The 72,089-nt window shown below is 39.9% G+C and overlaps 2 protein-coding genes across 2 annotated transcripts; both read right to left on the bottom strand.

Moving 5' to 3' along the window:
* Positions 1-37,165: 37,165 nt before the first annotated feature.
* LOC140944603 (uncharacterized) lies at positions 37,166-39,609 on the bottom strand. Its single transcript, XM_073393722.1, has 3 exons — positions 38,962-39,609; positions 38,076-38,893; positions 37,166-37,547 (listed from the first exon to the last, which is right to left on the bottom strand). Exons 1-3 carry the CDS (start codon positions 39,607-39,609, stop codon positions 37,166-37,168), a joined length of 1,848 nt encoding a protein of 615 aa, XP_073249823.1.
* Positions 39,610-54,754: 15,145 nt separating this feature from the next.
* LOC140942801 (dihydrolipoyllysine-residue succinyltransferase component of 2-oxoglutarate dehydrogenase complex, mitochondrial-like) lies at positions 54,755-71,020 on the bottom strand. Its single transcript, XM_073391808.1, has 15 exons — positions 70,919-71,020; positions 70,794-70,848; positions 70,646-70,697; positions 68,741-68,790; positions 67,976-68,053; positions 66,800-66,855; positions 65,437-65,545; positions 63,968-64,093; positions 63,027-63,127; positions 61,822-61,919; positions 61,605-61,735; positions 60,012-60,079; positions 58,696-58,779; positions 55,837-56,004; positions 54,755-55,162 (listed from the first exon to the last, which is right to left on the bottom strand). The coding sequence occupies exons 1-15, from the start codon at positions 71,015-71,017 to the stop codon at positions 55,028-55,030; spliced, it is 1,410 nt and encodes a 469-aa protein (XP_073247909.1). The 5' UTR covers positions 71,018-71,020; the 3' UTR covers positions 54,755-55,027.
* Between the last annotated feature and the right edge of the window lie 1,069 nt (positions 71,021-72,089).

The raw sequence follows: 72,089 nt of genomic DNA, 5'->3' as shown, positions 1-72,089 counted from the left end.
AAAGTTTTCGAGTTCAAAACTCGACAAGTTTATTTTCTTTTCCCATTCGTTCGTCGGCTGAAACTTGGAAAATCGTTACAAAGAAGGTGTGTCGATTTTTTTTTTCGCTTAACCTGACATTTTAAGCGAGAAAAGTCCATATTTTAGAAAGCATCTTTTTGCAAAACAAGAACTGATTACGCGTGCAAGACTTCGTGGACAAGACTTTGCGACTGGTAAGAACTTCTCTTTTAATGAGTGCCATACAAAGAGTTTTGCGTTTTTTCTCGAGAAAGTTATTTTATAAAAGCGACAGAAAGATTTTTTTCCTGTGTTTGCATAGCCTGATATAAACACTCGAGACGTTGGGAGAATTCTCGACAGTTATGCAAACCCTCGACTTCGTCTCGGGTTTGCATAACTGTCTCGAATTCTCCCAACTCTTCTCGTGTTTATATCAGTAAACACGGAAAACGTTTTCTATTCCTTAAAAGAGTATTGGCGAGAATGTCGTAGGGGCGGGAAGAAGTTATCAAATGTAAGAAGTTTTATCATTCTGCTATCGGGAGAGGGCTTAACCTCACTAAGTATAAATAACAGTAATATATAGATCTAGCCAGGGCTAAAGGCGAAGCTCTCGATAATATTTATAGGTTGTTCAAACAAAATATGAAATCGTGTGATCCTAAGCGGCGAAGGCAACGCCGCCGAGAACGGTGAAAAACAACAATAGGTCTAATTAGCAAAAGAGCAACTTTGCACATGCAGCACACTTTTTTGTACATTTCTTTGCCGTTGTTTTGCACGACTACAACGTGAAACTTCCAGGAACTTCTTAGTCACACGTTTTATGCAGGGAATGTCGTACGTTTTATCGTTCAATTTTTTTCCCCGCCGCTCATTTTCACCTTTCATTGGTGGCCGCTAGCATTTCTCATTTTCTCACCATCGCTACAAATTTTCATGGTGTTCTGCCAACAAAAAATGTCTCCTTTGTTTTATACTCTCGCTCTAGATCTCTGTCACTCTTTTTTCTCGATGAGCTTTGCTGGCCTGCCGCCTACTTTCTCTTTTTCTCTGTCTTTCTCTTTCTCTATATTGACTTTATGGAATGTGAACTGCATGATAAAAGAATGTGAAACGGTTAATTATAACGAGAAAACAAAACAATAACGGTTAGATGACTATTCATTACCACTGTCAAATTGTTGTTTTTTCAACGCATGTTTCACTGACAGTCCCTGCTGCGATCTTCATTCGTTTTTTAAAAGAAGTTTGTTGTTGACGTTGGTGCTGAGCGTGACTCGCTTACAGCTGCGAACGCGTATAAACTTCTAATAATAGTAGCCAATCAGATCAGTCGTTCAAGGTGTATCATTATCTTTGAATTCTATCTCTTTTTCAACCCAGTTGCAAAAAACTTGAAAATCCTGTAAAAAGTTAATCTCAATTTATCATCCTCCAGAAAAAATGGCTTGCATGCTGATACCCAAAGAACAATTCGTGCACACGAAAATTGGCAATACTTGTTGGTCCCACTGATTGCCCCAAATCAAGTTCTTCAGGCAAGACGTGGTGAGTTCCCATGATCTCCAACTGCAAAATGCATGCTCAAAACGATCCTAGTCTTTGGAAACTAGGCTAGCTGGTTTTTCCGAGGCAAGCGTCGCCAAGACGGTTTGTGGTCATTTTTTTAATGCTCTTGGCCTTGGCTTTGCCCTTAACTACGTTCTGCTTCGTGCGTTAATGGACTTTTTTGATGAGACAAGAGAAAGAACTGGTGAGTGATGAAGATCATTTTAACTTCCTTAGCTAGTGATCACATAAAGGTGTATGTAGTCTAAGATCCGATTGAATGGCAGTTGAGTAGGGTTTCGCTTAACGTCACTGACAATCGATGAGGGAAGTAGTGGAATATTTGAATTCTATCACAATAAATGGGCGTATTCAGAGTGGGGGCTTTGCAATAAGCTAGGGTCCGTGGCGCCCCGGTATGTCTGAAATTTTGTTTTAAAATTTAAAATTGAATTTATTTATCTAGTCATATTTGTTTAATCAGTTCTAATTCAAAGTCATTAAGACGACGGCTGATTTATAAGTTGTCGTCAATTTTCCACTGTAAACAATTTCGTCGGTTGAAGCGTTCGATGTACATTTGCAATATGGTCGAAAAAGGTGTCTCTGAAAGCTGAGATTTAAGTGATTATTGCTGGTCTTAGGTACAATTAATTTAAAGGTAACATATCGTGTGTGACCAGAATTGAATGAAAAGTTAAGTAGCTCTTAAAGTAATGGCTTTTTTGTTCGATTTGCGTTTATAGACGATTGCAAGGTCCAAATTCTTTAACCTGTAATTAAGGGGTTGAAGACTGAGTGGAGTAAGGCGATTAAAAATAAATAAGATAAATAAATAAGCTTAAATTTTGAATGTTTTGACTGAGCTGGGTACGAGTAGCGAGGGGTTAATTACTTTGCGCGACAAACGAGATTTTGAGCATAACTAAACGGTAGAGCAATGTTGTGGAATATTTCAATCTAGAACACATTAAGTTCTTTATATTACTTACATTGTTTATGGTTGACCAATTTTCGATTGTCAAATGTTATTGCAAGATTTTAGTTAGCTATCAGCAAACCTTCACCATGGTTTTCTCTTATCTTCGAGGTTTAAATTAGTACTGAAAAATTAACTCGATCATTTCTCTCAGGGTAAAGAGCTGGCGCGAATGTGAAACGAGCGAGCACGTGATTCTACACGTTCCTCTGTTACGTAACTAGCAAGTTCAAGCAAGTAAAACGCCTGCAGCAAGTTTTAAAATTCGAGATTATTGGTAAAACAAAACAAGTGGTAAGTCTAAAACAAAAGCTTTTTCTTGCGCTTTTATAATGCTTAGCATACTTCTCCAGGAATTAATCCTAACATGGAAATTAAATCACAAAAAAAAATTGAAAAACGACTCTTAACAATAGCATAGGTAAGCCTAAAAGCAGAGCTCCTTCTACACATTTTCTTGAAACCCAACTTTAAGCCATTGTATGCAAAGTAATTAAAATGGTTAACCTTAACCGATAGCATACTTTAGTTAAATAGCTCAGTGCATTTCGGGCCCAAAAATTCCATACTGATGAGTAAAAACGATGATTTCGTAACAGGCCATTTCAGAGTTCCAAAAACTCTCACTTTCAAAAGGAGACCAAGCGCAAAACCTTTCTTGTGAAAGTTTAAGTTTATTTGCATGAAAATAAATATAACATTTTTAGAGCAATGGCTTTGCACTTAGCCTCGCCTTGAAACAGAAGCTTGGGGCAACTCGGAGGAAAGATGAAGGCTCGGGAAATTATTAGGATTTGGACAAAACGCAAATGAAATTATTCCCTAATTTCACTCGTCACAATTTGATTACACATACTTATTCCATCTGATCGTATTTCATATCTAATATGATAAAGGCATCAATTTTCGCCGAGTCATGTCATCATCCTAGGGCGAGAAATTTAATTAAAAGAGCGGTATGCAACAAAATGCACATCCTCGGAGACCCAGGGGCGGTCAGTCGGGCCGGGAGAAATAGCGCGACAAAAGTTTCAAGTACAGGCGGAAAAGCCCCTGGGTACCGACTCTCACCGGACCATTTCCAAACGGTCAAGCGAATGCTGGCTCCTGATTGGGCACAAAAAATGCTTTGTATTATTGTGCCCAATCGGCGAACAGCATCTCCTGAGTTCTTTTCGTGAGCTCGTACACGACGGCTATTGACTCAATTACGGCTTGTCTGGCTCGCGCTCATGCACCAAAGAAATGCACGCGATCAGGAATCTTTCAGTTTGATATAACCGCTGCATTTCAAAATACTGGTAGTCTTTACACTAGGGCCTAAATAAGCTAACAAATATTTCAAGACAAGTAAATTTTAAATTCTTCAAGTAAAAGAAAGCTTCACACGCAACCTATCCTTTTTACTTCAGTTTTTCCCACGCAACGTAATTAAGATTGATTGACATGCGTCGCCTTTCTGAAAGCTTGGAAACCGCAAGTTTGCTAAGTCGGTTTTAATGAGATGCAAAGCAAAGTTATTTGAGATTTTGCTTAGGCCTTCGCACGCGCAATTTTGGTTAAGTAAAACTTAGCAGCTCTTAAGTCTTACTTAACAGCCTAGTGTAAAGACAACCACTTTCCACACGAAAACTAATGACGCTTTTCCAAAAATACAAGCTTGACGAGCTTACAAAAGGTATTTACGCTTGCATCGATCAAGCTTTCTTAAATATATGCCGCGACAGCTAAAAACCACGAAAACGTCGCATGAAGAGTGAGCTCCATTTTGTCAGTCTCTATCGTGATTAGACTATTCCAACTCACTTACTTTGTCAAATGCAAGCGAAATCTTCTGGAATTAAATTTCTATCAACCATATCCAAGTTCATAAAGAGAAAGAAAATTTTGTCATTGCTTGTTTACGTCCTTCACTAAACGTGTGAAATTAGGCATTTTCACGTGGTAGTCGTGCAGTGACGGCAAAGAAATATATGCAAAAAGGGTGATGCACGTGCAAAGTTGTTGTGTTGCCTTGTCAAGCTATTGCTTTTTTTACTTTCTCGTCGCCGCTTCATCTTGAACTTCCTAATATTTACGATACATTGTGATCCGTCAGAAACAGAATTTTCTCAGTGCAAATCGGCTCCTGCTGATAGCATCCGAAACGTTTTTCGACTCATCGGTAGTTCCTTTGTTTCTGGTCTTAGGAAAGCTTGGTGAACGAACCGGGCAACTGTGGCGAAATAATAGCCGTCGTGTACGAGCTCACGAAAAGAACTCAGGAGATGCTGTTCGCCGATTGGGCACAATAATACAAAGCATTTTTTGTGCCCAATCAGGAGCCAGCATTCGCTTGACCGTTTGGAAATGGTCCGGTGAGAGTCGGTACCCAGGGGCTTTTCCGCCTGTACTTGAAAACTTTTGTCGCGCTATTTCTCCCGGCCCGACTGACCGCCCCTGGGTCTCCGAGGATGCAAAATGCACGGCTCTGGTTTTGGCTAAAATTATAAATTTGCGGTAGTTGACTGCAAAACTGTTACGATGATGGATACTCAACTGGATGATTAAGTAACTTCGTAACACCCAGACGCTACGCATCCTTTAACTTCCGGGACGCTGAGGCTTGTGATGAATGAAACGTTCTCACTGTCAGCTAACCCAAACACGTCTACAGTTTGGTTATTTAATTCTTTGGTGATAGGCTTGATAGTTATTAGTTGTAGCCGAAGAACTTAGAAGTAAGAAGCTGTTTCTGCAAGAGAATAAAGTGCTGTGAAAGAACATAGAGTCTTCGATGGTACCACTCGTTAATTTGCTGGGCGAGTACATTTCCATACGGCTCCCATCAGTTAAGGTCGGTACACACTAGGCGACAAGTTGCAGCAACAAGTCGCGGCGACAGATCACTCGGTGTGTACAGGATCGGTGACTAGTTGTAGCAACCTTTCGCGGCGACAGTCGCAGCTACAAATCGCTTCGTGTGTACTGGGGAAATTTTGTGAAAATCTTTGTCTCTGCAACAGAATTTTGTCGCTGCAACAAGTCGCACAAATTCTGTCTGATTTGATTTTTTGCAACATGTTGCTGCGACAAAATTCTGTTGCAGAGACAAAGGTTTTCACAAAATTTCTCCAGTACACATGAAGCGATTTGTCGCTGCGATGTGTCGCCGCGACACGTTGCTGCAACTTGTGGCCAAGTGTGTACCGACCTTTATATACCGGACGAAGGAGCTAAACTGTATGTTATTGACGGGGAACGTTATAAAGGGAACAACAAGAATAATAAGAGTTATAATTATAGTAACCATAACAATAATAATTATATGGTAGCCAATCAGATGGGTCGTTAAGATGTATCATTTTATTTATCTTTTGTTCGCAGTCAGCAGTTTGTTTCAACCCATTTGCAAAAAACCCTGAAAATCTAGTTAGAAACTTGATAGCAGTTTAGCATATATATAACCAAATGCATGCAAGCTTATACCCAAAGAAAGATTTGTGTACTGCGCGAACATTTAACAGTACTTGAAAGATCCCACTGATCTCGTCCTAATCAAGTTCTCCAGGTCAGACGCGGTGAGTTCTGATCTCAAACTGAAAAATGCATGATCAAGAAGATCCTAGTCTTGGGAAACTAGGAGGGTTTTTCCGAGGCAAGCGTCACCAAGACAGTTTGTGGTCTTGGGTTGTGTGTATTTCAGCAATGATTTGTAATGCTCTTGGCATTGGTTTTGCTGTTAGCTTCGGCGTTCTATTACCTGTATTAATGGACTATTTTGGCGAGACAAGTGAAAGAGCTGGTGAGTGATAAAAATACTTTTAATTTCCTTAGTGATCACTGTACATGTGTATGTGATCCCAGTAAGGCAGGAGCGTAGCTCACCCCCATGTGAACGGCTGAAATCTGGACAAAATTTATTGTTTTATTTCTTAAGAATTTTTATCGTTTAATCGGGATGACTGATGTATTTTTCGCAATATAGTGGTGTCTTTGTGTTTATGTTTACTTTATTAACCTTTCATTATTCCAAAAACCGATGGCAAAAATGGCTCTAGCGCACATGTTACATTCTTTATGTTTTCTTACATATTTTGTGGTTCATCAGTTTGATTCTCAGAATTAAGCTATTGCCAGATTTATTTTTGCCTATCAACCAAAATATCATTATGGTTAACTATAAGTCGGACCGTAATTCGATAATGTTTTCTGGGGCAATCAAAGAGCTGGCAGCGAGCGATTACGTAACCCAACAGCTTCCTGAGTTATTTAAATAGAACGTTTAACAAAAGTGCCTGCAGCATTAGATTCACTTTTATTTAATTTGAAACCAATCTAGCCTCCCACGCAGACGTTCTTAGGGGCTGGTCATGCGTTCCTGCCCCGTGGGCTAAGATCAATCCAAAACAAAGCCTTTTCTTGGACTCTATTTTTAGTACATTTCTCTATTGACGTACTCGACCTACGATAGGTTTGTAATCACGAAAGAAAAAAGACTCTCAATATAGTTATTTGATCAGATCTAAAGGCAATTTACTTCTAATCATTTGCATGCAAGGAAATGTAACTAGACAACCTTAAAACCGACAGCAAACGTTGGTGCAAAATCTCTGCTGTGCGTGCTGCTGACGCTCTACAGCTGTCTTACGGGTTTCCTGCAAGGGATTTAAAATTGTACATTATTTATTGTAAATTGATTTTACAGGCTTACGTCTTCCCGTAGAAAAATGAAAGATAATTAAGAGCAGTGCCTACAAAAACAACCTAAAAGATTTTTTAGTAAAGCAAGTCTGCAAGGGAGCAGTGTCACAAAATTTATCAAAGTTCAAAACGCGAAAACTGCAATCAAGTTTTATGACATAACCACTAGTACTTAAAACATCAAAGGAAATTATAACAACATAGCAAATATTGGAAAAGTCAAGGATATACAAACTTGAAGCTTAAATGGATTACAGTTATGGTTTTTGAAACCTTTTCAGCCTAACAGTCCTTCAAACGTATAACAATTATTCACCGAAGTGGAGGTGGCTAGTGGTAGGTGGATATTTACCGAGGCCGCGTTAGCGGCGAGGTAAATACCACCACTAGCCACCGACACTAAAGTAACGCAAAACTGAAGCTTAATTAGCATTTGTAAACAAAAAACTTTTTCGGTTTTATTGATAAATTCAAGTCAAAAAGACAAAGCTTTACCTGTTAAAACTTCCACCCCGAACTTCGTCACCTTCTTCGTGATTAGTTGTGAAATTTCTTTGTTTGTTACGGCAGCAAACCGGGAAGGCATTATGCTCAAAACTTAATCGAGTTTGGCGTCGCTCGGTCGGAGGAACTGGAGATGAATTAATGAATAGTGCAGGATATTCACTGATTGAGTAGCCAATCAGAGCGCGTGAAAAACACAATCCACTGTCTTAGTATATACTAAATAGATTTAGCCAAAACGAAGCTCCCATTAATAAATTTATGATTTAAATCAAACAATAAATTTGTACTTCACAAATCAACTCAAGGGCACATTCATGTGACTTTTGGGGGAAAGGCTAAGTTATTTTAGAGTGAAACATCTTACATCGGAGCGATAGCCTTATATGTACAGCCAAACAACAGCAAACATCTACGATCACATTCAAGAATGGCTCTTGAACACAGTAGATTAGGCCTCGAAAACAAATCAGGCCGAATTTTTTTACGTTCGACAGGTTTACTTTAGAAAATCTTGCCAACAAATCTGGGAGTGTGTAAACCAACCTTTTATACTTTTTATACATCACATCTGAGGTGAAACAGTACTATTTATTATACAGACCTCGGACAGAATGTTGTATTTCACAATTTTTCAAGGCAAAATACACCTAGTCAATAATTGTGCGCTTTTAGCGAAACCATTCAAAAAACTTCCAAAATCGTCTACACGGCCAGCCGGTTCTCATTTCTAGTGCGAGCGGTCAGTGTGGTCGAGTGCTTGATTGAACTTTAATAGAGTTACGCTTCAACATAACAACGTACGAATTTATTATTATTTCTTTTTCTTATTTAATGGTTTTAGTATAAACGATGTGTAATCCTATAAAGCGTTTGATACGTGCGACTATTTTTGAGTACTGTACTCCTGCAAGCGACGTTCATGAACGATGAAAACAAACGGCACGGAAAAGCGATTAAAATTTCAAGAGAGACTACTAACAATCAATAAAAGAGATATAATTCGGTGAGACGCTTACAGAGACAACAATTTTCATTCACGAAGACAAGAATTAAAGTGTCTCTAAAATCCTGAGTCTTTACAACTGTAAGCTTAAAGCTCAGCTTAAGTTAATTATGTTTTACTTTAAGCCGGCCTCCCGGTGTTTGCTTTTTTCAAAGATGAAGTCCTCGAAGCAAGAAAATCGCTCAAAGTTTTCTTTCTACAGCCAAATTTATGACTAAATATTCTTCGGAACGTTTTCTTTCTATATGCGGTCAAACCTAGGTCAGATCATTGACTCAAATCTTACAAACGAGCATGAACTTTCCGCATAAACTGTGCTCGACTTCATGACATTAGATATTACAAAAACAAACATTAAGTACAATAATTACTCAGGCTTACCATTCGAGATTGGGTTCCTGAAAGCTATCAAGGAAGGCCACAGTTGCTTGAGACTTTTAAACCCTCTTACGCATTAAGCAAGGTGAAAAACGGAAACGATGCCATCCGAAATAGGGTTATCGAATTTTGACAAGCGACGCATTTTTCGACCAAAAACCCAATAAACAAACCAGCCATGAAGAACAGAAGACTCTTGATAGCAGCTGTAATTCATTTTGTACATCCAGTGGAAAAGGATAGTTAAAAGCATAAACTCACCTGCAAATTTTGAGCAATCAGCGCATAAAAGTTGGACGTAGAGCGTGACCAACGCGTGACCATGGTAAGAAAAGGTCCTCCCCGCCTGTATTGTTAAAAAAACTGGCGGAATTTCGAGTCCAAGGTCAGTCTGAAATCAAAATCTTAACAGTGCGGGGCCATAGTAACATAAACACAACATACTTCATATGAATCATTGGAATAAAAAGAAATGGAGCCTGCGATCATTTGAAACTGGTAATTTGTCAGCGGATAACTTCAAAAAATACTCGACTTTGATGGGTAAACACTTGAGCCCGCGGTATGGTCAGGTGATACCGGTCAGCGGATACCCTGTTTTGACAGCTGTCGATTGATCACAACACTGATGTGCAATTAGTTTTCTCTTGGGCTCCCAAACTAGCTAGAAAGTGTGAGAGTAAACATTGGTTTCGCTGTGGTGCGGACGGACGCTTGGTGCACGGTCACGTGATTACCAAATTTTCTGGGATGGGTAGATTTACTTGGCTATTGGGCTCCGCGCCTGGAGCTCCTCTAAGGTTACGTTGAATTTCGCAAATAAAGTAGAGGCAATGCATGTAAGGTCGCTCGCAAACGTAAAAGTTTAACCTCGCTCAACTTCTCGTTTAAGGTATCATCCAGGGTAAAAAATCATCATTTTTCGAAATTTTCAATTCTTAAATAATTAAATAGAGCTCATCAAGAGCTTTCTTTTAAAAAAACATTCCAGGAAAAAATGGTTTTTCTATGCAGACTTATGGAACGCAAAAGTTTTTTCTACATCATTTAGTATTTTAATTAATCGTTGACAAGTCCTGTCATACTTGATTAGCTCTCTCTTCCGCCGCGATCTGGTCTTTGTTTTATGCATGTTTATCGACATTTAAGTAATGATCCGGGTAAGGTGGATAGCAATTTCTTTTGTTATGCGGCAACGGTGCTTTCCCCACGTAGGAATGTTCTCATTTTTACACAGAGAATGCATAAACCTACATGAAGGCCGTTTACGCAATAAACTGTATTTACACTCCACTTTGAAAGGGTGTTTTTTTGTGTTAAAAGATTTTGACCAATCACAAGAGTTGAAAACAACAGCCAAGAAAAGTTTACAATTTTACATGTTCCCCACATAGGATTTCTTTGTTATTCAAACTGAGACCAGATTTTGTTATATGGAAGATGGTTGGAAAGTAAGGATGAGTATATGTACCGCTTTATGAAGTTTTGTTAACTTTTGCTGTTTAAGCCGATCAGAAGTAAGTAAAGACAATAGAAAAGTTAGCACCTTTTTGCATTCCAACATGTTCGTTGCCGTTGTTGCTATCGGTCTTATCTGGACCGTTTCTTAAAACAGTTTTTCTATTTTTATTCAAACAGTATTTATAACGGTTACAGAAAATACAGAACGTTAAAGAGAAAATTATAAAGTTACTAAGTTAACCTGTTTGAATTCCTCGCGTCCGAGCCGAGCGGTGTATCAGAAGATTATAATTCCCGCCAAGTGCCGCGCTCGTAACCTTTTCCTTCTGTGTCACTGTTGTTGTGCCTTCTCTGCTATGCAACATTGACAGCTTTTGGTGTTATAACCTGTTATAATCTCGTCACGGGTAATAATCTTTTTGTTTAGGGCCAATCATCGTGTACAAAGCTAATTGCGTGATCTGTTTGTTGGCGCCTAGTTTGATGCGCAGAGAGATGACAACTACTAGGATTTGGAGTAAATATGCCACCAGCGTGACGGTTTAATAAATGATAAACATTGAATATACAGAAACTGTAACTTGTTAGATCTCAAACATCAAAGGTGGGGGAAAAACCCGCCAAAACATCATTACGAAATGACCCCCCCAAAAAAACAGCCGGGATCGAGTACCGGGGAAGGCGGAGGGAAAATTGAGTCAAAGACTGACGATGTTCCTGCGTTGCTATCTGAACCAACAATGAATCACAAAGCATTGATTGCATGATTTGAGCCTGCAAGGAATTCTAACTATTTCCCTATCTCCATCCCAGATGCAGATAAGACAAACAACCAGGAAATTAGCCCTTCACAAAAATGTCATTAAGCCATTAGCTTAATGGGTGTTTTTTGTTTAGGGCCAATCATCGTGTACAAAGCTAATTGCGTGATCTGTTTGTTGGCGCCTAGTTTGATGCGCAGAGAGATGACAACTACTAGGATTTGGAGTAAATATGCCACCAGCGTGACGGTTTAATAAATGATAAACATTGAATATACAGAAACTGTAACTTGTTAGATCTCAAACATCAAAGGTGGGCGAAAAACCCGCCATAAGCCACAAACCTGTGGCCACCCACCGGCCAACAAACAGATCACGCGAAAAGCGATTACTGGCAAATAAATGCAAATGGACGTCGCAGCCCATGCTTGAACGACATGTACAAATAGGACTATCGTATAGAAAAGCAGCGGCCTGCAGCCCATGTCTGAACAGACCTATGCTTTGTAAAATCGTAACGTTAAACTTAGATCCAATCGCGGATAGTTTAGCCACCCGTGAACAAGACAGTTAGTCCGCAGCCCATGTCTGAACAAACCTTTGCCTTGCAACGTGTGGCTTAATACGGTGTGCAGTTAACACTAAGCCTTAAGCAAATGATTGATAGCCCTAATCTAGCAAGAATAGCAGCCCATGACTGAACTATTCTAGAGTATCTAGAAAGGATAAATCCGCGTGCCCATGAAATAGCAGCCCTTGTCTGAACTAGATCAGGGACGTCAAAATTAGCAGCTTATATCGTTTTGGGCATTAGCCGACAAAGCACCTGAACGGAGGTACGATTTAAACGCATCAGATTGCCAGCGACCAAGTCTGCGAATTTGGGAGTCAGAGAAACCTTGCTCGGAAGCGTGAGTTGCGGCTCCAATACGGAAACTATGGCCTTTGTAACGGCTCGTGTCTAAACCACAAAAAACAAGGCAACGTTTTAATGCAGTATTGAACGAGCTGATGGTGACCGGGCGCAGATCACTTTCACAAAATAGAGGACCAGGAGCAGCGCCTCTCATGCCACAGTAATCAAGTAGTGTTTGGACTGGGCAAACTAACACAGAATTTTCTCTTGCGATTAGGATTTCAAAGGCTTTATTCGCTGTGTTGTGTTTGAATTTGCGTATTGTCAACTTGGCCATACTTATGCGCCCGTTTGATGATATAAAACAAAGATCGTCATATTGCAGAACATCCCCGCCCGAATCCACATTTCTGGCCGCTAGCTCTCCGATGCGAAAGAAACCATAAAAGGCCGTCGTAAACATTGCAGCATATCGCTTCCTTTGTGCCGCCGAGGAATGAGTCGAACTCAGCGAACTTCCTAACTGGTGAAGTAATGGACGCGATATTGGCAGTCGGATATCGGAAACCCTATTTCGGCTAGTTGCCGTCAACAGCTTTTGTATCAAAAAGGATTTCGTTGGGTCACCAATACCCCTAAGACGGTGAACATAGCCGATGGCCGAGACATATGAGTGAATAGTAGCAACGGCAAATTTTTTGGAGCTAAGGTACGAAATGAATAAGGCTAAGGCGTCAATTGACACAGGGATTAGGTGGGTTTCGCAAGCACTGTAGAATCTAGCATGAAACTGCCGATAACACGCCCACGCACGCTGATACGCTTTTTGAGATCCGGCTGTTAGACTAGAATTGAGAAGTTCGTTCAACTGAGCGACCAATTCCTGGGCTGAAGGTTCTCGGGAACTGGCGTGGGGAATTCGTCCATTCCAGGGGATATTGCCTTGAACCGCTCTATCTGAAAACGGGAGATTAAGTCGGCGCGCTCGTTAAGCTTCCCTGGAAGATAACGAGCCGTAAAGAAAATATTGAATTTAAGAGTAGTTAACACCATATCCCTGATGAGAATCATAACTATCTTATGTTTAGACGTCTGCTTATTGATTATGTCCACTAAGGCAGCGTTATCGGGCACGAACGTCACACACTTATCCCCCCATATATGTAACGCAATTACGATAGGAAACAATTCTAATACCGTGATGTTCAGTGATTGCCAAGACTCGGGCCAACTACCATAAAACCAATGCGTTTTAAATAAAGCCCCGTATCCTTTAGAACCGGCTGCATCTGAAGTAATTTCATACCGTGAAGCGGACATTCGTTCATCCAGAAAAAATGTGCGACCATTGTATTGCTCCAAGAACGATAGCCAAACGATTAAATCACTTTTGGCGTCATGGTTTAAACGGATTTTAAAATGGGGCCTTCGAATTCCTCTCGTAAGATTGATTAGCCTCCGTAAGAAGGCTCTACCCGGCAAAACCACTGAACATGTAAAATTTAAGAGGCCAATTAATGACTGAAGTTCGCGTAGCGTGACTTTACGCCGCTTATAAAAATCCAGCAGCATCGTGCGACATTTCTCGAGTTTGTCCTCCGGCAATCGAGCTTCCATGCGAATAGAATCTAGAGTAATCCCGACAAAAGGCAATTCGGTCTCGGGTCCTACGGTTTTCTCGGGCGCAATGGGAGCGCCTAATTAGTTACAAAGTGAAATGAACCGTGACAGTAGATTTTCGCAAGACTGCTTACTTTTGGCTATTAACAAAAAGTCATCCAAAACGTGTATTATCTCGTCGGCCTGAAAGATTTGCTTGGCGGCCCACTCGAGTGTCGTACTAAATCGCTCAAAAATGGCGCACGATGACCTACAGCCCATCGGGAGGCAGCGATCGAAGTAATAATTCCCTTGCCACTTCATCCCCAGTAACGGATAGTCCCCCGGATGAATAGGCATAATTCTAAGGCAGATGTGATATCAGTTTTAGCGAGATAACAGCCAACTCCTAAACGTTTTACAAACACTATTGCATCTTGAATGGACGTAAGCGTACCGAAGAAAAGTCTACCGGAATTCCCGAATTAACCGAATTCTCATGCGGATATGACAAATGTTGTATAAGTCGAAACTCATTGGGTGCTTTCTTAGGGACGATTCCTAATGGTGACACGACAAAATTATCGAACGGCGGGGCGCTAAATGGGCCTGCAACCCTCCCGGCTTCGATTTCCTTGTGTAATTTATCCGTTACGATGTTTGGTTGATCGTTGGCACTAAGCAAATTTGGAGATTCGAAGCTTGATCTTAAATTAGAGTAATGAATATGAAACCCATATGAGAAGCCTTGTATCAAAAAGTTTTTTAATAAGGGGTCGTAATCACGCAGAACTGAAGTGAGACGGTCAGTTCTTACGGGGGTGACTGGATTGCTCTCTAGTAGACGCGCTAGCCGCTGTTGTTCCACTAGGCTTAATGCTCGAGGTTGGTGGCTCCCCTCCCTCTGAACAATTTCTGGCTGCGTGCTTACCTCCACATCGGGAGCAGATGTGGGTAAAGGAACATCCGGAACAGAACCTCCCGTTATTAAAGTTAAAGCATGTTCCTTTAACGAGAGGGATTTGTCGTGATTTTCCGACTCGCCCGGCGGGAAAGTTACCTCTCTGGGGACGAAAAGGCAAGTTAACTGAAGTGGCTTCGAGCCATAACTCCCACTGGACTTCCTCCCAAGGGTACCTATCGGGGGCGGACTGGCGCAAATATCTAAATTGCTCATCATAGTAAGCCCAGTTTCCGTTTTTGTTTGCAATGGCACGAACGGTCTCACAATATTTTAGCAAAGCGGCCGTGTCCCCCGCGAACTTCTGGCAATAAATGGCCATAAACGTGTGGAACGCCGTGACTCACTGCTGAATACTATTCAATTTACGTGGGGCGCTAGCTGGCTCTAATGTAATCTGCGGCTTATTGCCATTGCCTGTAGCCGAAAGCCCAAGAGCAAAACGCTCTTGCGGAACCGCGGTTTGGAGCAGTGCTCCAAGGTGTACAAATTCGTTAGCCCAAATTTTGGCGTTTATTTTGTCGCTAACTGCACTTCCAAGGGGGATGGCGACGCTTGAAAAAAGGGGTGTGGTTGGCATACTCTGCACGTTAGGTGATACAATATTACCTCCAGAAGTCCCAGCAATAGCTTGCGTCGCTTGCACAACAGAATCCTGGACTATCGAGGCTGTAGTAGGCACGTGGGCGGACACCACGGTCGACGTTGATGCTGCGTTAGTTGACGTTGTTACTGACGGTGGTGGTCGTAGCGCGTCCTGGACGGCCTTTTGGGCAGCCAGAGAAAGGGCACTGGACAGCGCTGTAACATGTACTTGCATCGTGCCGTCTTGTTGATTAGAGGTACTAGTTGACAAGCTGCTCGACGTGCTTGCGGTACTGGTTGCCATGCTGTTTACTGTAGAGGCAGAAGGGCCAGAACGTCTCGGACGCTTACTTTGTGGAGGCATACTTGTAAAGAATAGAGAGTGTTAATTTATCCAAACGTATTAATGTTCTCGTGTAACTCGTAATCTGTAGTTGTATCGCAATAACTGCTACAGGTCAAATAAATGCGGTATTAAAATTAAGAATTGTCATTAGATCGTACGCTCGTATCCTCAAATACATACAAATAGCTTGGGACTCCGAGTGCTATGGCACGCAACACAGGCGGCCCACTCATTTGGAGACAAAGCATAAAATCGACCGTGACCGGCCAAACAAGGCTCAAGGACAAACAATACGTTGTGAGTACAATGGCGAATTACACTACCAAGTACCTACGCAAAAAGAATATTTAACTTGGCAGTATGTCCAATAAAGGGGAAATAATGAGCTATAGTACAGATCTAAGACTCTAACTTTGTACATCATTAAACACTTTAAGTGATTGGATCAAAGCCCCCCTCAAACTGCGATAAAGTTTAAACTGTCCACGTTGGTTCAGATGAACTCCATCGTGCAATAAGAATGACTGTGTTTTCCTCCAAAATCCCCTGTGTTTCCAGTAAAATGCAAATGGAAGGGGCTGTAGGACAACGCGTAAATAATCCGTCAACGTGCGAATGCGTACGTTTAAGTGCGCGTTCTCTCTTAGTATAGTTTGGCACACGCAAACCACGGTTACGCCGAATTGTTCATGTAATAGCTTTGTTAAAGCTTTGTTGTGAACCGACAATTAGAGCAGAACGGATTGAACGATCACTGATATCGTTCGTACCCAACTGTAGAATAACAATGTCAGGCGAAAAATGTCGGACTATCTCCAAATCGTAGCGTATGACTTTGGCCACAGTTCGTCCCCCTACTCCATGCCAGCGCAGGTTCATAGGGGTGGTGATGTCATAATCCTCCCGTAAAGCGTTTGTAGGCAGAGGTACCAACTCATGCAAACGCCTGATGAAGGAGTGCCCCAAAATCAAAACCCGAGGTTCAGCCATAACTACACATCGAGAGAGAAAACTACACGTAAGCGCTACGCATGCTACGAAGAAATAACAAAGTAGCGTACTTGCCTTAGCACGGTGCGTAGAAATTGAGCAAAGACTGACGATGTTCCTGCGTTGCTATCTGAACCAACAATGAATCACAAAGCATTGATTGCATGATTTGAGCCTGCAAGGAATTCTAACTATTTCCCTATCTCCATCCCAGATGCAGATAAGACAAACAACCAGGAAATTAGCCCTTCACAAAAATGTCATTAAGCCATTAGCTTAATGGGTGTTTTTTCCCCTGTTTTCTCGAAATGAAAATCGGGGCAAGTTAAGGGTCGTCGAGAGTACGTTTTAAACTCCAAGGCGGCAACCAGTGAACCAATTTGGCTGAAATTCGGCCAATTTATTGTCAGGTAGTTTTTCTAAAAAACCGTGCCTGCGAAGTTTGAATTTTTTTTTTCGTTTTCGAGTTAAAGTGTTTTTTCACATGTAGTGCTAATGATTTGCGATCCCTAACTTTAACTGCTTATAACAAAATAACAAACGCACGTGACCAAAATCTGAGACACGGTTTTTTAGTCAAACGTGTCAAGAAGCGAATGCGATCTTAATTTGCTCCTTTTGTTTACTTTTGGTTGGCCTGGACTTAAAATTACAGTGACACCCACTTTCACAAAAAGCTTCTCATTTCTGAATCGCGTTCATATTTTGAATTTGTAAAAGGGATAAGCGATAATCTGGAACTATTAAGCTTTCAGAAAATGTATTGTTTATGGGGGTATTTATTAAAAGCAAAAGCGCTAGTGCCGATCAAAGCGAGGAGGGTGCTTAAGGGTGGATGATTCCTTAGCCAGCACTTTTTACCTTACCTATATTTTATTTACGTAATTAAAATGTACGTGCGTTAACATGCGTAGTCAAAAACGCGTCAGTGCAAATCAACCTTAAAACGCGAATTTAGGCGCCATCCACACATATTCGTTTTAGTTTGAAAACGGCGATTTTTTTTTTGTCCGGCTTGGCCTATCGTTCACACGCATTCCGTGAAAACGAATCTTTTCCAAAAACGCTCTCCAGAGTGAAGATTTTTGAAAAACGCTGGCCCCTCGTTTACGTGAGGAAGGACGAAAACGGGGGTTTTCGAATACAATGATGTAATGCATCATTTACTCAGCATAACGCATGCTCTGTGAGGGTTGCCATCGTATTTCCATTAATTAGCGTTTTCGTATGGGCGGGCGAAAACGATTCGAACACACTAGGTGTGGACGCGTATATTTTTTTGAAAACGGAGAGAAAAAGATCTCTGATCTGTTTTCAAAAATATCCGGATATGTGTGAACGAGGCCTTAGGCATTTTCACGTCATAGTAATGCAAATCGACAAAGTGTGAAAAAAAGTGTGATGCACGTGCGAAGTTGTTGTTTTGCTCATTAAACCTTTGTTCTCTTTTTTGTTGACCTTCTCGTTGCCATCGCGTCGATGGATGTTAGGCCTAAGCGGCCAAACGTCAAACTTTTTATGAGACGAACCAAACTCTAATTTGGGTCGACCTAAATTAAGTTAAGATCGTCTGTTGGGTAAGACGTCGAACTTAGAACGCGTCGAACCAATCAACTGAACCGGATCAGTAACAAAATTTTCTCCCGAACGAGGCCAAATATACATTATCATACAAATTTTTAATTTATTGGTTTGGTGATCGTCGCATCTGAAGATCGAACACGATCAGACGGATAGAACGTGTTGGACGATTAAAACTCATTCAGACGAAGTTAACTGAGCCAGAGGTCAATTTTTTTATAAACTTAACTAAGTTTGGTTCGTCGCATGAAAAATTCGACGTTTGGCCTGAGCCAAAGTCACTAATTGATAGCCATGGCATTTTTCGTCTAAAATTTTTAATAGGAATTTCATAAGGCAAGTACGAAGGTTATTGTTGCAAAAATGGATCCACCGACAATGCGGTTTCTTATTGTGCAGTCTTTAAATAATTACTAAAGCCCCGTTCAAACAGATGCAACATTGTTGGCCAACAACTCCCAACATTGTTGAATGTTAAATGTTGCGTCCGTTTGCAAACCCTGTAACATGTTGTTGCGTTTTGTTGGGTGTTGTTGAGCAAGGTTTGAAACCGGTCAAACGTTTGAGCCAACAACTCCCAACATTTCTTTTGTTCAGTGATCACCGAAGTGTAGTGCAGCAATGTTGCATCCATTCGCACAGCTCTTCCAACATTGTTGGGGCCACGCACGCACATTACACATGGTTTCCGTATTCTTATGGGTTGTATCCTTCCCGCGATGCCACTGCAAGTCCCAACATTGTTTGAAAGCTGTTGCATCCGTTTGCACACTATTGCCAACACGGACGTATTAACTCCCACTATTGTTGGCTTAAGAGTGTTGGGAGTTGTTGCGTCCGTTTGCACGTAGCTTAAGATATCGTGAACATGACTATGACGAACACGATAATTATGACCACCCTGAAGATAATATTCTTGACATTGTCAAAGTTTTTTTTTTCAGCTGGACTCGGGTCACTTGCTTTGAGTTTAACATTTTTTGCTGCTCCGCTGCCCGGCTATATCTCTGATCGTTTTGGCTTTCGCATCACAAACTCCGTCGGAGCCATGCTGTGCATGACCGGCTTGGTGACGTCATCATTTGCTCAGAGCCTCACTCTCATGTTCCTTACACACGGTCTGCTGATGGGTTTAGGAATATCTTTTATCTACAGTTCTTGCTATCTTGTGATAGCAAAGTACTTCGAAGAGAAGTTATCCGTAGCAACTGGCATTGTAGCTTTGGGAGGAGGAATAACAGCACAGGCTGCATCTCGGTTGTTTATTTTCATTGGCCTTGTTTCATCGCTTGGAAGGGTAGTTGCAGGAATGTTGTACAAGAACAAAAAAGTCAATCCCATATTTATACATCAAGCGTCCTTGCTGACATTGTCTCTTTGCGTATTTTTGCTTCAGTTTACTACGAACTACTGGTCTTTAGTCTTGTTTAGTATTGTCCATGGCTTCAGCGATGGAGTTTTCACAACAGGGTCTGTGTATATTCCACAGAGCTGTGTGGACAGCAAAAGAAAAACAGCGTCTTTTTCTACTAACTGCTTCCTTTATTCATTAGCAGTAGTCAGTGGCAGTCCCATCGCTGGTGAGTATTTGTAATTTAATATTGCTACGATGAGACCCGATTGGCCAATCATTTTATGACTTTAGTATTTTTTCCACCTTTTACCTTTCTTCGCCGCCAAGGTTCGACGGCGATATGACACCCATCAATAACTAAGGTAAATAATTCAAAACTATATATAAATACCCTGAATAACGAAGAGTCCAATAGCGTAGAAATGTGTGAACAGTTGCTCCCGGGGGTTCACACGCGGCAAAGTGATTGGCTAAAAAAAGGTTTCCACAAACGTCCTATAGATTGTGTTAGCCTTATTATGGCTAGATAAACTTTTTTTTATGTACGAAAACATCGTAAAGCCACAAGTCTTACTTTTGGTTTTTACAGCAACGTATCATCAGCATTCTCCTTTATCTGATGTTTCGTTCTTAACAGGTATGATAGTGGACCATACAGGAAGCTACGTTAATGCATTCTACATGAGTAGCGCTGTCGCCATGGCCTCGTTTCTTATTCTAATGCTTTTGATTCCTATCAACCGAAAAAAATCCAAAGTTCATCCTCAGGGTGACAACAAAGAAGATGCGAAAATGGACAATGCGGGATCAGAAGTGATTGAGAATCAGAATAAAGACCGACTGAAAGAATTCCCTTGTTAGGGGTTCTTCGCGATGTTTAAGTTGTAGTCAGTTTTAAAGTGGAATCTTTTAGATCATAGTGTAAAAATGTGCTCTCTCCACCCCAATATGTCTTCCACTAAACACGCAATTCTAGATATGGACAAACGCTTGTCATACGGGATTCTTCTTTTGACCCATTTGATGCTTTTTTTTTTAAAGGTGTTTCGATACAGTTTCTCAGAGGCCATACCGATATTTTTCAATCGCCTTAAAAGTAGTTTTTACCTTGTCCGATCGCTATAAAATTTTCACCAGTAATTGGCTATGGATTGAAATTTGTGAAAATGTAGTTTTAAGTAAAATCGATATTACTATGACAACAGTAAACAAAAAACTTTGAAATTGATAAAAGCCGAATTTTGTGTGATCTAGACCTGCTGCTGAAAGTCCAACACTAGGAACTTAAAGTTTGGTGTTTAGCAAACAATCTCCGTAAGAAGTAAAAAATTCTGTATGTTTGAATTCGACTAAAACGAAAATATATTTCAAACCTTAAATTTTCAATAGCCGTGATAGGTTATGTAATAAAAACGTTATAAATGACTCAAATTATTCTTACGTAGCGTACGATTGATGCTTAATATCATGTTTTGATACTAGGAAATTTTGGTGTACTTTCGTTCATGCGATATTGAAAACTAACCCATTTTCTCACCATCTGTATAAGTGCAACTTCATTCAGAATTTGGACTTTTAGCGCTTTCTTGTATATCTCCGAAACGACTCGAACGAATTTTTTTCAAATCTATTCACATAATCTTCATAATGTATATAAAGATGTCCGAAAGTCTCATTAAGATTGATTCACTGCAACACCTTGAAATTTCAAGACAAACCGGTCCTACCAACCGGTCAAAAATCTGCGTTACCACATTCACTGTTTTGACGTTATGCTAATTTTCCAGAATAATGCGCACTATACATACCTCCATGACTAGTACATCTTAGTTTGAATTTATCGCATCTTTTGAATGTAAAATATTGGCAATACTCACACTGAAATGTACTAGTCATGGATATATGTATTGTCCGCATTAATTTGGAAAAATTACCATAACGTCAAAACAGTGAATGTTGGAGCGCAGATTTTTGACCGCTTCGTCGGATAGGTTTGTCTTGAAATTTCAAGGTGTTACAGTGAATCAATCTTAATGAAAGTTTCGGACATTTTTATATACATTATGAAGATTATGTGAAGAGATTTTGAAAAAATTCGTTCGAGTCGTTTCGGAGATATACAAGAAAGCGCTAAAAGTCCAAATTCTGAATGAAGTTGCACTTATACAGATGGTGAGAAAACAGGTTAGATTTCAATATCGCATGAACGAAAGTACACCAAAATTTCCTAGCATCAAAACATGATATTAAGCATCATTCTTACGCTACTTAAGAATAATTTGAGTCATTTATAACGTTTTTATTGCATAACCTATCACGGCTATTGAAAATTTAAGGTTTGAAATATATTTTCGTTTTATTCGAATTCAAACATACAGAATTTTTTACTTCTTACGGAGATTGTTTGCTAAACACCAATCTTTAAGTTCCTAGTGTTGGATTTTCAGTAGCAGGTCTAGATCACACAAAATTCGGCTTTTATCGATTTCAAAGTTTTTTGTTTATTGTTGTCATAGTAATATCGATTTTACTTAAAACTACATTTTCACAAATTTCAATCCATAGCCAATTACTGGTGAAAATTTTATAGCGATCGGACAAGGAAAAAACTACTTTTAAGGCGATTGAAAAATATCGGTATGGCCTTTGAAAAACTGTATCGAAACACCTTAAGTAATCTACATCATGATGGTTTCTAACTAACAAATATTAGGTTTCGGACTGACAAATTTTAGTAAAATCCAACTAGCGGTCTATTGTCTATGCTGCGTTCTGATTGGATGAGCTACTACTAGGCTATATGTTATAGCCCACTAGTAGCGAAACTCCGGCTTTGAAAACCAAAACAATGGCGGCTAAATCGCGTTTTACAAGCTAAAGTTGTTTTGTCTTGATATTTTTGACCAGCTAGTTGGATTTTACTAAAACAATTACTCTTCTCACCCTCATGGCCTCTGAGTCAATAGCCCATTCGGCCTTCGGCCTCATGGGCTATTAACTCAGAACCCATTCAGGCTCGAGGAATAATTGTAAACAAGACGCTGTGTGAGCGTATATTTGGGCGTTTTGGTACTACGGGTATGATACTTTGAACATGCCTTATTGCAGCTAAAGAACTGTCATCATAGCGGGGCTCCCTCGCGCGCGAAGCGCGAGTGGGACAGAGCCCCATACTCATAGAATATGGTCAACCACTTTTCGTTTGGTTGTCACGTGACTGACCGAGCGTACGTACGTACGTACGCGTCTACAGATTGTACGGGTAGGGTAGGGGAGACTATCAAAAGGAAGGGAGGGGTGTCTCAGGTGAGTCTTGGCAAACCCATATCTTTTATATTGGCCATTCACAATATGGTCAATTGGCAACTGTCAAAACAGGATAGCCACTGACCAGTATCACATTGCCATATCGGGGGCTCATGTGTCAACTCATCAAGGAGACGTGATTTATTTGGAAGCTGTCCGCTGACCAGTTGTTTTACTAGCTCGCAATCAATGTTCAATCTCATACTTTCTAGCTAAATTGAGAGCACAGGAAAACTGATAATGCACACATCCATTGGACATCAATGTTGTGATCAATTGACAGCTGTCAAAACGGGGTATCCGCTGACCAGTATCACTTGACCGTATCGCGGGCTCAGGTGTTCACCCATCGAGGTCCAGTATTTTTTGAAGGTATCCGCTAACAAGTTACCAGTTTTCAAATGATCGTAGGCTCAAGTTTGATTGTTTTTTAATTCATATGAAATATGTTTTGTTTTTGTGCCGCACAATTAAAATTTTGATTTAAAACTGACCTCGGACGCGAAAATTCAGCCAGCTATTACAGGCAGGGAAGGCAGAAGGAAGGCAGTTGCTTTTGACTTTGCTCACCATGGTCACGCGTTGGTCACGCTCTACGTCCAATTTATACGCTCTGATTGGTGAAAATTTGACAGGTGAGCTCATGCGGAAAATTTATGCAGCATCTTGAATCTTGTTTACTTTTACAGCTGAAGCTGACAGAGTTTTGTGTCAACTTGTGATGTTTTTAACTGTCTTTTTCCACTGGATGCACAAAATGAAATTCAGCTGCTATCAGGAGTCTTCTGTTATTCATGGTTAGTTGGCTTTTGGTTGAGAAATTAATACATTACATGTCAAAGTCGGAAATCCGATTTCGGATGGCATCGATTTCGCTTTTCACCTTGCTTGATGCGTAAGGGTTGAAAAGTCTGAAGCGATACTGGCGTTCCTTGATACCTTTTAGGAGCTGCATCTCGAATGGTAAGCCCCAGTAATTATTGTGTTTGATGTTTGTTTTTTATATCTAATTTAGTGAAGTCGAGCGCAGTTTATGCGGCTATGTAGTTTATGCACGTTTGTAAGATTTGACACAATTTGATATGACCAAGAATCAGGTTTGATATAATCTTACAGAACTTTAAAAAGCCTTTAGACATTTTCTCACCGCAAATAGAAAGAAAACTTTCCAAAGAACATTTAGTTATAATTCTGGCTGTAAAAGAAAGCTTTGAGCGATTTTCTTGCCTCGAGTTCATCTTTGAAAAAAGTAAATACCGGGAAGCCGGTTTAAAACATAAACTTAAGCTTTAAGCTTGAAGACTCAGGATTTTTAGAGACACTTTAATATTTGTCTTCGTCAATGAAAAATGTTGTCTCTGTATATGTTTCACCGAAATATATTTCTTTTATTGATTGTTAGTAGTCTCTCTTGAAATTTTAATCGCCGTGCCGTTTGTTTTCAATCGTTCAGTGAACATCGCTTGCAGGAGTACTCACAGTGCCGCGGGTATCAAACCGGCACTTTTAAAGGTACATCGATAAAACAATTTAATAAAACTGAATAAACATAATAATTTCTTTATTATGTTGTAGCTTAACTCTAGTATCTTCGTTCAAACACTCGCTACAGTTCGCACTGCAAAAGTGAGAACCGGCTGGCCGTATATATGATTTTGGAAATTTTTTTAAACGGTTTAAAAAGCCCACGCGTGCTTCGATCGTCCTGAATATTGAATGAGTGCAATTTGTGTTGCAAAATTGTGAAATACTGCATTCTGTCCGAGGTCTGTATGATAAAAACAGTACCTCTGTTTCACCTCAGATGTGATGTATAAATGGTATAAAAGGTTGGTTTACACGTGCACGCACCCGGATTTGTTGGCAAGATTTTGTAAAGTAAACCTGTCGAACGCAAAAAAATTCGGCCTGATTTTTTTTTTCCAGGCTTAATTAATCTTACGGTGATCAAGAGCCATTATGGCTCCTAAATGTGATCGAAGATGATTGCTATTTTTTGGGTGTACATATGAGGCTATCAACTTGATGTAAGATTTTGTTCACTCTTGGGCTGTTTGCAAATTAATTTTTTCTAAAATCACTTAGCCTTTCCCTCAAAAGTCACATGAATGTGCTATGTGCTCTAAAGTTAACTGAATTGTGGAATACAAGTTTATTGTTTGATTTAAATTGTAAATATATTGATGGGAGCCTCGCTTTTAGCCCTGGCTAAATCTATATATTATCTTACCAGAGAAGACAAATCCTTTACTCCACTTGTTTGCTGAACCACACAGCTTATACAGTGTGTCACTTCACGACAATCTTTGAAAATATGCACATCTTCAATTCAGACATGCTTGGAGCCAAATTACAACATAGGACATAAGTGGTTACAGCCCAGAGAGTAAGGTTTATCTCAGCTCCACAGATACTGACAGATGTGTTTTCACACCCATCACTTTGTACAGTGTATTCCGGTTACTAACAAGGGCAAATAAAGTTGCTTAAGTCCAGTATCCACAAGGATTAATAAGAGAGTAACACATTGCATAAACTGCTATAGGGCAGCACTGTTTACAGGAACATTGGTATCTATTAACATTTGATATACTACAATTTTCAACATTGCTTGAGAAAAGATGAGGTTCAAAGGTGGCAATATGTACATCTTTAAGTTCATATATATCCTCATTCCTATGTAGAGTCTGAAAATATTGTACTAATTTATGCATGGATGGTATTTCCAACAATACACATGTCCCTTCACTATGACGGTTATGATACATATCTCTAGCATGAGAATCAAATACATTAAATCCCCCAGCCTCGGGGCTGTAGATACCAAGACCAATAATTGCCACCATTAAAATGAATGAGTTGTAGTTCAGTGCCAAGAGTGTTTCAAATGCTGTAACCTGTGAGTGGCATATACAGTAGTGATGGATGTTACAAGTATAACTGTCACTGTATTCAAGGTGGAAAAATTGCTCAAACACTGTAACTATTCCTGGCAATTCTGTTAACATTGGCATAGATTGTCTTGCAAGCAGTGACAGACAAGAATATAATTGAATACCAACAATCATTATTTGAGTCATATCATCAAATGAAGTAATCTTTGTTATCTTGCTGTAAATTAAAGCGCACAGACTCATTGCGACACATCGTTGTCCACCATTTTCCCCAAATCCTGTAACATTTCCTTGACCTGTATGGAGCATTAATTGCTTTTGCAGCATCTACATAAACTGAAGGTCCTGGATTCTTCTCTATATCAGTACAAAGCTTAAATTGGCCAAAATTAACCCGGTGATTCAAACTGTTTTAAGCAGTATAAAATGGATAATTACATGTACAGAGGGGCAAATTCTTACTTGGAAGCCTATTTGGATATCTCATTCCACCTAAATCGCCTGTGCTCTGATGCTTGGACGACAGATACACCTTCCCTCGTTTACGAACTAGTTTTGGAGTTGCCCCTTAAGTAAAAACCCCACACTACTTCTGCACCTGTTTAAAGGGGCTATGTCACACCACACGCATGCGCGAGCCAATGAAAACAAACTTGAAAAAGTCGGCCCGTCTTTTTCAAGTTGTGTCGGAGATTTTGGAAGGCTGTCTTTATCTGTCTAAATCTCAGCCATCGTTCGATAGTTAGCGAAGTTTTGTATTAAGAATCGTTCTTTGGTGATTACAGAATAATTTTTTGACGTTATTTTGAAATTATTTGCCTGTGGAATGTTTTTACGTGGATTTACTGTGTCTTCTTATCAGCGGCCGTTGTAATGGCAGAGTTAATGACGGCTACTCCACAATTAGTGATGGAATCTCTGATGGAATCTTCCCTATAGTTCACAGAACTTTCTATTGAGTTATTTTAGAGGCTGCTGGCTCTTGGATTTTTCTTGTGCTCAAAGTATGTGGACATATAATGAAGCGGCTATCGAGTTGGCGGCGGCCATTTTTTGTAAACAATTACAAGAGCATCAGGCCACGAGTTTCGTGACGAAACTAAACTCCTGGCGAAGGAAATATTATAAAATTCGGCTAGATTCCTTCTTGTATTTATCTGGATTCACGGCAAAGATAAACACGACCGTTTGCTCGTCCAGATTGTTCTCAACGGACTTACAGAGGCAGCTTAGTACGAGTTAGATCCTGTAAATGCCATGTTTTTGAACTGTTTGTGTTCGAGCATATTTTTGGAAAATAGCAGAGTTTACTTTCCCTTTTTATCAACGGACTGCTTATAGTGGAGTAGTATACCAATGATGCTTGGTTCTGTTTTTCTCCACGTCGCAGTGATTCGGCACGATCGAACAATTTTGCGCGATAATGTATGTTTCCCTAAGATCAAAACGAAGACTTGATGTCTCTTGTTCTATCAGCATCTAATTTATAAAATCACTAGCGACAGACAAGTCTAATTGTTAATGATTTAAAACAGTCTTGGTCTTTATCTTCGGTCTAGCGTCTTTTGTAGCTTGTTTGTAAAACACAAATTCGATTTATTTTGTTGAATAAGACAATATGTTGTTGTTGAATTTTTGTTTGCGCTCTATTTTATGAATGGCATGCGTTTTTACTTCAAAACTACAAGTAAAATTGTCGTCACAATTTTATTCTTGATCTAGCATAACCAGAGAAGAAACGTTCCGTAAATTCTATCGAAATATCCCTTATCTAAACCCATTTCGCTTGTTAAACTCTCTAAATTCGGAGCCTTGGACGTGACAGAGAACATGGAGAAAGTCACGCGTTAAAAACAATAGAATTTTGACAGTTGAAAGTAATTTGCATAACCTCAGAGCGCATGCTCTCCAGCTGACATAGCCCCTTTAAGTGTAAACCTTTTGTACTTTTAACGTAACAATAAATTTCAGACGACAATGGTGTATTTTTCCGAATACTCTTCCATACAAAAAGTGTCACTTTCCGTGTTTTCTGTAACAAAGATTTTAATTTGTTCATTGGTAGTCTGCTAGGGGCATGACGGTAACCGGTCATTTCGTTCCATGGTCAGATCGTTGACATCGTTCCAAGTCAGATCGTTCCAATCACTAGTCAGATCGTTCCATAAAATAGTCAGTTCGTTCCAAATATGAAAAGTCAAGTAAATCTTTCGACATTTGTTGAGTAAACTTTATCGAGAAGAAAAGCGTTTCGTTCATATCAGAAGCTGATAAAATAATAATCGATCCAAAGTCGATTCGATCCATCCTAAATCGTTTAAAAACATTTAAACCGCTGCTTTGAGAGTTTTTGAGCTAGAATCGATCGATAGTTTTGAAAGATATAGCACAACAAGTAAAAGCTAAGCCGTTCTGAAGGTACAGTATTTCGAAGCGCTTGTAACCTAAATATTTCTTTGCAGAGCCCGATTTATGTAAATTTTGAAAACAACGCGAGTTTTTTAACCAGCTACACAAATCTTGCGACTCTCAAACTTGTTCAACATTTCTCTATTCAAACTCTTATCCATTTTACACGTATACTCCTGATATTCCGATTTGTCATTGTGTCTATGCATGGGGTCCATGAGTCTTTGATGTCATTGAATGTTTTGATAATTTCCTTTGTTTTTCTTTGAGTTTGCGGACCAGCCCATTCCGAAAACACTCAGTGTTATTTTTTAGTGCGGGCCTACCGCGAACAGTGTGCGCATTTGTAAGTTTAACCCGGAAAAACATGATTGAACAATATATTAACACGTTCCTCGAAACGCCGCGGCCAAATGTTATCCAAACTGCTTCTCACTGCTGCTTCGAAAAATTTCGGATCAAACGATATCCAAATCGTCCCTCATTGGATTATCCACTCGACCTAACAAAATCGACTAATCACAAAAAATGGACATAAAATAAAGAAAAGAGCAAATTCAGATAACCTCTTAGGAAATATGCAATTAAAACTGTCTTTCGATGATTGGTGCATTTCGATCCTCTCGTCAAAAAAATGTCAGACGTCAATCATCTTAGAGGACCTCTTAGGAAACGAAAGTTTTCTTCAACGGGTTCAAAAGGTCATTGTTTATGGTTTGTGATTGGTGGATTTCGATCCGTTTGTTTGAGTTTCTGTTTTTCAAGGTTCGTTGCTTGTGATCTTATTGTGACCAAAACCCGACGTTAATGTTCCAAATGTTTTTGATAGATTACATCCCTGGACTTCAGACTTCCAAATTTCGATGAGGCAAAAATACTGAAGATTCAGATTAAATTTTGAGATCGTAGAAGTGCGATTAAGTGCCGTGTGCAAGCAGGGCTTTCTTTCCCACATGCCTCTTACCTTGTACAAGACGTTTGCATGACAGACATTCGCCTCGCTTCGCTTGTTTACTTGCCTTGTTTACGTCAGCACGTATTGCGTGCCTATTGCACATTTGCGTCAAAACAAGCTGTTTCCATTACTCTATTTGGGCCACGCCCAAATAAATAGACCTTACTCACGATACCCGCCATCTTGACACGCGCTCAAGGACTGATGGGATAAAAGCTATGTTAAGTGGTTTCGCTGGCGGCGAACAAGTGTCAAAATCTACCGATACAAGAAATGGCAGTTGAATTTGTTTATTCTAGACAGAGAATGAAGAACATTTTATCTTTAAGACAATACTAGCAAATTATAGGTGGACAAGATCATTTTTTTTCTTTTGGATGCGGCAGCAACGGTAGATGTCCTCACAGCAAGCAAAGATGACAAACAAACTCGACAAACTCGACCGCGATTACTCTTATTGGCAAATATCATCACTTGTTTGCCCCCTGAAAGTCCACGTAACATTGCTTTTATGCCATCAATCCTAAAGCATAACTCAAATAACTCAAACGTTAGAAACCACTTGTGGTGTGCCACAATGAAAACTTACTTATCAACCTAACCATGTGATATTTGATAATGAGCAGATTTGCTGGTTTTCACATGACGTCATCAAAATTTAAAACTGAAGTATTTTTTACTTTTATTAAGTATTAGAGTAGCTAGAAACAAATTTATCTTTACAAGTTTTCAGTTCGAAAGGACTCTTTGATTTTTGATACGGTACGCTTTAATTTCTACGATTTTGCTGGCGTAAAGCGGTATTTACATAGTGGCCGAGAGAGCTGTCGTAGGTTAGAAAGTGATATATTTTGGGGGATTTTGCCATCTGAACAGGCATTGTGCAAATTAGAAAAAGTTTAACTTTAAAAATGTTTATAACTTTCTTGGGAGATGAATCCACGCTTTCCTATACGTAGCAAAACTCAGTGGCTGATGTTTCTGTTAGCTTCCGGCCACCATGTTAGACTAGTGCCCTTCCGATTATCTCTCATATGGAAAATTGCAGTGACACTGAATCGTGGCGAGGATTTTTGGATACTTACTTCGTTTAATATCCCAGATTCTGAACTTAATCTATCAAACGGTTTTGGTTTTTTAATCTGTTTACAATCAATACTCTATAAATAACTAATTACATATCATAAGCTAATTAAAAATTCTAACATTACAAATGAAGTAATGGTTAATAAACGAGCAGCAGTGTTTTGCAGTGTTTTATCGGGTTTAAAAGTAGCTCTTAAAGTAATGGCTTTTTTGTTCGACTTGCACAAGAGAGAATGAACTAGATCATTCTCTCTTGCAAGGTCCAAATTCTCTAACCTGTAATTAAGGCCCGGTTCAAACGTTGAACTTTACGTGTGCTGAACCTAATACTTATTTAGGTCGACCCAAGCTATTAAGTTGGACTGTTGTTTCAGACGGTCAAACTTTACATGTGCCGGACCTAATTCGAGGCGAAAAGAAATATCATCCTTACTGCTTAAAATAAGGAAATAAAATGAAAAAAGGAAAATTCACCAAGCCTGGAAATTCTTGTTCTGATTTTAGTGTGATTTGTGTTCTGTTACGGCAAGGAGACAGCTGAGGAGATCGTGATCGTGATATTTGGACTAAATACAATAACGCCATAAATTTTAAAAGATATTACGATTTCTTTATGGATATAAAGAGAAGCAACTCTTTAGAATAGCGTTTTAAGCTATCCGGTTTCAGTCTAAAAATCTACAACGTGAATGCTGGTAACCGTCGTTACGCTTCTGTAAGTTCTGTTCGCACAGGCGCGAAAATCCACTAAATAGCCAATCAAAAGCGCGGTTATATTGAAAAATACGTTAACATAATTATGCATTAGGTTCGGCACTTGTTAACTTCGACGTATGAATCGAAGTCGATCTTTTGCCGTTCTATTCGACAAGCTCAGTCGAATAGAACGGCAGAGTCGACCCAAATACAAAAGTGCCATTCCTAATTGATTCCGTCATACGTCGAACTTCACATGTGCCGAACCTAATAATTAGGTTCGGCACATGTAAAGTTCGACGTTTGAACCGGGCCTAAGGGGTGGAAGACTGAGGGGGGGCGGGGGTAAGGCGATTACAAATAAATAAGATAAATAAATAAGCTTAAATTTTGAATGTTTTGACTGAGTTGGGGACGACTAGCGGGAGGTCAATTATTTTGCACGACATACGAGATTTTGAGCATAAGTAAACGGTAGAGCAATGCTCAGGAGCACCCAAGGACGGTTTCCTCCTAAAAGCATTAAAAACACTTGTTAGGCTATGCAGAGTACTTTTGGATCTGCAAATGCATTCAAAGCGGCGCTATAAAATTTGTATCTGTTCGGTCATCCCAGGGGAACTTGAGTCTTTTCGAAATTACAAGGGTTTTAGTATTATTTTCCCGCAGAATTTTAGGTGCAATTCAACGTATTACGAAAGTGAGGATTTTTCTGATTCCTCCCTCCATCACATTTTCGAAGCCGAAAATTTTAGGTTTCCCTTTTAATTTGTAAGAAAAATAGCCTAACCCGGGCAGTGAAATGTGAAAATTGAACTTCAGAAAATCTTGCTAGGGAATTTATTAGATAAGCCTCGAAAATTGCATATGGATGGAACGATCATTTAGAAGTTTTAGCCTTCCTCAAGCTGTAAAAAATTCTACGCAATATTTGCTTCTCCGAACAGATATTTTACAAAAACCGTCGTTGGGTGCCCCTGAATGCTGTGGAATTTCAATCTATCACACATTAAGTTCTTTATATTCCTTACATTGTTAATGGTTGATCGATTTTCGATTGTCATATGTTATTGCAAGATTTTAGCCAAGCTATCAGCAAAACTTCACTACGGTTTTCTATTATCTTCGAGGTTTAGTGCGGAACAATTAATTCGATTATTTTTCTCGGGGTAAAGAGCTGGCGCGAATGTGAAGCTAGCAAGAACTTGACTCTATACGTTCCTGTGTTACGTAAATAGCAAGTTTAAGCAAGTAAAACGCCTGCAACAAGTTTTAAGATTCGAGATCATTAGCAAAACAAAACAAGTGGTAAGTACAAAACAAAGGCTTTAGCTTGCGCTTTATGCTTAGCATATTTCTCCAGCGATTAATCGTAACATAGAGATTAAATCACAAAAAAAAAATGAAAAACGACTGTACTCTTAACAACAACATAGGTAAGCCTAAAAGCAGAGCTCCTTGTAAACATTTACTCGGAACCCAACTTTAAGCCACTGTATGACTGGTCAACCTTAATCGATAGCAGATTTTAGTTAATTGGTACAGTCTACGTTTCGAACCCAAAACCAACCAGCAACAAGACGGATAGTTTTAGCATTCTTGATTTATTTTAGGTCAAAATTAAATTCCTTAATGAAAGAAATTGTTCCAAAAAGAGATCTCTGATCAAGATATGGTACAAAATCGGCCGCTGTAGGTTGTAAACAAGCTGCCCACGATGATGAAAGATGTCAGAGTTTCGGGCTGGTTTTTTCCAACATTTGCACAAATTATTCGGTGATATCGATGCCATAACCTACCTCGAACCACCTAACTTTACAAATCGACAAATATTAACGCCAATATGTGGCTACGGCAAAGACACCTTTCTCTACCACTGACATATTTCCTTCGGTCGCTGTATTGTACGTGCATATAAAGTTACATGCAACAACTTCGCAAATGCAGCCACGTCGTTACCGCAGCATTTCTTAATCATAATAAAGTCCAGAAAACAGATCTTAAACCACTGCGGCTTGTAAAATGTGAATGAAGTCCTCCATTACAATAGCTGCCAGTTCCGTCTGTAAGCACGAAATTCTTACGGATCGACTCATAAAATACACCTGCGTACAGTCTGATGTTCAATTAATTTCTACTACTGTAGTAAACAAACCATGAACGTATTCTTTCATTGTACGTTCGCATGAATAAATGTTGACTTTTCCTGTAAAACAGCTTTCATAAGTTATCATGTACTGAGTGCAAAAACTCGTGTTTTGAAGTGCTGCTGTTTGTTGTTGACTGAACTGAGTTTTGAGAAAGTTCAGCGCTATTAAATCGTGAGTCATGATTGGCTTATGATGACTTTAGAGAGAAGACATGACTTGATCACGGTACTAAAACCATATTTTTTACCCAAGACTCCATTCTACTAAAAGTTATTTTATAAAAGCAATAGACCACACTTTCTATGGGTTTACCGGCGTGATAAACCAGTTAGAATTTTGGGAGAACACTCGAAACGCTTGTAAATCACTCGCCTTCGGCTCGTGATTTACAAGCTTTTCTCGTGTTCTCTCAACATCCCGCGTGGGTTATCACGCCGGTAAACCCATAGAAAGTGTGGTCTATTGCTTAACTAGACAATACTAAGGACCAGTAGTTTGTAGTAAACTGAAGCAAAAATACGCAAAGAGATAATGTCAGCAAGGACGCTTGATGTATAAATATGGGATTGACTTTCTTGTTCTTGTACAACATTCCTGCAACTACCCTTCCAAGCGATGAAACAAGGCCAATAAAAATAAACAAGAGAGATGCAGCCTTCGCTGTTATTCCACGGTGCTCTGCATATTTCACCTGTAAACAACAATAATCAATCAAAAATAGTAAATCTTCTTTTTCAAAGCTAGCCCGCAATCTTTAGTTCCCCTCTTGATTTATTTATTATTTAATAAAAAAAAACTTACCAGAAAAATTGATGGAATGTACAACGCAAATCCTGTTAGCAGCATAGAGGTGACCAGGGCGACGAAAGTAGGAAATGTCCACAGGCTACAGTAAAGAGAAATTCTACTCATTTTGTATTCTTTGTCCTGGTCATTGTTGAAGGAAGTGACCAATGTTGTTTCTTACACGTTCGGGTTATAAGTCAGCCCCAGGATACAAACAACAATAAAGGTGCCACCATTATTCTGTAAGTACCTCTCCAATCATACGAGTCCAAAAGAGATTGAAGCAAAGGGCCTGTAAAAAAGACACCGAAACCTGCTCCCAGAGCTACAATGCCAGTTGCTACGGATTAGTTCTCTCTGAAGTATTTTGCTATCACAAGAAAGTAACAACTGTAGATAAAAGATATTCCTAAACCCATCAGCAGACGGTGTGTGAGGATGATGAGTGTGAGGCTCTGAGCTCTGATGACGTCACCAAGCCTGTCATACACAGCATGGCTCCGACGGAGTTTCTGATGCGACAGCCAAAACGATCAGAGATATAGCCAGGCAGCGGAGCAACAAAAAATGCTAAACTCAAAGCAAGTGACCCGAGTCCAGCTGAAAAAATCTTGACAATGTCAAGAATATTACCTTCAGGGTGGTCATTGTTATCGTGTTCGTCACAGACTTAAGCTACATGCAAACGGACGCAACAACTCCCAACATTGTTGTGCCAACAATAGTGTGAGTTGTTACGTCCGTGTTGGCAGTAGTGTGCAAACGGATGCAACAACTTCCAACAATGTTGGGACCTGCAGTGGCATCGTGGGAAGGATACAACCCATAACAGTATGGAAACGATGTGTAATGTGCGTGCGTGGCCCCAACAATGTTGGAAGAGCTGTGCGAAGGATGCAATAATGCTGCACTACACTTCGGTGATCATGGAACAAAAGAAGTGTTGGGAGTTGTTGGCTCAAACGTTTGGGAGAAAACCCTCGTTTAGGAGAAAATTTATTACTGATCTGGTTCAGTTGATTGGTTCGACGCGTCCGAAGTTCGACGTCTTACCCAACAGACGATCTTAACTTAATTAAGGTCGACCCAAATTAGATTTTGGTTCGTCTCATGAAAAGTTTGACGTTTGGCCTAGGCCTAAGAACCAACGACGCGATGGCAACGAGAAGGTCAACAAAAAAGAGAACAATAGGTTTAATGAGCAAAATAACAACTTTGCACGTGCACCACACTTTTTTGTACATTTCTTTGCCGTTTTGCACTACTTCGACGTGAAAATGCCTAAGGCCCAGTCCACCGATATCCGGATATTTTTGAAAACAGAGATCTTTTTCCCTCCGTTTTCAAACAAATATACGCGTCCACACCTAGCGTATTCGAATTGTTTTCGCCCGTCCATACGAAAACGCTAATTAAAGGAAATACGATAGCATCCCTCACAGAGCATGCGTTATGGTAGTATTAAATGATGTATTAAATCATTGTATTCAAAAACCACCGTTTTCGTCCTTCCTCGCGAAAACGAGTGGCCAGAGTTTTTCAAAAATCTTCCCTCTGGAGAGCGTTTTTGAAAAGATTCGTTTTCGGTGATCGTTTTCACGGAGTTCGTGTGGACGGTGGGCCAAACCGGGGAAAAAAAAAATCGCCGTTTTCAAACAAAAACGCATACGTGACTCTGTGGACGGGGCCTAAATTCACGTTTTAAGGCTGATTTCCACTGACGCCTTTTTGACTAGGCACGTTAACGCACGTACATTTAAATCATGTTAATAAAATAGAAGTAAGGTAAAGAGTGTTGAGCTTAAGGTATCATCCACCCTCAAGCACCCTCCTCGCGTTGATCGGCGCTAGCACTTTTGCTTTTAATAAATACCCCCATAAACCGCATATTTTCTGAAAGCTTAATAGTTCCAGATTATCGCTTCTTCCTTTTAAAAAATCAAAATATTAACGCGATTCAGAAATGAGAAGCTTTTTGTGAAAGTGGGTCAGTAAATTTAAGTCCAGGCCAACCAATTACGGTACGCCAAAAGTGACAAAATATCGAAGATGCAACATTATAATTCAAATCCACAAATTCACTATCAAGATCGATACAATTAGTATCAACTTGCTTTTTGAATGTGTCAAGATTGTAGAATCTAATTTCAATTCAACCACGTGTTTCTTGTCATGTATCAAGAGATACTTTTTGCAAATCAACAAGAATGCTTCTCACAATATTGTCCATACATCACCCACAAATCACACAAAGTGCGTTGATATTCCTCTTGAAGTCTTGCAAGAAATTCTGTGCGCCCCCCATCGGTATTTTCTTTCACAGTCCCCCAGTGCTGCAAAAGGGAGATCAAACCTTCGAAATATTCACTTGCATTTGGAATATAGAAACGATCAGAAGCCATCTTGAATTTTCGTTTTCAGTCCCTCTTGGAAACAGAACTGATCAAAAACTGTCGCCTCTCTTCTTGATTTAAAAAACAAGCATCTTGATTTAGAAAACGTATGTCTTGATACATGACAAGAAACTCGTGGGAATTGAAATTAGATTCTACAATGTCGATGTCAATGTCAATGTCAATGTCAATGAAATCCAAGATATACCTTTATCGGGTAATTTTATGGTTTCATTCGACGTTGAAAGTTTATTTACCAACATACCCTTGGATGAGTGTATTGATCTAGCGGTTCGCTACATAAAGGAGGATAATACTGACATTAAGTTAAGTGCCACCGAGCTTAAAACCCTCTTACGTTTTGCCACAGCCCAAACTCCTTTTTTGTTCAGTGGTTCTTTTTATGATCAGGTAGATGGTGTGTCTATGGGCTCGCCCCATGCCCCCGTCTTAGCCAACCTTTTTATGGGGCATAATACCAAAATTAAACGAGGTTTACCTGTAAGGTGAAGTTTGATTTGGGTTCTGTGAGTCATTGGTCGGGAGCGAAGGAGTCATGTGAGAAAGCGCACGAGCCCGGGAAGATCAGTCTTTAACAGATGTGAGCACTTACACCCAAGCATGGGTGGGTGAATAACGCATGGGTGGGCACATGACTCCTTCGCTCCCGACCAATGACTCAGAACCCAAATCAAACTTCACCTTACAGGTAAGCCTCGTTTAATTTTGGTATTCTGTTTGGTCATTGGTCATTGGTCGCTACGGAGTCACGTGAGATTTTAAAGCAGTGTGAGTGCGAACTCAAATAAACAGCAATGATTTATATCAACATGAATCTGCTTTAATAATATGCTCTCTTAGCCATCAAAACATACAACCGTAAGAAACTATCTTAGTTGTCCCCACATACAGCTTTAAGGAGTTCAGCCCCAAAATTCTCTCGAGGGGCCACTGGTTTGTCATAAAACTTTGTAAATGTGGACTCCTGGGACCACCCAGCACTTTTCATAATTGTGGCAATAGAAATGTTGTTCCCCTTTGCTGCAGAAGTAGATGCTGATCTGGTGCTGTGTGCACTGTACTTTGAAGTGTCAATTCCAGCAACAACCAACCAACGAGTCTTAATCCACCGGCTTACTGTATCAGGGGAAACAGCTTTTTGAGGCTTAGTGTAACTAATAAAAAGCTGCTTCACATCACCCCGAAGAATATCTGTACGCTTCAGATATTGCTGAAGATGCTTTACAATACAAAGACTAACATCTGGTGCATAATAATAATAACATAATTTATATAGCGCTAACTCCACTAATTGACCAAAGCGCTTTACAATTCATAACATTAAAATAATTAAAAAGATCCCACTGGTAATAAAATATGAATAAATTAAAAACCTATTTGCAGTCTTATTTATAAAAATATCACAATAAATCCTATTCGAAATTATCAAAAAGTTAAACATTATATGCTTTTTTAAAAAGATCGGTCTTTAAGTGTTTCTTGAATAAATTAATTGTATCTAAACTTCTAAGATCTAATGGCAGCTCATTCCAGAGTTTAGGTGCAGCAACGGAGAAGGCCCTGTCTCCGTATGTTTTAAGTCTTGACTTCGGAACTGCCAGAAGTTTTTGATCAGTAGAGCGTAGCGTACGTGAACATGTACGATAACTAAGTAATTCCGTGATATATAATGGTGCCATACCATTTAGCGCCTTATAAACTAACAATAAAACTTTAAAAAGAATCCGAAAGTGAACAGGTAACCAATGCAGTTGAATCAATACAGGGGAAGGGGAAGATAGGCCTGAAACTCAATACAAGCTAAATGTTTACCAGGTCTCGAAGTTTTCAACAATGAGTTAATGGATAACACACACTTATCAGCACTTATTTGCATACAATCAATTGATAATGTGTGCAGAGCCTGGCGACGCTGTCCTGAAAACAATGCCATCAACATAACCACTTTCAAAGTCAAGTTCTTCAGACTAAGTTTCTCAGGTGGGCCTAGTTTAGCTAGGTAGGCTACTACCACCGTCACATCCCAAGTTTCTTGATACCTTGGTAGAGAGGGTCTGCATTCGCAGATTCCCTTGATGAAACGACAGACTAAGGGATGCTGTTCAAAAGTGTAATGCTCTGATGTAAAACAAACAGTAGATAAAGCACACCGGGCTGTATTGAGAGCACTATATCCAATCCCTGTTTGGTAGAGTTCTGCCAGGAAATTAATCCCATGTTCTATAGTGGCTGAAAAGGGATTAATCTGCCTTTGACTACAGTACTGTTCCCATTTAGCGATGAATGGTTTATATTGTTGTTTAGTGCCCTTTCTCCAGGACTGCAGGATGAGTGAGGTAGCTGATTCCGAAAGGCCTCTGCCTTCAAGTGATTTCCGGACAAGTGACATATCAGCAGGGTGAGTTTCTGGTGTAGTGGATGCACAAAGTCTGGCTGTTGAGGTAGAAATAAGGTGTGTTTCTTTTTGGCAAGCACAAGGGGTTTCTGAACCAGCAGTCTCATTACCGATGGCCACCATGGATGAGTCGGCCAGCATGGCACAACCAACAGTCCTGTGGCCTCCTCTGCTTGGATTTTCTGTAACACTTTTGGGATGATACTAAAAGGAGGAAAAGCATAAAAAATGTAAGGTTTCCAGGAGATTGAAAAGGCATTAATAGCAATTGCTTCAGGATCAGGTTGGTAGGTGACAAATGGCCTTAGCTGGTAATTAAGCCGAGAGGCAAATAGGTCAATCTGAGGCTCAACATGAAGTTTCCTAACAGCCTCGTGGAAAATTCCTCTGTCTAAGGTCCATTCAGTTTCTTTCCTAGATTTCCTGGACTCTTCATCAGCTAGAGTATTCTCTTTACCCGGGATATGACTTGTGGTTAACCACATGTTATTGTCAAGGCACCATTCCCAGACCGTACGGGTTAAATCATTTCGCTTTTTGGAATGGCTTGTGCCCATTTTACCTAAATCTGACACAGCAGTCATGTTATCAATTCGCACAAGGACATGCTTCCCTGATAGTTCTTTATGAAATGCTTTGAGAGAAAACAACACTGCAAGCGTTTCAAGATAATTAATGTGATTAGAAGCTTCTTCAGGGGTCCAATGCCCCCCAATCTTGACATTATTGAGTACTCCTCCCCAGCCTCCTTTACTTGCATCTGTGTATAAAGTGATCTCTGGCTGAGAAAGGCTTATAGGGTTATGCAGTGACCTTGCTGAGTTTACCCACCACTGCAAATCACCGCGAGACAACTCAGACAGTTGCATAAATGCATCAAAGTTACCCTTGTTTAAGCGCAAGGCCTCCGTTTTGTCCATGTCCAGTGACCTAAAATGCAAGGGCCCCAGCTGTGCTGCCGGAAAATTTGAGCAACCCAAGAGTGGATCCCACCTCTCTTATTGTGGGGTGTGGACACTGCAACAGGCCTTGACAGGTATGAATTATCTTCTCGATCTTCTCAGGAGTTGGATAGACTGTCATTGTAATTGAGTCTATAATAAAGCCCATAAAGGTGATTCGCTGTTGCGGAACAAAGGATGATTTTTCAGGGTGTACAGTAAACCCAAGGGAATCAAATAAGTTGACAGTATCCTAAACATTTCTTTCACAGTCATCATAGTCATCACCCTGGAGATATGAGTCATCAATATGACTTGCTGAAAGGTGACCCAGCTGTCTTAAATGTGAATATACTGGTTTTAATAATTTAGTAAACTTCCTGGGGCAAAATACCAATCCATTTGGAAAGCAAACATACTTATACAGTTTTCCTCGCCACTGAAACTTCAGGTATTTTTGGTCTGCAGTGGCGATAGGTACAGAATAATAAGCATCCTTTAAGTCTATTGATGCCATAAAGCACCCAGGTTTTACCATATGTAAAACAGTATTAAGTGAGTCCATTTTAAAATGGTGATATTGCACATGAGTGTTTAGGCACTTGAGATTTAAAATAACTCTGAAGGAGCCATCCTTTTTGGCCCTAGTGAAAATAGGAGAGAGATATTCCCCTTCTTCGTGACCACTTGGGGTAAGAACACCTTTAGCAAGTAGTTTATCTATTTCGGTATCAATGACATACTCTTCATCCAAATCAAGGATTTTCTTCTCTTTGGGAACAACTCTTTGATAAGGAGTCCTAGTAAATTCAATTGGCTGGCCTAATATCATTTGCAATATCTCAGGGTCTGAGGTTAAGGCCTGCCACTGATTATAATATTCTCTCAGCCCCCCTGCTTTAAAGCAGTGAACTTTGTGCTCAAGATACTGTAACATATTTACCTTATCTGTAGGAATATCAGATCGTTTCACTGGCTGGACTTCTTCGCGGTTTCCCGTGGTTTGTAGAAATTGTTGTGTGGCCGGTAAGACCGGCCCCTCTTCCCTAAAAAAGGCTTTCCACTAGAGTGAGAAGATTTGCCCTTCCAGCCCTCGCTGTGGTTTCGATAAGATGACTTGGCAGTGGTCGTATGACCAATTTTGTTGGTTGCTTATATTGTTAAGGTGAGAGTGCAACTCATCGCAAAAAAAACAAGCCCGCGATGGGTACTTGAGAGCCACACAACGCGGAATATTCGGCATTTAAGTTTGGTTTGATAGCGTCGCGTCGACGGTAAGACAGCTCAATGTTTACATGGCCTAACAATGCCAGAGCGTCAGCGTTATATGTGACTAATTTCAACAATTTCTCAGTGAGAGCCAACGCTGAAGTCTTCTCAGGATCTGCACGGATGGCCAGCAGTGTGTCAGTCGCTTTGGCGACAGCACTACCGACTTTGACAAGTACTTTCTGCATGTTTGCAAGACGTAAATCCGCGCTCTTGGTCCCGTGCTTCAGCTTATTCCATATCTCGGGGTTGACCTTTGGCACAGTTAATTTCTCACAATTATCGGGTCGATTATATTTCGCCAATTTTTCTTTTAATTTGGCTTCCTCCAACTTAGAGCCCTATCGCTTATTGACGATATCCGCCAATTTCTGAGCGACTTTCGGGTCAGTTTGCTCGTCCGACTCAAAGTCTTGAGCAATTTCATTGAGCAATGCGTCCTCTGTGACAGAGCTGCCCGGTTTTGGCGGGTCGCCGTTGGGCGGGAAATTGGGTACCTCGGAATCTGACTGTTTAGGGTCTGAATCTCCGCTATCGCTAATTGTACTAGGTGCAGGAGGTTGTCTTCTCCTTTTCGGTGGTGTAGCATGGTCTGCTGGTGCGTCATCTAAACGTTTCATTGCGTTTTCCATTGACAGCATGGTGGAACTCATTTGGGTCATGGCCGACAATACGTTAGCCAGCACTTTGTCTGTGCCCTGGTGCGAGGGATTCGCTGACTCATTTTCTTCAGAAAGTAAATTATCTTCTTCTGCCGGTGAAAGGGGGTCCCTTTCCCTGATATTTTCGGCAGCCATAAGGCGATTTTCTCGGTGTTCGCTCAACACTGAGCGAGCAAAACAACAAACGTCCGACCTTCCCGAAGGATCGCACACAACTGATCTTCCCGGGCTCGTGCGCTTTCTCACGTGACTCCGTAGCGACCAATGACCAATGACGAAACAGGAAAAGAAGGTTTGGATAGAAAAATACAAGGGCTCTAAGATTTTGTTCTATCGACGATATGTCGATGACACTTTTTGCGTATTCGAGAGGGAGCAAGATGCCGTTTCCTTTTACAATTACATCAGTTCCCAACAAGTAGATAACAAGTTAGCTTTCTTGGATGTCTTGGTCAATAACAACCCTGTTAATCTCCAGACATCTGTTTTCCGTAAGAAAACTTTCACGGGGCTCCTAACCAACTATTTTAGTTTCACTTCGTTTTCCTACAAAATGGGTCTTGTTAGAACACTGGTGGACAGGGTTTACGAAATCAACAATTCTTGGCTAGGCTTTCATAAGGATATAAAAGATCTTACCCTTATTCTACGTAAGAACCTTTTCCCTGTTCGCATGGTGGAAAAGGTCATCAATAGATACGTCAGTAGAGCTACAATCCGCCCATCAGCTAGTTCTCAGGTTCAGCAAGCCGTTTCAACTTATTATTTATAGTTACCATATGTAGGCTCCTTCATTAGAGAAGCACAGAAAAGGCTACGCAAACTCTTTCAGCGCTATTGTACTAATATCGAAATTAAGTTAGCTTTTTCTTCTTTTAAGGTTGATAGTATGTTTAGTGTGAAGGATCCTGTTCCTCTCGATCTCCGTTCGCGCGTTGTCTACAAGTTTTTGTGTGCAGGTTGTAATGCCTGTTACATCGGCGAGACTAGCCGACATCTCTCGACGCGCGTTCGTGAGCATCTGAGCAGGGATAGGAATTCACACGTTTATCAGCATTTGCAGCAATCCCAGGCATGTCGTTGTCTAGCTAATACGAATTGCTTTTCCATCGTGGATTATGCACCCAACAGACTACAACTTATGTTGAAGGAGGCAATGCACATCAAATAGGAGAATCCCACTTTAAACAAGCAGCTGAAACATGCTGACTTAACTCTCTCGTTCTGATATTATTCTTTAAGTTTATTTTATATATATGTATATATCTATTTTTGTTGTCATAAGATTTTGTGTTATAACCATTGTAATTATTTCAATTTTTACAATTTTCTTCCTTGTTTTAAGTGTAGTGCTCGCGCAAGTGTTATTCCATATCTCGCGCATTTTAAAATTGTACGTTAATTTTTCGAAATTTTGATTTGTATCATTTTTTAACTTATACGTCATTGCTTGTATTATTCAACCGAACTTACAAACGAATTTACAACTGAAGATGATCGTTGAACGATCGAAACATGTCTTGTTTTAAACTTAAAGTTGTTGTCCATTTCTTAAAAATAGATTCTACAATCTTGACACATTCAAAAAGCAAGTTGATGCTAATTGTATCGATCTTGATAGTGAATTTGTGGATTTGAATTATAAGTTGCATCTTTGTTATTTTGTCACTTTTGGCGTAGCATGATTACTCGTATTGGCAAATTTCGTCACTTGTTTGCCCCCTGAAAGTCCACGTTACATTCATTTGGTTTCTTCCCATCAGTCCTAAAGCGCATGCAAAAATGGCGGATATCAAGAATAAGGCCCTGTTTGCCCTTGAACGAAAAAGAGAGCTTGTCGTTTGCAAAGAAAATTGAAAATTTTGCAATAACAATTTTTTTGGTTTTTGCAATCTTGTTCACATCTGAGACAAGCGAAATTTTTTCGTATAATCAGTAACGTCAATCTTCGCGAAATAAGATGACCCAACGAAGGGTAGCTGGAACAAAGGATTTTGTCTCCTGACTAAAATTGGGCCTTCAAATGTTCTCTACGACATCTTTCAAGTTTGGTGACAGTTGAGAAAATTTTGGTAAGTGAAAAAAATCGTTTGCACTAAGAATGGCTTCCTGTTGACAGATTTCTTTTTGCAAAACGAACAAAAATTTTGCGGAGTGCCAACAGGGCCTAAGGTCTATTGGTTTTCTTTTTATTTACAAGGCCGAACTCAAATAACTCAAAGTTTAGAAACAACCTGTGGTGTGCCATAATGAAAACTCACTTATCCGACCTAACCATGTGATATTTGATGATGAGCAGATTTGCCGCCGGCTTTCCCATGACGTCATCTACATTTAAAACTATATAATTATTTTACTTTTATGAAGTATTAGAGCATCAAAAACCTAATATCTATACAAATTTTTAGTTCGAGGGGGCTCTTCGATTTTTGATCCAGTACGCTTTAATTTCTACGATTTTTCTGGCGTAACGCGGTATTTACATAGCGGCCGAGAGAGCTATCGTGGGTTGGAAAGTTATATTTTGGGGGATTTTGTTATCTGAACAGGCATTGTACATATTAGAAAACGTTTAAGTGTCATTGTCTGAGAAAGTGTTCCAGGGGCCAAAAGTTGTGGTCAACCGATTTGGCTGAAACTTGGCACAGAAGTTGGGTATAACGAGATATTTTAAAAGCCACTTTGGCTCACTTCTCTGAGTTTTAGTTTTGGAGTTACAGGAGGGGTCTCATTTTTTGCCCTTTGAGCACCAAAAATCCAGTCTTCCAGGGGGCATTTTGAAAGTGTGATAAGACCCCACTGGTAAATTGTGCTACCAAATGAATTTGACCATGAACTCTACTATAACAGAGCTTTCAGTTCATGCATGTAACTTTGTCCTCAAGGTATTGCAAAGAGAGGAGCCTGGGGCTAGAGTTTGGCCAAAATTGATGTTAAAATTACAACCCTAAATAGCCATTTTCAAAATTTCACTGTATTCACCTGCCTTCTTGCATAACTTCCAAACCTATACCACTGTTTACTTTGGTCACCCAGTTATCAAAATCAGTTGAGAAAAATTTGGCTTATCATGGTTTATTGAATTTTTGGAACAAACACTTCATGCCCCTCTAAGGCGATGCAAAATGGAATTTTGAGCCTAATTCAGGCCATAAGCAAACCAAATTGTTAACAAGAAGCCCTTATTCTGTATTTGGTAAGTGAAAATGAATTGTCAAAGCCAAATTAGTTTTGTTGTTTACAAATACACCGATTCTTACCTTAAAATTGATCTAAAACGGGCCTCTGATTAGCGCAACAAACACATAATTTAGCAAAACAAAGGTGATTTTATTTTTTGAAAACCTAGTAACCACCATAGAACACAAATGATGATATTCTGATGTACATATAACAATCTTTTACAAGATGCTTAAATTTTTCTTTGATTTATAGTCAGTTTCACGTCATATTTCTAAGCATTACTCCAAGCATGGAAAGTCTCCATATTTTGTCAGGCCCATTTTTTTACATTTTTACCAGATAAATTTAGCTTATCAAAAGGTTCGTTAACATATAATCTTCGTCTGACCTTGTAATAGCCTGAATAGTTGTTTTAAATACCCATCAGCAAAGAAGCATGACAATACATACGTAGCTTACACAGACATATACGAGCTTCGGTGAGCAGTATCGAGGTGAGCTTTGATTTTCCGAGTCCTTTAGAGCTGAAAAAATGAAACCATCCATCCACGGTTAGGAGAGCTGGATAACAAAAAGCTTGTTTTGCTGTTATAAAGAAAATAACCCAAACAAAGCCTTGCATTGAGATGATGCACTTGTTATTACATAAAATTAGCTGGCCCGCCATTTTGGACTTGAAGAGTGTGGGAACTGGACTGAGTTCCCGTCCAATCCTTCTCCCGTTTCGCAGGAATTTTTTCTGTTTTTCGCCAGGGTGTTGGAAATTCTGGAAGGGATCTGTTTCAGGATAATTTTATTTTCGATGGCACTTTATTCCTTTGGAGGGGTAAATGACCAGTGCGATGTCACGTCATGGGCTGAGCAAGAAACAGGAATGCTTCCTTTGTTGTCTTGCCATAGTGACATGACTGCATGGTTAAAGCACAAGTAGAAGGGTTCAGGTGTGTCCGGGCAAGAAGAGGAAGAACTGGTGATGCCAAAGCTACAGGTGATTCAAAATATCAGTTAGGGATTATAAACGCGCACAAATGACTTCTGTCGTGATCTAGGGGACTCTTCTGACTGAAGAGAGATTTAGAGACGACGATATGTAGTTTACGATATTGTCGTCTCAAATCGTTTGTTTATGGTTGATTGATTCCCATGTTAATATCCTGGGTCCTTAGGAAGAGCACTAAACATTCATCAAATTTGTCCAAAAAAAAAAAAAGTACGATAATCTAGACAAATCTGGGTCTGGGTGGACTGAGCCCTCTCTTGGTTGATAGGAATACAGCTGCTTGTTTACATTAAGCTTGTCACTTGCACACCTTTATCTTGCAATGCACAATTCCATTATTTACCCTTTTCGTCGAAGATCTTTGCAAACATGCTGCATCTAAGTTTTTCGATGAAATTGACATTTTCAGGGAAAAAATGTCACTAAAACGTCGTCGCAAAATCGACCGAATTAGTTGATATTATTGGATTTGCTTGGAATGGGAACTGACTCTGAATTGTTCTGGAAGAGCGCGGAAGATTTGTGTATATTTGCACAAAAAATTGTTTCATTATTTAATTAAAAAATTATTTGGAATAATGTTAACTATTCAGTTAAAAGAATAATGAAAAAATATACCTAAATAAGAGTGTTATCTGCTAAAACTCTCTAAAATTCCCTAAAAAAACTCACAAAATTTTTATTTTTTTTGGATAGCGAGGGCCTCTTTTGGTGAATAACCGCTGATTAGTTGTAGTGTAGATGACTCTGATGAAAAACTGCTGATTTGTTGTGCTCAGTGAACAGTACTCTAGACACTGTTGTAGCATGTGGGTGGACTAAGCCCTCTCTTGGTTGGTAGGAATACAGAAATATAAAAACGTTTTTTCAACGTTTCTGCCTGTGAAGTGTTGCTATTCAGTATTCTCCTATATATACTGCTATTTAAGTTCTAGTATTTGTCAATTTTTTTCTAATATTCTTGAGATTTTTTAAAATTCTTTTTCGTGTCTAAAATTTCCAAAACAATTCCTACGGAATTTTGTAGCTAAGCCTATTTTAAGTTGACTTGTCTTCGACGAAACAGGCAAATAAAGGAGACTGGTGGAGTTTCAATACAAGCTGGCTCGAATTGTGCATTGCCAAACTGAGCCTTGCTTGATAAGCGTGCCCACGTGACAAGCTGAATGTAAACAAACAGCTCGAGCAGACAAAAAACAGCCTTCAAGTTATTTCTATTATTGTTATTGTTATTTTTTTTTTGATAAAGATATAGCTGCGATGAGTTTGTTGAATGTTTAGTGCTCTTCGTAAGGACCCAGGAAATTAACATGGGAATCAATCAACCATGTGAACAAACAATTTGAGAAGACAATATCGTAAATTATATATCATTGCAGTCTTTCTTCAAGCAAATAAACTGCGATAAAAATCATTTGTGTGCGTTTATGATCCCCAACTGATCTTTTGAATCACCTGTAGCTTTGGCATCGCCAGTTCTTCCTCTTCTTCCCCGGACACACCTGAATCCTTCTACAGCAAGACAACAAAGGAAGCATTCCTGTTTCTTGCACAGCCCATGACGTGACACCGCACTGGCCATTTTCCCCTCCAAAGGAATAAAGTGCTATCAAAAATAAAATTATCATGAAACAGATGGCTTTACACACCTGATGAAAAACAGAAAAAATTCCCACGAAACGGGAGAAGGATTGGACGGGAACTTGGTCCAGTCCCCACACTCTTCAAGTCCAAAATGGCGGGCCAGCTAACTTGATGTAATAACAAGTGCATCATCTCAATGCAGGGCTTTGTTTGGGTTATTTTCTTTATAACAGCAAAACAAGCTTTTTTTATCGAGCTCTCCTAACCGTGGATGGATGGTTTCATTTTTTCAACTCTAAAGGACTTGGAAAATCACAGTTCACCTCGATACTGCTCACTGAAGCTGGTATATGCCTGTGTAATCTACGTATGTATGGTCATGCTCCTTTGCTGATGGGTATTTAAAAAAACTATTCAGGCTATTACAAGGTCAGACGAAGATTACATGTTAACGAACCTTCTGATAAGCTAAATTTATCTAGTAAAAATGTAAAAAAATGGGCCTGACAAAATATGGAGACTTTCCATGCTTGGAGTAATGCTTAGAAATATGACGTGAAACTGACTATAAATCAAAGAAAAATTTAAGCATCTTGTAAAAAGATTATTATATGTACATCAGAACATCATCATTTGTGTTCTATGGTGGTTATTAGGTTTTCAAAAAATAAAATCACCTTTGTTTTGCTAAATTATGTGTTTGTTGCGCTAATCAGAGGCCCGTTTTAGATCAATTTTAAGGTAAGAATCGGTATATTTCTAAACGACAAAACTGATTTGGCTTTGACAATTCATTTTCACTTACCAAATACAGAATAAGGGCTTCTTGTTAACAATTTGGTTTGTTTATGGCCTGAATTAGGCTCAAAATTCCATTTTGCATCGCCTTAGAGGGGCATGAAGTGTTTGTTCCAAAAATTCAATAAACCATAATAAGCCAAATTTTTCTCAACTGATTTTGATAACTGGGTGACCAAAGTAAAAAGTGGTATAGGTTTGGAAGTTATGCAAGAAGGCAGGTGAATACAGTGAAATTTTGAAAATGGCTATTTAGGGTTGTAATTTTAACATCAATTTTGGCCAAACTCTAGCCCCAGGCTCCTCTCTTTGCAATACCTTGAGGACAAAGTTACATGCATGAACTGAAAGCTCTGTTATAGTAGAGTTCATGGTCAAATTCATTTGGCAGCACAATTTACCAGTGGGGTCTTATCACGCTTTCAAAATGCCCCCTGGAAGGCTGGATTTTTGGTGCTCAAAGGGCAAAAAATGAGACCCCTCCTGTAACTCCAAAACTAAAACTCAGAGAAGTGAGCCAAAGTGGCTTTTGAAATATCTCATTATAACTAACTTCTGTGCCAAGTTTCAGCCAAATCGGTCGACCACAACTTTTGGCCCCTGGAACACTTTCTAAGACAATGACACTTAACTTTAAAAATGTATATGACTATCTTGGGAGATGAATCCTAGCCTGAGTATCAGGCGTTTCTAGGGAAAAGGGGAAAGATGGAAGCGAAAAAGGGAGAGAGCTGAAGAAGAGAAACACCTGACACAGATGCTTTTACTGGAACCTTCCACCGCCACACAGCATGATTCGATACCATCCAATCAAAATCACAATAAACGTGTGCGGGGAAAATTGTAAATTGCTTTTGTTTACAGAGTTACATCAGGCGCTTGTCTGGCAGCTAAAAAGCTGATGTTATCCCTCGTATTCTAGGGTGGTTGAAAGGAGCTACAAGAATAAATAGGAAGGTGCGATGGTGAAACACCTATGCCTAGAAATTATCAACCAGCAGCAAATTCCACCACTTCACAGACAGCTCGTGAAAGCTGTTACAAGTTCAAAAAGAAGTGAGAGCCTATTGCAAAGGTCAATCGCTTTGGCGAAACATGACGGCGCCCGCTTGAGCTTAAGACTTTTCAAAAAGTGAGAAAATTTTGGAAGAGGAAGCGAACGAATTCCAATCACGTACGCTATCGTAACCGCCACAAGCAAAGTCAAGCTTTTTAAAAGCATTGGTGCTGTCGGCTATCTCAATGCATGGCTACCTCGCTCTATTTTCATTTACAGTAACAATACCCTTATAACGGCAGAATGTTGTAAATCAGAACTTAGGTATCTGAAACACTGATATCATCTTCTTTGTCCCGGTCTTGTGAAACCAATACTCGGACATCGTTTCGGCAGAAGCTGTTATGTGAGGCTTTTCCATACTCTGAGTACATCTTTCCTTTAAACTACGAGGCCTTGAAAACACAATTCTTGCGCGGGTTTTATTTTTATTCCAGGAAAGAACTTGAGAGCGCCCTCTAGAGCCTTTCTGAATTCCTCTTTGCGTCTCTGTCCATAAAAGTATCACATACCGGTAACATAAAATCAAAACATCTATGAAAAATTTCAATGGCTTCTCCTTGCCGATCGCTCTTACGGTCGGTGACGTCAAGGGGTATTGTGTGTTATCCAATCACTGCAACATCCAGATTTTGGATTTGTCACACGATTTGCTGAATGTTTTGTGTCAGGCCTTCCTTTCTCTTCTCCCCCTCCCCCATCTAAAATCTCCTCTCCCCTAGCCTCTTAGGAAGGCCTGATACTCAGGCTAGATGAATCCACGCTTTCGTATAGAGTGTTTTCACATGACGTCACGGCGGCCATATTGGTGTCCCAAATAGGCCTTTCCCGATTGCGCTCGTAAAATCCTAAAAAAGTGCTGGCAAAAATGGCTAAAAAGTGCTCAAAATCTCAAAATAGTGCTCAAATAGTGCTAAAAGTTGTGAACAGTTACCTCTAAACGTTTCGTAAATATGTCAATTTTTACTGAAGTAATCAACAATCTATTTGCGTAGTGTTATTCGACAGGTTGTTACGGTTAGGTTGTTAGAATATAGAGCAATCATATTTCCTGGTTACGAATTGTAAATAAATTCAGCAGTATTAGTGCAAAGCCTAGACATCAGATGATTTAGAAATTTGAGATGACACACGCATGATACATCAGCCAATCAGAAACTTCTGTTCTCACGCTCAGTAAGGATAAGTCCACGTGCCTTACCATGACAACGGTCTTTTATTCTTGACAACATCATTAGTTATTCAAATTTATGACCTGGAACACGACTCTCGTTGCGAGCGACACACAGTGTTTGCTTTAAAATGTTTTAGAAGACATATGTTGCTCGAAATTTGCTCGAAATGTGAAATATTGCTCAAATGTTGCCCAAAGTGCGAAAAAGTGCTTAAGGGTGCTCAAAATGCAAAATAGTGCTCCAAACTCAAAAAAGTGCTCAAAAGGTGCACAGCGCAGTCGGGAAAGGTCTAGTCCCAAAACAATGAAACGGCGGCCACCCCAAACCAGTCCTCTGGGAGTTGTACTCTTTTCTTATGCAAACGCTTTCTTTTGTTCCAACAAATTTGCATAGACGCTTGCCACGTTAGTGAAAACACTCTATACGTCGCAAAACTCAGTGACTGATGTTTCTGTTAGTTTCCGGCCGCCATGTTGGACTTATCGTGCCTATCCAAATATCGGATGGGCAATAATCAATACTCTAGCAATCACTCATTACATATCATTAGCTAATTAAAAATTCTAACATTACAAATGAAGTAAGTTTAATAAACGAGCAGCAGTGTTTTATCGGGTTTAAAATCATTTTTGCTCTTTTATCAATTTCTGGAAAAGCGTGTCTCAATGGAGTTGATAGCAATGTCACTTTTGTGTACGTTGGAATCACCCCTGAGCATACGAAAAAACATTACGTATGAAATTATTATGCAAGAAAATCAAATCTCACAGGTGTTTAGAAATTTACCAGTCTGCGAACGTCACTATAACCACGTACTAACCGAAGAGAACATAGTGTCTTGTTCCAGAGCTTTTCGGAAGCCTAAAAATGCCGAGGACGAGAGGAAGTTAATCGAAAACAGTACCCCAAAATCAACAAGTGCAGTGAAAAAGTAGTCTTTGAAAAACAACAATCCAGTACTCGAGCGTTACGTATTCACAGCTGGCAAGTCTTGAGTGCAACGCTTGGACACGGCTATTGCCAATACTACCGCGGAGTCACTGAACTTTTGGCTGATTAAATCGGTGAAGGAACAAAGATTAATAGCTCTTAATTTTGTGCAATAGTTAATTTACTGCGTGTGTTATTTTGAAATAACATTAAATATTAACCCACCATTCGTTGTGTCAGTTGCTGTGTTGATAATTAATATTCATAAGTCACGTGCAGTGACATTACGACGCGAACGGCAACGAGGATGTCAAGCCGGTGAACAATAGTTTTAATAAGCAAAACAACAACTTAGCACGTGCAGCACACTTTTTTGTACATTTCTTTGCCGGTTTTGCAGGACTACGACATGAAAATACCAAATTTCGCGTTTTATGGAGAACGTCAACAAGCAACGACGAAATTTTATTTCTCTCTCTGAACTTGGATAAGGTTCCTTGGAATTCAAATTCAGGAGGGTTCGCCTACATTTGACAAAGTAAGTATGTAGAAATACCGTAAAATTCCGAAAATAAGCCCCTTCATGTATAAGCCCCCCAAGCTCGTAACGCAAAAAACCCTTCGTTAAATCGCCCCGCCAAACATAAGCCCTTCCCGGGGGGCTTCTACTCGGAAATTTCCCTCAAATACAAAGTAAAACAAAGAAAACGCTAAATTTCGTTTTAAGAATAAGGCTAGCCCAATCGATTTTGAAACGCAAATTTCCCTCCGTACATAAGCCCCTCAAAAAGGGCTTTTAAAAGATATAAGCCCCGGGGTTACTTTCGGAATTTTACGGTAATCGCCATAAAGACTGAAAGAACGTACTAAATGTACTTTTTACGAGAAGTTCTCATTTCCGTCGTGTCGTCCCTATTATATTTGATAAAACACCGTACACTAATAAGGTGAGGGGAAAGTTTTATCGATATAAAGTCACTGCTCGCGATGTATTATCGACCATTTGCATACCTGCCAACTCTCCCGGTTTTCCCGGGAGTCTCCAAGTTTTTCATCAAATCTCCCGATCTCCAGGTTAGAGCACCAAATCTCCCGGATAAAATGGACTTTTGAGCATTTCTGTGCTTTAGTTTGAAATTTAGTCCATTTTTTCACAAAATTCGAACTTTTTTTATTCCATGTACAGTTTCTGGGCAATTTTTGCACATGTTTAGTCAATGACAAAGATTAGTTCGTCATTACAATGATGAAAGCGCATTTTGATCCCTTGTACGTCATGTAAGACGTCTTATAATGTCCTAAGGCAATTTGTTGGCACGGGGGGGCGGGGAGTGGGGGTGTTGGTGCTGTTGACATTCGGGGGTGGGGGTAGTGCAAAATAGAGAGTCTCCAGATTTTAGATCTCCGGAGGTTGGCAGGTATGCATTTGATAGGTCAATGGGCTTATGAATTATTAATGTATTTTTGAAACAAGGTAAAACAACTTTGAAAGGTACGCTTTCTTGAAGAGATGGGATTTTAGTTGACGTTTAAAGGCATTGATGTCGGCAGCATTTCTGAAAGAAACTGGCAGTTCATTCCAAAGCCTTGGTCCAGCGATGAAAAAGGCCCTATCTTCGTAGGTCACAGTTCTAGATCTCAGAACACTTAAAAGTTCCTAAGAACAAGATCTAAGTGAGCGGCATTTGCCATATCTCATGAATAAAATGCGGTGGAATCTCATAAGAAGATGTCACGTACTATTTTTACAGGCTCTTCCTCGGCGCTTCATTTTTCGCAAAGTAGAGGCGAGCGAGTGGTGACGAACCGCAAGGGACCAAGGGATTGTCGAAAGAGAGAGGCCTGGGTACGAGGCAGCTATATTTAGGTGCTTTAGTGGACAATAGGCCGCGGCAAAGGGAGCTGTTTTTTCCTGTGGTGAGACGTGTGAATAAGCCCCAGATAAGCATCCTTTTTACTTTTCTTAACAGCGTCATGCAAGTCTGTCTTCAAGGTTTCAATATTACGGCTTCTGGTGTTTTGAGAGCCTTCAAGAACATTTGTTCTTTCTTTAGATTTCGATAGGGTCGCCCGTACATCGTTCGCAGTATACTGAATACTGTCTGGCTTCATGAGTTTCTTGTTTATTCCTCGAGCATTTTGTGAAGGTCTTCAGCCATGTAGCACAGTGAGGCCGACCGTTTAAAGAGGTATCCTACTCCGCCATTACTCTCCCCAGACTACCCTACGTAGTTATTTTGTGTTCCCTATTATCGCAGTCACTGTTGGCTACAAGTTAAATATTTTCTCCGCATAAAAAAAAGTTCCCCTCCCCCCAAAAAAGAAGAACATCGTAATCAATATACAGCTCCCCACCTCTTCCTCCCACCCCAGTTGAACGCCCTCCTTTTAGTAAGTGCTCACCATTTTGGCCCTTTTCTATTTTTTTTTTTTAATAAGCGCTAATGGGGTTAATCGGAGGAAATATCGGAGGCTGCCGTGGTACGCTTGAATCCTACAGAAGGCAACAAGACGCACGAAACTTAATTGATTTTGCATGAGACTGGGTTGGAGTTGTGTCGAATTGCATTATGGGACTGTTTTGGGACGCTCTCCATTCTTTTGTTGGCTATAGAGAGAAGTGTGACGTCACGTTACCATGGTAGCAAAATTTCTGGATCACAACAATAGGGAGTTTGAGCAACGACGACGGCGACGGCAACGAAAACAGTTAAAAAGCAATAAGTTTATATTAGCAAAACAACAACTTTGCACGTGCATCACGCTTTATTGAACATTTCTTAGCCGTCGTTGCAGGACTGCGTCATGAAACTTCCTAATTTCACGCGCTTGCTTTATGGAGAAGGTGAACACAACACAGAAATTTCTTTTTCTTTTTCTACACTTAAATACGGTCCTTTGGGATTCAACCCCAGAAAATTTCTCTAACAGTTGATAAATTAAATGAAATTGAAGAAGATCGATTGAGTTTAAAACAGTGCAAATGCGAATTCACTTTTTAAAAGAATTTTCGGTTTTGTTGTTTGTTGTTGTCATCCAGAAATTTTGCTAGCATGGGAACGTGACGTAACGACCTCTCCTCTCTATTATGAGAGGAGCAATATAGACCTTGGGCCGCCATTATGAAAGAGGTCTATTACTAAATTCTTCCCCAAAACATTCCCATGGTGTAATTCGACACAGAATCGACCTAGTCTCCATCGTAATCTCAAAATGGCCAATTCCTCACTCCAGAAACTTCAACGGGAATGGGTACAAACTTTCGGCGCGGCAAATTCAAGGATCGTTTGGGTGGACAAGCATTATATATGATCGGTTGATGGCTGCCTTGAATACCATCGACCAATCATGACTAACGCATGTCCACCCAAATGATCCCAGAAATCACTGCGCACAAAGCTTGTACCCATTCTCCCTGGAGTTTATGAAGTGGGGAATAGGAAAGACTTTTCTGAAGGAAGGCATATGAAGAATTAAAATTTATTTTGTTGATGGTCAAGCAAACTTTATAACAACAATCACCACAGAGCGGATCAACACTCGACTGGTGTCGCATAACTGAATAACCAGAGATAAGAGACCTTGACAAAGATTGGTTTCAAAAGAAAGAATATTCCGAAGCTATCTTGTTCGGCCATGTTTGAGATCGGCGTTAAAATAATGGCGTATTTCCCCGCAAACGTCTTGATACAAAAATTTAAAGGTAAGTTGACTAGATGTGTCACAATCCAACAGCGCGTTACAAGTCCAGAAGTAACGTGTGAGGATCCTCTACTGAAGTCTTAATTCTCCTAAGAAAGGTTACAGCTTCCCTGCCGTCTATTAAGCGATGATCATAGGTGAGTGCAAGGTACATCATCGGCCGAATCTCCACCTGTAAGGAAAGGCAGTCAGGTAAACCTTCTCACCCCGAGAATGAATGATGGAGTCATGGAAAGTAGCTGTTATATTTTTGTCTATGGACAAAATCCCATTGTGTGACCATTCAAATGAAACCTCTTCAAAAGTACTTTCACATGGTACTATTTAATTAATATGAAGTTCTAAGTTCTGAGCCTACCGACGAAATCCCATGGCGTGACCATTCAAATGAAACCTCTTCAACATTATTTTCACATGGTACTATTTAATTGATATGAAGTTCTAAATTTTAAGTCTATGGACAAAATCCCATGGTGTGACCATTCAAATGAAACTTCTTCAGCACTACTTTCACATGGTACTATTTAAGTAGTAAGAAGTTCTAAATTTTGAGTCTATGGACAAAATCCTATGGTGTGACCATTCAAATGAAACTTCTTCAGCACTACTTTCACATGGTACCATTTACTTAATATGTAGTTCTACCCTTTAAGACTGTAGGCAAAAATCCTATGTAGTGACATCATTCAAATGAAAGCTCTTTAGCAGTACTTTCACATGTTACTATTTGTTCTCGACATTTTACAAAATGAAATTTTGATATTTGGATGAATTTTAACTTTAGCCACTGTCGCTGGTGTAAATGGGCCTCATAGGTCAGTGTGGTCGGACAATTCAATCACTCACCTTTCCTTTAACAGCTACTGGTCTGTCTACGATGGCATGCATTCCTAGGATAGCGGACTGAGGCGGGTTAATGATAGGCGTGCCCATCATAGAGCCGAACACACCGCCGTTGGAGATGGTAAAAGTTCCCCCGTCCATGTCCTCGATCGCAAGTTCGTTTGTTCGTGCCTGAGAAGAAACGAAACCAGGACAACGGAATCTCGTTGGTAGTACCATCGTAAAATGGTATGCAGAGCTATCTCAGATGGACACTTATTGCTGCTTCTGAGGATGTCCGTCTAGGACAGACTTAGCGGTATTTACAAGTTGAGTTCCAAAATACTTTCTACATTGTGTTATCACAAGTACATTTTGATTCTAACAATTAATAGCGGAGCTCCACGCGCGCGCGAAGCGCGCGCGTGGGCGGAGCCCCATTGCTAAGTAAATCTACCCATCCCAGAAAATTTGGTAATCACGTGACCGTACACCGACCGACCGCCCGCCGTCCGTCCGCACCACAGGAAAACCAATGTTTACTCTCACACTTTTAGCTAGTTTGGGAGCCCAAGAGAAAACTAATTGCACAGGCTGAACATCAATGTTGTGATCAATTGACAGCTATCAAAACAGGGCATCCGCTGACAAGTATCACCTGACCGTACCGCGGGCTCAAGTGTCGACCCATCGAGGTCGAGTATTTTTTAAAATTATCCGCTGACAAATTACCAGTTTCAAATGATCGCAGGCTCAAGTTTATTTTTTCCAAAGATTCATATCAAATATGTTGTGTTTGTCACTATGGCCCCGCACTATTAGGATTTTGATTTCAAACTGACCTCGGAAGCGAAAATTCATCCAGTTTTTTTTTAAAGTACAGGCGGGGAAGACCTTATCTTACCATGGTCACGCGTTGGTCACGCTCTACGTCCAATTTTTATACTCTGATTGGTCAAAATTTGACAGGTGAGTTTATGCGGAAAAATTATGCAGCATCTTGAAAGTAGTTTACTTTGACAGCTGAAACTGACAGAGTTTTGTGTCAACTTGTGATGTTTTTAACTGTCTTTTTCCTCTGGAGGTACAAAATGAAATACAGCTGCTATCAAGAGTCTTCTGTTATTCATGGCTGGTTTGTTTACTGGGTTTTGGTTGAGAAATGCGTCGCTTGTCAAAATTCGGTAATTCGATTTCGGATGGCATCGTTTCGTTTTTCACCTTGCTTAATGCGTAAGAGGGTTTAAAAGTCTCAAGCAACTGTGGCCTCCCTTGATAGCTTTTAGGAACTGAATCTCGAATGGTAAGCCTAAGTAATTATTGTATTTGATGTTTGTGTTTCATGAAGTCTTGCACAGTTCACGCTGACAGTTTATGCGGCAAGTTTATGCACGTTTGCAGGATTTGAGTCAATGATCTGACCTAGTATCAGGTTTGATATAAGCTTACAGAACTTTAAAAAGCCTTCAGATATATTTGCTCACCACAAATAGAAAGAAAACGTTCCGAAGGATATTTAGTTATAAATTTGGCTGTAGAAAGAAAACTTTGAGCGATTTTCTTGCTTCGAGGAGTTCACCTTCGAAAACAGTCAACACCGCGCTGGGAAGCCGGCTAAAACATAAACTTAAGCTTTACGCTTAAAGACTCAGGATTTTTAGAGACACTTTAATACTTGTCTTCGTGAATGAAAATTGTTGTTGCTGTAAATGTTTCACGGAATTATATCTCTTTTTTTGATTGTTAGTAGTCTCTCTTGCAATTTTAATCGCTTGTCCGTGCCGTTTGTTTTCATCGTTCATGACCATCGCTTGCAGGAGTACTCAAAAATGTCGCGCGTATCAAACGCTTTATAAGATTACACATCGTTATAACTGAAACCATTAAATAACAAAACAAATAATAATAAATTCGCTATTATGTTGAAGCGTAACTCTGTTAAAGTTCATTCAAACACTCGATCACACTGACAGCTCGCACTATAGAAACGAGAACCAGCTGGCCGTATGGGTGAGTTTGGAAATTTTCTGAAATTTTTGAACGGTTTGGCTCGTCCTGAATATTGACTGAGTGCAATTTGTCTTGAAAAATTGTGAAATACCGCATTCTGTCCGAGCTCTGTAGGATAAATAGTACTGTTTCACCTCAAATGTGGTGTATAAAAATTATAAAAGGTTGGTTTAAACACCCCCAGATTTGTTGGCAAGAATTTGTAAAGTAAACCTGTCGAACGCAAAAAAATTTGGCGTGATTTGTTTTCCAAGAATTTGTTTTCGAGGCCTAATCTACTGTGATCTTGAATTTGATCGAAGATGTTTGCTATTTTTGGGGTGTACATATAAGGTTATCAATTCGATGTAAGATGTTTCACTCTAAAATAACTTAGCCTTTCCCTCAAAAGTCACATGAATGTGCCCTTAAGTTAAATGATTTGCGGATTAAAAGTTTATTGTTTGATTGAAATTATAAATTTATCAAAATTGGAGCTTCGCTTTTAGCCCTGCCTAAATCTATATATTATCCCCATTTTGTTCAACATTTTATCAGTGCAATCTACTGGAAAAATCTCCATCTAGTGGATAACACAATGGAACTTTTTAGTTTTACGTTTTATTTTCCCAATTCAGACCACGACATGTTCTCCAGCCTTTTGTCTTTTCATTCGTTGTGTGCGCATATGCACGTGGATAGCGAGACATTTGAAAGAAACAGTTCTCTGGGGATTCATCACATACTAGGCAATGAGAAAACAAAACATACAAGCTAAAGAGATCCATTGGTTTCTCCAGATACTTGTCCACTGAATAGTTCATTGACCACTGGATAGCGCAACCTGCGCCAGCCAGATGATTCTTTGAAATCTGAGGATCCTTACACACTCACCTTTTCGCCGAGAGCATTGATTGCTTTCTCTATGTCGGCGTAATTCATTTCTTCCACATTCCTGATAACTGGAACAACAAGACCCTGCAACGAGGTAACAGACCTTTTTTCCCAACAGAACCGACAGAAAATTTGTACGTACAAAATGGACAAAAATTCCAATAGGGCCTCAAAAATCACCAAAATGTGATCTTCGCGTAATTCTGAATTTTGAAAAGAAATATTCTTGTTAGAAATTAGTTTTATTTCATTTTTTTATAGCCAGTTTGAAATCCTTTGTTATCCTTGCAATCTGATTGGCTCTCAGCAGTGCAACTTATTCACAAATAACACCACTTTTAGCTCTGAATCACATCTGTTCTAAATCATCGCATCTTCATCGCATCATTTCTGTTCTAAATCGTACCATTTTCGTCTATATCGCTCAATTCTGTTTCGAACACAAAATGAGATGTCAAAGCCTTTTTGTTTACACTTTTCGTTAAACTGGCTACTTAATCAATAAAATATTGGTAATTACTGAGTTTTGCGATTTCAAAATGGCTGTAATAAAGTGAAAAATTGGACTTGGTGTTGTGGAATTTTGGCCTGAAATTATACTTGTGCTTTCAAATTGAATTCGCGCTGCGCGGTCGTCCGAATTTAAAATCACGCATATGATTTCAGACCAAATTACACTCCCCTTAGTTTAATTACCATTATTGATCACTTGCCCGGGAAAAAGAAAACACTTAAGAAAATTTTCAGGTTAATCTTAGAAAAGGTTGGGAGCATAATAGGCCATTTCTGATTTCCAAAAAACCAAATGCAACATGTTTCTTGGGAGAAAGAAATAGAGTAAGTCAAGAATAAAGACTAAAATAAATCTTTCCATTTCAATGACTTTGCACTTAAGGTGATGTTACACGGGACGATTCGCAACGACGATTTTTACTGCAACACAGTGTTGCAATGTTGGAACAATGTTGTAACTATTCGAAACAATGTTGCAACAATGTGTCGCGCTAACAATCGTCATTGCGAATCGTCTCGTGTAACATCACCTTAAGGGTCTGTTTACATGGAGATGGGGGACCCCAGGAAGATGAGGTAACCCGCTTAGGTGAGGTAACCTGCCTGTCACGTTTACTACATGATAGGTGGGATGACCCGCCGCCGTTACCTCACCTACCTAGGGTCCCCCACGTCAAGGTAAACAGGCCCTTAGCCTCGCTTTGTAAAAGAAGCTTGGGGCATCTAGGAAATGGCCTGTTATTGTATTAGGTGATTTCATTTTAATGATGGTAGACCAGAGATTGTGAACAAACGTTCTGTACCTTAGGCGTGGCCACTGCGACGCTGATGTCAACGTAATCCCTGTACACAATTTCATTGTCTTCAATTACTGTAAAAATAATAGTAAGAAGACAATCAAGAAGCTGCTTTAAGAGACCTTTTTACTGATACAGCGGCCATATTGAAGTAATTGGATTTAAGGAGTATGAAAGGGGTGGGAATGTTCGTCGTCTCACTTAGGGGTGTAAATTTCGGATTTTGGTCTCACTTAGGGTGTTCTGGGCAAAACACCATCATATTTAGCCGTGAGGGTCTTGATTAGGGCTGCACGCGAAAAAATATAAAAATATATATTTGATATGTATATTTTTGATTCGTTTTATTTACTCCATTCATAGAATCCAAGTTTTCTCATTTGTCTGTGTTTAACATGGTCTCTTTTAGGGGACAAAAAAGCTTGGGCCACGCCCAGATCGGTCTCCTTTAGCAGTTTAATTCAAAATGTCCGACGAGCATCCCCACCCCTTACATATGCGGAGTCCCCGCCCCCGCCCCCCGCGAGAACGAGAACGTCAAAAAAGCAGTAGGTTTATTGAGCAAAACAACAACTCTGCACATGTATCATACTTTTTTGTACATTTCGTTGCCGTTAAATGCCTACTTTCACGTTTTATCGAGGACGTAAACAAGCGATGACGAAATTTTCTTTCTCTTTCTAAACTTGAGTGCGGTCCCCAGGAAATCAACTCCAGGGAAATTTGCCTACAATAGACATTTTCAGCGAACTGGAATAAACGCGACAAAGTTTGAAAAAACGCCAGTTCATTTTAAAAGTGACGTTTTCTCTGCCGTCGCCGTCGTCGATGCTAAAAGTCCCTATTCACTTCCGCTACGGTCCGAATACCTGTTTTATATACTGCACCATGGTGTGGCACAGAAGCTATACGATATGTGACGCCCTACTGTCGAGATCGGCGCGGCGCAAATACGCTGCGTTACAGAAATCACGCTAAAATCACCGTTCTGAGCGAAACGAAAAGCTATCCTGTATAGCATGAACAGCAACGGCACAGAACTGGAACAAGTCGTTGACACACTTCGAACATCGCGCCGGAGCGGTTGGCAGAGGTTTAATTATAGGGAACTTAAGCACCAGACGTTCTTCGTACCACAGACGCCAACCGCAAGTATTTTTGCAGCATGACAGCCACTGCGCACGTCAAGACACCAGAGGTTCAAATTCTGGGTTCTTCGAAGAGTATTCGTCATACAAAAGTAGAAATTCTTCATCTGAAATCATGTTTTCTTCGTAACAAAGAAACAAAACTTAACGCAAATCTTTAAAAGGCATTTTCAACTGAATTATTCTGTCGGCGTTCGTGATGTTTCACGTTGTTTTGCTTAATGATTTGCATTTGGCACGCAAACCGCGTTCCCGATCCAGTTCTGCGCGGCCAGTCATGCCGTTCGTGAATCAAGAACGTCTGGTGCTAAGTTTCCTTATGAGAACGAATCACGCACCACTACGTATAAACCGCCGTCAATGCTAAAAATCTTCTACCTCTGTTACAAGTTTAAAAGCATTTAGTAGCAGAAATATTACTGATGCAAACATTCTACAAACAACAACTGACCAGCATTGACTGTGGGTTCACTCTGCAGGGCATGAGCGGACGCCTTGATGAAGGCCGACATGAAGCCAAGTTTGACACCATGCTTCTTTAAAAATGCATCTTTGTGTCTTTGTCGCATCTCGGAAACATTGCTGCAACAAAATAGAAAACATAAGAGGGATCGTGTAGCGCTTACCAAGTAATCACTAAAAATGACAACAAAAAATATCAAGCTCACCTCATGTCTACCTCATTAAATGTCGTCAACATAGCATAAGTGTTTTGCGAATCTTTCAGCCTTTGACCTATTCTCTGCCGCATTCTTGTCATCTTTGCCTGAATTAGAAAATACATATAAATGAATAGGTCGAACCATAGGTCACCAAGGCTCACTATTTGTGTCACGTACGGGTTTCATATAACATGAGTAAATATAGAGAACCTGTCGGGCGAAGTTTAGGTCTGGAAACTTGCTAGAAAATGGGAATAAAAATCGATGAAACTTACCATGTGGCGAGTTGTTGTTGTCCTTAATATGCATACGACGTTTCGGAAATAATAGTCTCCTTTAAAACTTCATGTGCATACTGAGGAAAACAACAACTCGCAAAATGGTAAGTTTTATCGATTTTTACTTCCATTTTCTAGCAAATTTCCAAACCTAAACTTCGCCCCATATGTTCTCTCTCTTATTTACTCATGTTATATGAAACCCGTACGTGACACAAATAGTGAGCCTGGGTTACCTATGGTCGAACCTCCGCTAACGGCTACCTCTCTACAACGGCCACATTTTTTCGTCCCGGCGGACAAAAAATCCATATATCTTGACTCTTGTTTAATACCTCTATACAACGGTCACTCTCTTCTGTCCCCAAGGTGGCCGTTATAGTGAGGTTTAACTGTATACAAATGGAATAGCATAAAAAGGTACGTAATATGTCTGTTTGCCGTTCCTAAAGCCTCTAAAGGCAAAATAAGGGCTAAAAAGGAATGATCTCACATCTACGTCTCTACCTATTCCAGGGATAACTTGGGAGTAAATTGGAATCGAAAACTTAGAAGAAACTTGGAAGACCTTTAGTAACAGAGTATCCCACAGTTATTCCACTACCAGATTTTTCAAACATCAGACAGTGCTCACTATCCACCAGATAAATTACTATCACGCAGATGAGTATTGTGGTAACCAATTGCCCTATCCTCTGGATGGAGATTTATCAAGTGGATAGCGGTATCCTGCGTATCATTATTGTGGTAATCAATTCAGTGCGTCAATCTCTGGATAGAGACCTATCAAGTAGATAGGGCTATATCCATCGGAAAAATCACTATCCGGCAGATAAGTATTGTTGTAACCAATTGAGCTATCCTCTAGATAGAGATTTATCAGGTGGATAGCGCTATCCACTTTTTGAACAACTGGGGCCGGCAATATATTACCTTGTGTACGGAGCGAGCTCCTTTTGGCTGGGGCACAGGGGCCATAGGAGTGGCTGGACCAGGTTTGATTTCTGCTATTGGCTGTTTAGGTACCTCAGGAGCTGCAATGATTAGGTAAAATGGTTTAGTAAGTGATAACCCGCGAGCAAGCTCTCCGGGGCGCACTGGTGGCGGGGCGAAAAGAGCGGGCTTGCACTAAGTAAGTGAAAGTACAATGATAGGAGATGGAAAATGCTCTGACTTTGTTCCCAGTGCCTTTTTCGCTATTGGTTCAGGGAAAGAAGTAAGTCCGTTAGTGCGCGGCCTTCTTTACGGGAAGGTCAGAGTTCAATTCTTAGGGGCACTTTCCATTCAACCCAAAATTCCGGAAATTTCGGTTGGTACATCAAATGGAATGGACCATTTCGGTTTGGTCCGACCGGAATATTCGGGACCAGCTTTAAAGGCGGTCCACTTTGACTGGTCTGGTCATTTTGGTCGGTTGGACCGAAATATCCTTTTCCATTTGACAAAATTGTTGTCCCCCGTACCGCTCTCGAAACGCGCGGTGGCTTGGGTCGGGTATGTGAAATCGGAATATACCGTTCCATGGGGCACGTGAAATTTCCGAAATTTCAAACCGGAATTTTTGTTAAATGGAAAGCGCCCTAGGTGTTACCTCAAATCCTTGCTTCGACTACTTTCCTTCATTCAGTGTAGCTTTAAATAGTTCACGTTTGCCAATTTATCACTGTTACTAGTTACCAATGTAAAATAAGGACCCTACTATTTTTTTAAATTATTCTTTTGGAAAAGCATGGATTATTTTTACAGTCCTTTCAAACTTATGGAAGACAAAGGGGGACATTTTCCCCCGTCCCTACACCCCGCCGACTTTTCCCTTTTCCCTTTTCCTCACCAAGAAGACTGGTCCCAGGATATCACTCTACATGTCACTGTACCTGGTGGGGGTGTAGTTGGAATTTCCGAAGGTGCCGGAGTCTCTTCAGTAGGAGTTTCCTTTGCAGGTGGCTTAGGTTCAGAGACAGCTGCAGTGGCTGCTGGGGTTTCTTTTGGAGCAGCTGCTCCTAAATTAACAGAGAAATGGAAAAAAAAACCACTTTGTTAACAACAGCCAACTTCACTCTTTAAATTGAAGAGTTGTGCATTTAAAGGTAAAGTGTATTAAGTTAAACTTTAATATCTACAGTGGTTTTTAGTGTCTTCAGTCACAGGAGAGCAATATAGTTGTAATGTGAAGCACTAGTATGAAGTACCCAGGAGTATTCTCCCCCTAATTGTAGACACAATACTACATGTAATGCAACCTCGTTCCCAGGGTTCTCTCCAGAACCCTGGGAAGGAGGTTGCATGTAATGCTAGTTCATCAGAGGGTCTCCCCAAGCAATACATACATGTAACATCGCACAGGGCTGTCACTAAGATTTCAAGTTGTATAAAATTAGTAGGTGGGGAATTCATCAGTTAAGAAGTTCTATATTGGTTCTATTTTCCGTTTCCTTTCCTGAGAAAGTAACTGAGAGTCAAGTTCTTAGTGGCCGTAGAAAATCCTCAGACCCCTGACATAAGTGAAAGCAAGGTATTCATGTCATCACCAACATTGTTTTTTTATACAGGTGGGGTACAGGTACAGGTAGGGTAGGTGGAAGAAGTGCTGAGCAAAGTTTCCTGTCTAAGGAAACAACATTGTATCGGTGCACCCCTTAACACAGAGTAGAAAGGCTTAGCTCAAATGTTGATGTTTTCATGTACTAAACTTAATACGTGTTTGGGTCGACCCAATTCATGTAAGTTTGATGGTCAATTCAAACGTCAAACATGATTAGTCGGACTCAATTCAGGTTCACAATGTACAATGATCCAGAATGCTTACCTGTCAAAATAAACTATAGTAATTTATGCATTAGATTTGGCACATGAAAAGTGTGATGTTTGAAACGAAATCACTCCACAGTAGAAATTCCCATGTGGGCCACTTGAACTTGATTCATGAGTCATGCCAAATTAGACATGAAGGTTTTAATTGATTCAAAGGTCAATTTTTTTTCATGTACTTAATTGAAGGGATTAGGTTCGGTATAAAAAGTCTCACGTTTGAGCTGGGCCGAAGGTCCTTGTCTGAAGAGAAAACCAGATGGAATGGCTGAGTTTTAGACCCAAAAACTAAAAAAATAATAATTTATGAAGTTCAATAATGCACAATACAGAGACAACGCTGTTTACAAACATTGTTTTTGTCATTCAAATTTGTAATGAGAGAAACAGTAGAATCTTTTGTTCCAAGAACCAATGTGCTTCTAGTTGGCATATTAATATCAATGGGTGACGTCAGCATGGGTATTGCTACATGTTGTGTTATCCAGACAACCATGCCTCTACTCTTTCACAGAAATGAAAACAATAATCCTACCAGTCAGAACAAGTTTGAACAGCTGCTGGCCTTTCTCCACTTTATCACCATCATTGACAAAAAACTCTTGGATGACCCCATTTGCTGGGGCAGTCACAGGAATGCTCGTCTGAAATCAAGGTTATGGAATAGCATAAAAATGTTATTGAACAACCAGTCTTACTATCATAATCCATTTAAAAGTACTACAGGCCAAGACTGAATTTCTACATGTAAACTGACAATAGAGAGGTTAGATATTTTGTTTCCTCCAAATTCACAATCATCATCTGCAGTCAGCTGATTCAAATGTCTTAGGGTTCAGCATAGTCTCCTCCTCGTACTGTACGTCTGTCACTGGCACTGTCTTACCAACAGTTGAGATCAATGTCTTTCAATTTCTTGTAATTTCAGGGACATCCTGTTTTCTCCAAGTTTACATTTCACTGCTTGGCAAAATGGGAGTATGCCAATGTAAACCTTGTTAACCTGGGCAATGTTTGAGCCAGTATGGGAGCCCATTTTCTGTGCAACTGCTACCTTAGAACTGCACGCAAAAGGATTTTTGCGAGAGTAGTTCTTGCAATTTACAAGGGTCACTCACTAAGCAGGGCAAAAATGTTGTCTGGTGGGCAAGGATAGGCCAAGACATGCTGGTATTTATGCCATGCTGTGGCAGCTGGAGGGTGGATGGTTATGTTTATCTCTGCCCTTAGGTGATGCCACAGGTCACCTAACTGGGAGTGGTCCACCACAGACCTTGAGACAGATCTTGGATTTCCTTCTTCCAAGATGCCCACTTTTATCCTCTTCAACTAGGCCAAAGCCTAGTGGTAAGTGGGGTTGGTGGTTAAATTGTAAACGACCCAACCCACAAGGCAGGTTATCCTGAGTTACATGGTTAACCAATAGCAAAACAGACTCACCTGACTTGACCCAGAACATTTAATCACCTTTAATACACTTTATTCAATTTACTAATAAATGCCTCACTGAAAAAGCTGATTTTTTAAGTTCCTGTTTCCTAGGATTTGGCACCCAGTGTTTGCTTTGGGTATTATCCAGGGCTGTTGATAGTAGCTGGGTATACACATGTATGACTTTAGAAGTAAGGAAGTTGTTTCGGTTCTATTTTCCATTTGTTCCCTACAAAAGTAGTCAGGGTCATGATCACTGCAGCCATGGCAAATCCCCAGTCCCCAGCCTTTACTGACAGCCCTGGGTATGCATTTAAATTTAACATTGGAAAATTTGTCCAATTTACAACAGAACAACAACGCACTTACACTGTAGGTCAAGAGAGAAAATTGCTCTGTGAAATATAGTTTCTCGGCCAAGAAACAACAAGATGACAGATTGATCATGAGATGCACAGTTTTGTTACCTTGTCAGTTTCAATTTCTCCAACAACTTCATCTTCAGCTACTACATCTCCTTGGGCTAAAAAAGTTAACAATATAACTTTACATAAATAAATTAGGGCAGGGTATTTTCATGACAAAATTTTTCTACTTAATGCCCAAATCAAAGGAGGCAGCCTGGATGTGTGGTAAGAGCACCAGCCTTGCAATCTGAAAGTCTAGGGTTTCAAGTCCAACTCTGATTACCAATTGGATTTGTTTCTTGGTAGTCCCCAGTTTAGCCTTTACATGGCCTGCTAGTTTGCTTTCTGCCATTTGAAATTTTAACCAGTGTCATTAGGTAAATAATAATAATAATAATAATAATAATAATAATAATAATAACAATGCACTTGGAACTATCTCGAAGAATGCAAAGGTGTGGTAAGGGAGGTTGAGTCTGCCTGGCATTTTTGGAAGTGCACAGTTGTCAGCCATCCTTGGTACCACTCATATCTTGCAGAAGGTGTTGTGTCTCTTAGGTGCGGGAAGCTACTGAGACATGGCTCAGAATGCCCAGAAAATACAGTGGAACCCTGCCTTGCGACCACCTTGCTATTATGACCATATTCTTTTGGCCAAAACTTCACTTAGTCATTTTATTATTTTGAAAACACTGTAAATGGGAAAAACCTCAAATATTATGACCAGGTATTTTATGGCCCAACCATGGTGGCATGAATAGGGTTTCACTGTACCAGAGAACTGAAGAGAATCACACCATAATCACAAATAACAATAATGATAATGATGATAAAATTCCTTTAATCATCCTCAGCAGTATTTATAGGACACAGGCTAGTGGAGCTGAGTAAATGGCTAAAACAAAAATAAATCAAATGCCACAAGGTTAAGAATCCTAACTGGCCGGAGGCAAAGCAGTTAGCTATTGGGCCCTCCAGATTGCATATCTAATGTTCTACACTGTAGAGCTACAAGTGCTCAGCTATGCTGCCTCCTCTTAATTGGCCGCTTCACGTTTTTTTTTCTAATTTCAAGCCCTGCAGACAACTGTTACTTTTGAAGCACTGTTAAATAAAGTTCTTGTGGTTATTGTTAATACCTGCAAAAATAGACATAAAATGATAATAGAAGCAAACAACTCTCTATAGTTACAAGAAGCACAACTAAGCATTGTGAAATGGTCTAAGCTTACTTACCTTTATCCCATCTAACATCTCCTTCAGTCACTGACTCAGCAAATGGTGGGGTGCTCACTATGACATAGTCATCAGAAGCTAAAAAATGCAGAGAAAACAACTGTCATTATACACCTTGTCACTTCATCATAGAGACATATAATGGTACATTGAGCATGAGATTTCAGCAATGAGAATAATCAGGTGGAATGGAACAAATGAGATGTAAATCATTGTCTTTCAAAGGAATCAAAATTTGTTTCTTCCAGGATGTGGTTGCATGCTGTTATAAAATGTCAGTGCCCTTCAGACAAATTTAATTACATGTAGCTTAAAACTCCGCAGTGCTAGAGTGTAACCCTGCAAGTACGTTACACTTAGCAATATTACTATAACTTCTGGGAGTTTCAATGTGATTTGACACAAGGGCTGATTTTGAAGCTGAGATATGTTCCTGACAATAAGAGCTACAATTGCACTTGTGTGGACAATAAGGCTATGGGAGAGTAGTAATGACTAGCTCATTGAAGCAGAGTTTACATCCACCCAAAAAATAATTACCAAAATGTTCTTTGACCAACAAGGTAAACCACTGTTGACTTCTTTGCCAGCAAATATTTGTTTTTATAATCAGACATTATAAGATGATGCCTTGGTGGAGGCCGACAGAGTTAATTCCTTCCATTATAGGGGTATGGACATTTTCTAAAACCACACCCTCTTCTAGAGCATCCTTCTCATTGTGATGGTGAGTTTGTCATATGATTCAACTATAGAAATACTCACAGAGAAAGGAAGATGTGTGAAGATATTTCCCATCTGTCCAGCTCTGCAACCTGATTATATAATGTATAATTATGTTACAGGTCAAAATAAATTAAATCAATGTTAAAATTTTGAATAATTAGGGCAAGGAGACAAAGAAAATAGAGAATCAACTTTGGTTTGAAAAACTTACCCTGAATAAATTTTGACCCGTAACATATTAATGTGATATCATATCATCATACAGCACTTTATTTGGCTGTTACCTTACGAGGGTTGGAAACCATGGACGCCAAAATTATTCCTAGCATGGTATTGTGTTGTGTAGAAAGAAAAATCAGACCCAACTGCTGGTTTTCACATGACAACATCAGAATGCAAACTAAAGACTTACTGTATCTATCCTCCTGAGCCTAAATTTTTATGTAGTAAAAGAGCAGCTAAAAACTTATATTTTTATAAAAAAATTTCACTTAAAAAGGGCTCGAGCTCCTCTTTTTGTGACAGGCTATGCTTGGATTTCTCAGCTTTTGATGGATGTGGTAATTACATGGTGGCCGAGAGGTTTATCACGTAGGTTAAAAAAGTGACTTATTGTGGGGGATTTTGTTTTCTAAATAATCCTTGTATTAGAAAAAGTACTACTTTAAGGTTTATGGGTTCCTTGAGAGATGAATTCATGCTTTCTCAGCAAAACTCAGTGACAGAGTCTTTTGTTGCTTTCTTGTAGCCATGTTGAGTGTCTTGAAATAAGTGTCTTGTACATGTAATTAGCTATTGGTTGTCTGCAAAATCCGGCAATATTTCAGGAGTGAATTGCTTGGCCCCATTCTCAATTATTCTCCCCTCTTGGACCAAAAATGATATAGGCTACCGGGAGTTCTTAATTTTCAGAATTCAAGTATCGGTGAAACAACTTTTGAGGTTTGAGTTCATAGATCCTTCCATTTTTTTTCAAGTTGTGATGAAGACCAGTAATGATAGTGAGCTTACGCAACAGGGCGGGAGAGGAAAGGAGACAGCAAACCTTGTGTAACAAGCGTGACAATAATAAGGTTCGAAAAAATTTTTTGCCAAACTTTGCCCTCCTTTAAACAGATCTTTTTGTAAAAGACCAGAAAACAATAAAGTGAATCACAGCAAAACACGCAAGCAATAGCCCTGTCACGTTTGTCACACACGTGCATCTTGCCGTCCTCTTCTTTCTACTATCCTGTTGCATAAACTCACTAATATCCATCAGCACTGAAAAAGATTGGTAAACTTAGCAAGTTTCAAGGTCATACATCCAATGCGGGCAAAGGTATTGCTCTACAAAGTTACAAAAGTTTACAGAGGTTTGTAGGGCAGGGGCAGGTTTGTGTCCCCCTACCATACAAACATTTGTAAAATTCAGAGAATTTTCAAAGCTATATCTTTGTTAGTTTTCAACAAATCACTTTCAAACTTGGCAACTTTACTAATTTTAAGGCATCCTTTCCAGCAATGTCAATGGGTTTTCTTGACCAGTCCCAGTCAAATGTTGAAAAAATCGTGGAATGGTCCTTGAATCTCACGCTGTTTTGTCATTTGCATTTAATGTCTGTAACTTCCTCCCCGACCCAACCCCCCCCCACCCCACCCCACCCCTGGTTGAACTCTTGCTCTTTCTTCTTACCCCTTATGGATCAAACAAAATTGCATTCACCCCGGAAGACTTCCATAAAATATGGGTCTTCCTCCCTGAAGAATACGGGTCTACTACGAAAAATTTTGAGGAATTTAAAGCTTCACCCCCCCATCCCCCCCCGGCAAAAGATATAGTTTTTTTTACTCTACCCCTAAACAAATCCTCAATTTTTTAAACTTGCCCCTGAAGAATTCCATTGGTCCTCAACCGGGCGTTAAGGATGGAAAATGCAGTAGCCTATTTATTTTGTTACTTACATAAGGTTGCTGTTACCAGAGGTACTCCACAGGGTCCCCGATTGGTATTTCACTAAATAAAAGATAAACAAGATCCCTTTAAACTTGGGAATTGTAACGATATTTTACAGCAAAGTGGTGGCGGTGGAGATTATTTTGGTGGACTAACCTTCATTTTGTAACTTTGTTGTACCAGATCGAATTCCATAATGCAAAAACCGCTGCTTTGGAAAGAAACATTGAATTTTAGAAAATAAGTTTAACCTTTCCTGGAAAGTTTAAGATCATACTTACTGACACATTTGTATTATAACCCCTACACAGACGAAGACGATTAAGAAACCGCCCGATATGGCGGTAGTGTGTGGAAGCCATATTGGATAGGACACACATTCCTAATGCGTAGAGACTGGGTATGAACAAGCCTCGTCTCCGTGCCTCTAGTTCCCCAGGCGTTAGTTCCGTTAGGCAGAGGAAACACCGGATGGGCATCATACACAGGCTCCGAGGAGACGCAGTGGACTGATCCTTTCCACGACGGAGGACCAATTATGTGATGGATGTACCAGTCAAAGAGTGGTTTGCTTCATGCGAGCTGACTCTGATTAAATTAAGAACTGTCGAAGTTTAGAAGTTAGCGTCGCGGGCTGTGAGAATAGACCAGAATAAACCTTCAGCCTTTCGTGTGGCACGGAATTTTAGTGGGGTCTAGTTTTTGCGACTTTTTCAGCAATCTGCAAAAATAAGTCCCCACAAAAAAAAGTCCGCAAAAATTTTTCGAGGAAAAATTTACTCCAGAGATAAATATTCTTAACCTGTACACAGACGTTGCTTTATTGTTCTTTTCGATAATCTGCGAGCGGGTCAGGAGAAACGTCTGTTTTCGCAGGCTAACGAGCGCCGTCATTTAAATCTCCGCTGTTCTTATTTTTTTATCAAGCGCGCTCGGCGGACTTTTACACTGTAAGAAAATATAAAGGGCTTGTGATCAGACTAAAATAGTCTCTTATTTGAATTCGCCACCCAAAAATAAAGTACAAAGAATTCCCCAGTCTCTGTTCGTGTTTGCAATCGAATGACAAAGAAAAGTAATATATTTGACTGGTTTTACATAGGGCACGCACACCGTAGTGTTGTTTGAAAATATGTATTTGCATTGAACGTACTCAATAAAAACGAAAATATTATCATTGATTTGTCAGGGACTGTTCTAACTACAAAAATTATTTCCCGCAAAACATAAAAAAATCGCTAATCCGCCAAAACAAACTCTCGCAAATGAATTTCCTGCCTGGTGCCTCACTGCCGGTATTAGCTCGGGGTCGTTTAATTCTTGAGGTCAATTCTTTACGTACTGTTAGGCTGTCAACGGCACTGCTCAGCCTGGACGTGGCGGATGAAGTAGGACTCTTCACAGTCCTTCCATTTTTTCAACGCAAACTAGATAGGACGCGACCAAGCTCAA

The sequence above is a fragment of the Porites lutea genome, chromosome 7 (genome assembly GCF_958299795.1).
Source record: "Porites lutea chromosome 7, jaPorLute2.1, whole genome shotgun sequence".
NCBI lineage: Eukaryota > Metazoa > Cnidaria > Anthozoa > Scleractinia > Poritidae > Porites > Porites lutea.
Note: the sequence above shows the minus strand (reverse complement) of the source record. Positions and strands in the feature narration are given on the sequence as shown.

Bases quoted from the DNA above. Each gene is read 5' to 3' on its own strand.
- LOC140942801 (XM_073391808.1), bottom strand. From the start codon at position 71,017: ATGTGTGTCCTATCCAATATGGCTTCCACACACTACCGCCATATCGGG. The intron at 60,080-61,604 runs GTCAGTTGTTGT...TTATTTTTACAG, and splicing joins TGAACCCACAGTCAATGCTG to TAATTGAAGACAATGAAATT. The intron at 58,780-60,011 runs GTACAGAACGTT...ACCTCGTTGCAG, and splicing joins TCGCAGTGGCCACGCCTAAG to GGTCTTGTTGTTCCAGTTAT.
- LOC140944603 (XM_073393722.1), bottom strand. From the start codon at position 39,609: ATGGACAAAACGGAGGCCTTGCGCTTAAACAAGGGTAACTTTGATGCA. The intron at 38,894-38,961 runs GCAATTGCTATT...TCCTCCTTTTAG, and splicing joins CCTACCAACCTGATCCTGAA to TATCATCCCAAAAGTGTTAC. The intron at 37,548-38,075 runs CTATCTTCCCCT...ATGTTATTATTA, and splicing joins GCTTGTATTGAGTTTCAGGC to TTATGCACCAGATGTTAGTC.